This window comes from Myxine glutinosa, chromosome 10 (assembly GCF_964187855.1).
Source record: "Myxine glutinosa chromosome 10, kmMyxGlut1.1, whole genome shotgun sequence".
NCBI classification, from domain to species: domain Eukaryota; kingdom Metazoa; phylum Chordata; class Myxini; order Myxiniformes; family Myxinidae; genus Myxine; species Myxine glutinosa.
Genome location: NC_136270.1, coordinates 129,304,386 through 129,376,474, shown reverse-complemented (window position 1 = coordinate 129,376,474; position 72,089 = coordinate 129,304,386). Strand labels below are relative to the sequence as shown.

General features: G+C 46.4%; 1 protein-coding gene across 1 annotated transcript; it reads right to left on the bottom strand.

The window, feature by feature from the left end:
• Window positions 1–19,121: 19,121 nt before the first annotated feature.
• LOC137433765 (epsilon-sarcoglycan) lies at window positions 19,122–52,535 on the bottom strand. The gene is made up of 10 exons (XM_068126060.2): window positions 52,460–52,535; window positions 49,295–49,429; window positions 47,899–48,041; window positions 47,444–47,516; window positions 32,963–33,167; window positions 30,649–30,811; window positions 29,112–29,338; window positions 23,680–23,874; window positions 21,816–21,881; window positions 19,122–19,755 (listed from the first exon to the last, which is right to left on the bottom strand). The coding sequence occupies exons 1-10, from the start codon at window positions 52,497–52,499 to the stop codon at window positions 19,686–19,688; spliced, it is 1,317 nt and encodes a 438-aa protein (XP_067982161.2). The 5' UTR covers window positions 52,500–52,535; the 3' UTR covers window positions 19,122–19,685.
• Window positions 52,536–72,089: the final 19,554 nt, after the last annotated feature.

Below are 72,089 nucleotides of genomic sequence, written 5' to 3'. Positions count from 1 at the left end.
GGACAACGAATCACACCTCACGTCTATGGACGCGAATAGCAACATTCCTTCAAGTTCTCGTGCGGAAGCAGTATCTCCGAGGGGTGCTGAAACAGACGATGGGAGATCACGACATCTTCAGCAGCAACGAGAAAGCCAAAGGAAGAGACGACATGCTGAAACGCCTGAGCAAAGGTCACAGCGCCTTCAGCTGCAAAGACAAAGGGCAAGGATGAGAAGGAGTGCTGAGACGGAGGAGGTGAGAGCGCAGCGTCTTCAGGAGGAACGAGAGAGAGTCAGCTTGCGAAGGGATGCGGAATCTGCAGAGGAGACGTCACAGCGCCATCAAGAGCAGCAAGAAAGAGATCGTATGAGGAGAGATGCGGAATCTGCAGAGGAGATGGCACAGCGTCTTCAGGAGCAGCGAGAAAGAGATAGGATAAGGGAAGTTCTTGAGACAAGGCAGAGAAACGCGCAGAATGCAAGAAATTTCACTTCTGCTGACGTCGGTGCGATGGACAAGATTTGTCCACATTGTAGAGCGCTTCTTTTCCAAGGTGAAACAGCTCATTTTTGCTACACGAATGGAAAGGTGTCCTTGGGAAATCTGGGACCTTTACCCCATCAATTACACAATCTGTTTGCCGGCGATGGACCCACAGCGAACGAATTCCGCAGGAACATCAGACAATACAACTGTCTATTTCAAATGACATCATTTGGAGGAAGCCAAGTTTCTCCTCGGCATGGTGCATGGAGCCCATCGGTCATAATTCAGGGTCAAATACATCATCGTATCGGTACCTTCTTGCCAAATGCGGATGAACAACCGAAATTCCTCCAAATTTATTTCTTAGATCCACATGACAGCGTACAGTTGAGGATGCGGATACTCACCAATGCTGGTATTCACCGTGATGTAGTTGGAGCATTAGAGACCGTGCTGAGACAAGTGAATCCTTACGTTCACTCGTTCCGCATGGCACGCGAGGAAATAGGCAATTTGCCAGAGGCGTTCGTTCTTATTGATCCCAACAGGAGACCAGCTGGTGAACATGAGAGGAGGTTCAATGGTCAAATCGCTGATGAAGTGGGTGTCGTTGTGAAGAATACTGTCGATCCTCAAGCTACAGCGCGTCACATTGTATTGAAAGCAAGAGGAGGAGCGCTGCAAAGTATTTGAGTTGCACCGTTCTTACGACGCACTCCAGTATGTTCTCTTCTTCCCATTCGGAGATGACGGATGGCAGCCCGAAATGAACATGACCAATGGCAGGAGATTGACTGCCATGAAATACTACTCCTACCGAATAATGAACCACGAGGATGAGTTCAACTACCTCCTCAGAGGGGGGCGTCTGTTCCAGCAGTATCTTGTTGATATGGCAGCCAAAATGGAAGGCACAAGATTGGCGTTTATAAGACTGAACCAGGCATCGCTGAGGTCTGCTACATACAGTGGCTTCACTGATGCTCTCAATGACAATGACGATTTGTCCAACATCGGACGCCGCGTACTACTGTCATCGACATTTGTAGGGGGGCCGAGGTATATGATGGAGCGATGTCAAGATGCCATGATGTACGTAAGAAAATATGGTAACGCGACCTACTTCATCACTATGACGTGTAATCCAAAGTGGCCTGAAATCTCCAATAACCTGTTTCCTCACCAAAGTGAGAACGACAGACCGGATCTCATTGTGAGAGTGTTCGAGTTGAAGAAAACGGTGTTCATTAAATACCTCACTGGATCAGAAGGCTTCTTCGGGAACTGTATCGCTCATGTTGTGTGTGTGGAGTACCAAAAGCGAGGTCTCCCTCACATACACTGTTTGCTGTGGCTCGATGAAGCTTCAAAGCCGAGACCACAAGACTATGATCGATTTGTACAAGCTGAAATACCAGATCCCGATGAAGATCCAGAGGGACACAGACTGGTGTTGAAGCACATGATCCATGGTCCATATTGTTCCACAGCAACTGGATGCTGGAAGAATGGAGCATGCAGACACAGATACCCGCGGTCATATGCTCCGTACACACGGTGCGGAGACGATTCATACCCCATATATAGAAGAAGATCCCCAGAAATGGGAGGATTTGAAGGGCACCAAGAAGGGAGGCAACGACGACCTGTTACAAATCAGTCGGTTGTTCCCCATAATCTCTATCTCCTGAAAACGTTTGATTGCCACATCAACGTTGAAATATGCTGCTCTATAAAGTCGATCAAGTATGTTATTAAGTATGCCATGAAAGGTAGCGATCAAGCTACGTATGCACTGCGCACAAACGACGAGATAACGGAGTACTTGACGGGTAGATACATTGGACCTTCAGAGGCTGTTGCCTCCATTCTTGGATTCTCAGTCCATGACAGGAAGCCGGCCGTTATCCGTTTAGGAGTACATCTGCCAAATGAACAACAGGTATTTTTTGCTGGGAACGTTCGTGAACAAAGAAATAATCCCAATATGGCCAAAACCACGTTGACAGAGTTTATGGATCTTTGCAGACGTGACCATTTCACTAAGACACTGTTGTACGTGGATGTTCCGAGATTCTATACATGGACCAAGAAGAGATGGCAACGAAGAAAACAGGGCAGACCAGTGGAGGGCAACCCTGGAATGTTTGAGGATGACATATTGGGACGAGTTTACACTGTTTCGCCGCGTACTAGTGACCTGTACTATTTCCGACTACTCCTCCACCACGTGAGAAGGCCGACTTTGTTCGAAGTCCTGAGAACGTGTGATAATGTCATTCTACCCACATTCAAAGACGCTTGCAGAGAAATGGGTTTGCTGCAAGGAGACGCTGTCTGGCGCGAGACTCTGGAGGATGCTGAGAGGACACGCCTTCCCAGACCCATGAGGGATTTGTTCGTTGTGCTCCTCACACAAAGCGAAGTCGATAATCCATTGGATCTATGGGAACGTTTCAAGGACGCTATGGCTGAAGATTATCTTCTAGCTCATCGACGATCTGCAAATGATCCCAATATTGCCATCAACGAGCGCCATCATGACTTGGCTCTATCGTATTTGCAGCAGAAACTGCAATTGTTGAACAGAACTGTTGCACATTTTCACTTGCCGACTCCAACGACTGTTCTTCGTCATGAAGGGATTGCCAACATTCACCTACTGAGAGAACTCCAATACGACACGGAGGAACAACAGCGAATCGTAGACGAAAGGCAGCTTCTGCTCAATGATGAGCAGAGAGTTGTCTATGACTTTGCGTGCGGTTGCATCCGCACGAATCAGTCATCAATGATTTTCATTGACGCGCCTGGAGGCACAGGGAAGACGTTTCTTATTAACCTGATTCTCTCTAAAGTGAGAGCGAGTGGAGAAGTTGCCCTTGCGGTGGCCTCATCTGGCATAGCTGCTACCCTCATGCCTGGTGGAAGAACAGCTCACTCAAGGTTCCAAATCCCTCTGATACCGAGGGAAGATGACGTATGCAACATCGATAAAAATTCCACTATCGCAGACCTCTTACGAAGTACAAAACTCATCGTGTGGGATGAGTGTCCTATGATCAGGAGAGAGAGTTTCGAGGCTGTGGATCGCACGTTGCGTGATGTATGTGACAAAGACGAGCCTTTTGGAGGGATCTTGATGATATGCTGTGGTGATTTCCGTCAACTTCTGCCCGTGGTGAAAAGAGGGTGTGATGCTGACGTTGAGAATGCGTGCATAAAGAAGTCCTACTTATGGCAGAGCTTTGGAATGTTTCACTTGAGAACTAATATGCGACTGACCGACGGAAGTGGGCAGTTTTCAAGATTTTTGCTCGACATCGGCGAGGATAGAATCGAGAAAAATGCGGATGATGAGATAGATTTGCCAGAGGATATACTGCTGACAGCGAGTGGGCTCGATGAGTGCATCGATACCATATATCCATCATTCGCCAATCCGATGGAGGTTTTTTCAGCAAGGTCTATATTAGTGCCCCTCAACGATATGATGCGAAACATCAATTCAAGATGCATCACAAGGTTCCCTGGTGCTAGCAAGGAGTATGCTGCGTTCAACAGTGTGACTGAGGGTACTGATGCGACGCACTTCCCAACGGAATTCCTAGATTCCGTTGAAGTCTCGGGATTGCCGCCGCACAACCTCGAGCTCAAAAAAGGATCCCCTATCATTTTGATGCGGAACTTGGACCCTCCGAAACTTTGCAACGGGACGCGCATGATTGTTGAGGACATGCTTCGAAATATTATAGTTGCGAGGATCATAAGTTCAACGTTTGAAGGCGAAACTGTAATGCTCCCTCGGATCCGACTAAATCTGTCGGAAGCCGAGGATATCCCTTTGCAGCGCTGCCAGTTCCCCATACAATCCTGCTTCGCAATGACGATCCATAAGGCGCAAGGGCAAACTATGGAGAATGTGCTGGTCTACCTGGAGAAACCGGTCTTCCAGCATGGTCAGCTGTATGTGGCGCTCAGTCGAGGGAAGAGGAAAGAGAACGTGCGAGTTTATGTAAATGGAGGATCGTCGACAAAGAACATCGTCATCAGAAGTGTCCTCTGACAACAAAATCGTGGTAGTCCACGGGTCGCGTGTTTTTTCTAAAAAAAACAAAAAACAAAAAAAACGTGATCGGAGATAAGGGCCGAAATCACGTGTCACAGATAAGTGATTTAGAACGCTGGAGAGGTGAGCCTTATGGCTTGCTGGCCCAAATAATCTCCCTGATGATGTCCAGCGTTCGCTTTAGTTCTATTCTCATATCTATTCAAACTGACTGACCCAACGGGTCATGGGTCGTCTAGTTAGGATATAAAATCGAGATTGACATTTTTGTTTGATTCTTTATTCACAGTATTTTATTAATATTAGGATAATAAATCTAAAATAAATCTTGGGTTTGATTCTTCATACAGTATTTATAATAGGATGTATAATCCAAATTTAAAATGTTGGTTTTATTCTTCATTCAGTATTTATATGAGGATATAAAATCGAGATTGACATTTTTGTTTGATTCTTTATTTACAGTATTTTATTAATATTAGGATAATAAATCTAAAATAAAACTTGGTGATTCTTCATTCAGTATTTATAATAGGATGTATAATCCAAATTTAAAATGTGGGTTTTATTCTTCATTCAGTATTTATATTAGGATATAAAATCTAGATTGACATTTTTGTTTGATTCTTTTTTTTTTTTTTTTTCTTTTTTTTTGTATACAAGATCGAGGCTCGTGAAAGAGCGAACATTAATCACACAGAAAGACAAACCGACACATAAAACATATAACATAGGGAGCGGTAGACAAGATGGGGAGAGAGGGGGAAGGACACAAACACAACATTTGAGAGCAGGGACCGAGAGACATGGAGACATCGAGAGATCTGAGAGAGGGCGAGGGCTTTGGGGGGGGGGGGGGGGAGGCGTGGGAAGGGGGCGGTGGGAGAGGTATAAAACATATGGACACTGCCAGGACTTCCAGGAAAGAAGTTGGAATTTCAAACAAGGTGGATCTGGGGTGAATTAGCAGGGGTAGAAAAGATCAAGGTTTTGGATGGGGGAAGATAAGAGATGGTGGTGAACAGCTGTTTTAAAGACCTGGAGGGAGGAGTGGGATTGAAGGGAGTGAGGGAGTTTGTTCCAGAGGCGGGAGAAAAGAGGAATGAAAGAGTGAAGGTGAGCAGAGAGCCGAGATTTCGGCAGTTTAACCATCAGAGGGTTGCTGGCAGATCTTGTGCGACCTGTAGGAATATTTGGGGGACAGAGCACAGAGAGAGCTGGGGGTGCAAGGCCGGAGAGGAGTCGGTAGAAGACAGAAAGACCACCTACCTGCCTGCGGTGAGTGAGTGAAAGGCCCTCAGAGATAGCTTCATCGCGGGAGATTCCAATAATTCTGAAAGCTTTGGTTTCAACAGCGTGAAGCCGAGCTAGGTGTGAGGCAGGAGCACCGGCCCATAGGGGAGAACAGTATTCCATTGAGCTGCGGATGAAAGCCTTGTATGTGGTGAGGAGCTCAGGTGTGCCGAGGAAGGACTTCGCACGACGGAGGATGCCCAGTCGGCGACTGGCTTTGGAGGCCAGCTTGGAAATGTGGTTTTCCCAAGAAAGATCATGGCAGATAGTGAGACCCAAAATCTTGAGCGACAGAACTTCTTGGAGAGGATTGTTGAGAAAGTAGATGGGAGGGTTGTCCAGTCGATCTTTTCGGAGAGACATAGTAAGAGTGTGAGATTTGTCAGGATTGAAAGACATGTTCCACTTGTTTGACCAGTCTGTGATTTTGTCCAGGTCTTCAGAGAGTGAGGAGGCAGCAGACTGCCGATCTGAGGGAAGAGGAATGGAGCGGCAGAGAGTGGAGTCATCAGCAAAGAGATAGAGAGGATTTTCGAGAGAGTCAGAGAGATCATTGATGAAGACCAGAAAAAGCACGGGGCCCAGAACACTGCCTTGGGGAACTCCAGCCTGAACAGGAAGAGGAGATGAGAGAAACCCATTCAGGGCCACACGTTGACGACGACTAGAGAGGAAGTCCGCCAGCCATGCGTGGAGATTTCCATGGATACCAAAGGAGGAGAGTTTGGTGAGCAGAGCGGGGTGCCAGACCGTGTCGAAGGCACGTGATATGTCGAGGGAGACAGCTCTAATTTCCTGTTTGGCATTGAGGACCTCCATCCATTGTTGAGACAGCAGAAGCAGCATGTCCAGAGTAGAGTGACCTGGTCTGAAACCAAATTGATGATCAGAGATCAAGCCATTGGAGAAGAGGAAAGATTTCATATCCGAAGCAATGATGGATTCCATGACTTTGCTGATAATTGGGAGAAGGCTGATTGGTCTGTAGTTGCTAGGATCTGTTTTTGCACCTTTTTTGTGCAAAGCGGTGATGTTGGCTGATTTCCAAGCAGATGGCAGTTGATCTTGAGCAAAAGAGAGGGTGAAGAGAACAGAGAGAGGGTGAGATAGAGCAGCAGAGCAGGATTTTAGGACCCGTGGGCTGATGCCGTCGGGTCCAGTTGCAGAATCAGAGTCGAGGGTTGACAGAAACTTTTCCACCTTGTCAGGAGGAAAGGACACGGAGTCCAGGAGCGGCAGGGTACGACTGGGTATGGTGGGTACAGAGAGGGATGGGTTTGGGACACAAGATTTAGAGGCAAACACAGAGTTGAGGCATTCAGCTTTTTCACGTGCGGAGTCAGCTGTGTAGCCGTTTGAGGTAAGGGAGGGGATGGAGGGGGAACAAACACCAGAAACGGATTTGACCAGACGCCACCAGGATTTGGAAGAGGGAGACAGATAAGAGAGTTCGGTCTTGAGAACGGAGAGATATTGTTTCCTGGCTCTCCTGAGGGTGGACACACACTTGTTTCGGGCTTTGTGAAAGGAAATGAGATTTCCTTCCGTTGGATTTGCTTTCCAGGAGACGAAGGCAAGTTGTTTCTGGGCAACAGCCTCACCACAAGATTCCGTGTACCATGGACGGGAGGAAGGGTATGACAACTGAAGACGAGATGGGATAAATCTGTGCATGAGAGAGAGCAATTTACTTTGGAAGAATTCCCAGGATGAGTTGATGTCAGAGGTGGTAGAGATGGGAGACCAGTCCAGATGATTGATGGCTGCTTGAAGACCGTGCCAGTTGGCCTGAGTGAAATGCCAGACTCGTCGACGCTGAGCAGGCTCCCTGAGGATGGTCAGAGAGATGTCCACTTTAACAAGGACATGATCAGATGATCCGATCGGAGCAGAAGAAGAGCAGCAGACATTTTCAGGGAAGTTAGTCATAACCAAGTCCAGAAGAGAAGATGTTCCGTTGACTGAGATCCGGGTCGGGAAATTGACAGATTGTGTCAGTCCCAGTGAGTCGCAGAAGTCCTTTGCTGAGGAGCCATGGCTGGTGAGAGAGGTACCCACACCCAGCCAACTGGCATGATGACAGTTGAAATCACCACATATGAGGAAGAGAGAGTTGGGATGAGTAGATAGAAGTTGGTCCATATCATCAGACAGCGAGATGTAGATGGAGTCATCACTGTTTGGTGGACGGTACAACACACATATGAACAAGAGGTGGGAGCGAAGGGGAAGCCGTAGCCAGAGGTATTCCTGGGGGTGAGGTGGAGAGAGTGCAGTGCAGGGCAAGTGAGGAAGAGAGTTTTTGATAAAGATAGCAACCCCGCCTCCAGGACGAGGCTCAGGTCTATCATACCGGAGGAGGGAGTAGCCCGGGAGAGATACTATGGAATCAGAGACATCATAAAGGAGGAAAGTTTCTGTTAAGCAGATCACGTCTGGTTTGACAGAAGCAACCTGTGTGGAGAGATCAGTTAAGTTTGAACGAAGGCCCCGGATGTTTGAGGTCCATACCGTTAATGAAGAGGAAGGGGGAGCATCAGATACAGAACAGGGGGGAGGAGGGGTAGGGTAAGATTTGGAAGAGGTGGAAGAGGTAGGGAGAGCTGTTGAAGGTGTGTCAGAGATTTCAGAATAGCTCGGAGAAAGGGAAGGATGGGGCGGACAAAAGGTTTGATGGTGATTGGGTGAGCCACAATGAGGTGTTATTTGAGGAGGAGGAAGAGCGAGGCAGAAGGTTGGGGGAGATGGAGGTGAGAGTTTGAAGGGGGAAGAAGCGGGGAGGACGCTTTGAGGAGGGGGAGTGAGAGGGGGGAAATTGAGAAGCAATGAGGGTGGGGAGATTTGAAGGGGAGGGGTGAGGGGGGAGTTTGGGAGGGAAGGGACAAGGGGAGGGATTTGAAAGGGATGGGATATGGGGGAGATTTGGAGGGGAGGGGTGAGGCAGGAGTCTAGGAGGGGAGGGGCGAGGGGGCGTCTTGGCGGGGAGGGGTGAGGGGGTAGTTTAGGAGGGAGGGGGCAAGGGGGGAGATTTGAAAGGGATGGGTGATGGGGAAGATTTGGAGGGGAGGGGTGATGGGGAAGATTTGGAGGGGAGGGGTTATGGGGAAGATTTGGAGGGGAGGGGTGAGATTGGATTTTTGAAAGTGTACGATTTATGGGAAACGAACATTTATTGCAAAATGAGTTTCTTGTGACCTTCGAGTTAAAAATACGTTTAAGGACGCTGGATGGAGGATGGAGTGCAGGAGAGTTTAGGGAATGTAGAAAAAAGGCACTATAGGAGATGGATATTTTTTTTGGGATGAATTGATTTGGTGAGCAAGTCGAAAGCAGCCTTTTAAAGAAGAAGAAGAAAAAGGTGTTATAAAATATGACGGAATACATAACTTGAGGGGAAAGTGTAAACATTGAAGGTTAATGAGTGAAAACTATCTGGGGAAATGGGGGAGAAACACGTGGTCGAAGAACGAACGAACGAATAAGAATGAATAAACGAATGAGAACAGAGAAGGAAATGTTTTTTTTTTTTTTTTGAGTTGAGATTTACACAAGGAAGTAGGCTATGGGTGAAAAGACTGGGAATACAGAGAACGAAAGTTATTGGATCACAAACGACGAACCGCTGAGAAAAACAAAGCCTCAAGGTTGTACAGTGCACACTGTACAAGGCCTCAAGACACGACACGAATTAACACGATTTTCAATACAGGTATGAAAGATTTGCACCGAAAAATCTTCGTCGGGACACAATATACGTACAACACCATAAATAAATACAGTTTTAACGAAAATACAAATGGGAACAATCACTTAACTTCGATTTCAAATCGTTCGCGACGCGGCAAAGGCCTTGCTCGCGACACGGCAAACAGACGATCAATTTATGAAAGATAAACACCGAGAAACAACCAAAGTTGCACACAATAACTTCACACACCGAAAGATAAATACAGTTTCGACAAAATACAATTGTGAACAGACTTAACTTCGAAAAACGTGGAGACCGTGTGGAGCTTCGAAAATCCCTGCCGCCGTCTCCAAGATCTCGCGAGATCTCGCGAGATTTATTCACAGTATTTTATTAATATTAGGATAATAAATCTAAAATAAAACTTGGGTTTGATTCTTCATACAGTATTTATAATAGGATGTATAATCCAAATTTAAAATGTGGGTTTTATTCTTCATTCAGTATTTATATTAGGATATAAAATGGAGATTGACATTTTTGTTTGATTCTTTATTCACAGTATTTTATTAATATTAGGATAATAAATCTAAAATAAAACTTGGGTTTGATTCTTCATACAGTATTTATAATAGGATGTATAATCCAAATTTAAAATGTTGGTTTGATTCTTCATTCAGTATTTATATTAGGATATAAAATCTAGATTGACATTTTTGTTTGATTCTTTATTCACAGTATTTTATTAATATTAGGATAATAAATCAAAAATAAAACTTGGGTTTGATTCTTCATACAGTATTTATAATAGGATGTATAATCCAAATTTAAAATGTTGGTTTTATTCTTCACTAGACGACCCATGACCCGTTGGGTCAGTCAGTTTGAATAGATATGAGAATAGAACTAAAGCGAACGCTGGACATCATCAGGGAGATTATTTGGGCCAGCAAGCCATAAGGCTCACCTCTCCAGCGTTCTAAATCACTTATCTGTGACACGTGATTTCGGCCCTTATCTCCGATCACGTTTTTTTTGTTTTTTGTTTTTTTTAGAAAAAACACGCGACCCGTGGACTACCACAATTTTGTTGTCAGAGGACACTTCTGATGACGATGTTCTTTGTCGACGATCCTCCATTTACATAAACTCGCACGTTCTCTTTCCTCTTCCCTCGACTGAGCGCCACATACAGCTGACCATGCTGGAAGACCGGTTTCTCCAGGTAGACCAGCACATTCTCCATAGTTTGCCCTTGCGCCTTATGGATCGTCATTGCGAAGCAGGATTGTATGGGGAACTGGCAGCGCTGCAAAGGGATATCCTCGGCTTCCGACAGATTTAGTCGGATCCGAGGGAGCATTACAGTTTCGCCTTCAAACGTTGAACTTATGATCCTCGCAACTATAATATTTCGAAGCATGTCCTCAACAATCATGCGCGTCCCGTTGCAAAGTTTCGGAGGGTCCAAGTTCCGCATCAAAATGATAGGGGATCCTTTTTTGAGCTCGAGGTTGTGCGGCGGCAATCCCGAGACTTCAACGGAATCTAGGAATTCCGTTGGGAAGTGCGTCGCATCAGTACCCTCAGTCACACTGTTGAACGCAGCATACTCCTTGCTAGCACCAGGGAACCTTGTGATGCATCTTGAATTGATGTTTCGCATCATATCGTTGAGGGGCACTAATATAGACCTTGCTGAAAAAACCTCCATCGGATTGGCGAATGATGGATATATGGTATCGATGCACTCATCGAGCCCACTCGCTGTCAGCAGTATATCCTCTGGCAAATCTATCTCATCATCCGCATTTTTCTCGATTCTATCCTCGCCGATGTCGAGCAAAAATCTTGAAAACTGCCCACTTCCGTCGGTCAGTCGCATATTAGTTCTCAAGTGAAACATTCCAAAGCTCTGCCATAAGTAGGACTTCTTTATGCACGCATTCTCAACGTCAGCATCACACCCTCTTTTCACCACGGGCAGAAGTTGACGGAAATCACCACAGCATATCATCAAGATCCCTCCAAAAGGCTCGTCTTTGTCACATACATCACGCAACGTGCGATCCACAGCCTCGAAACTCTCTCTCCTGATCATAGGACACTCATCCCACACGATGAGTTTTGTACTTCGTAAGAGGTCTGCGATAGTGGAATTTTTATCGATGTTGCATACGTCATCTTCCCTCGGTATCAGAGGGATTTGGAACCTTGAGTGAGCTGTTCTTCCACCAGGCATGAGGGTAGCAGCTATGCCAGATGAGGCCACCGCAAGGGCAACTTCTCCACTCGCTCTCACTTTAGAGAGAATCAGGTTAATAAGAAACGTCTTCCCTGTGCCTCCAGGCGCGTCAATGAAAATCATTGATGACTGATTCGTGCGGATGCAACCGCACGCAAAGTCATAGACAACTCTCTGCTCATCATTGAGCAGAAGCTGCCTTTCGTCTACGATTCGCTGTTGTTCCTCCGTGTCGTATTGGAGTTCTCTCAGTAGGTGAATGTTGGCAATCCCTTCATGACGAAGAACAGTCGTTGGAGTCGGCAAGTGAAAATGTGCAACAGTTCTGTTCAACAATTGCAGTTTCTGCTGCAAATACGATAGAGCCAAGTCATGATGGCGCTCGTTGATGGCAATATTGGGATCATTTGCAGATCGTCGATGAGCTAGAAGATAATCTTCAGCCATAGCGTCCTTGAAACGTTCCCATAGATCCAATGGATTATCGACTTCGCTTTGTGTGAGGAGCACAACGAACAAATCCCTCATGGGTCTGGGAAGGCGTGTCCTCTCAGCATCCTCCAGAGTCTCGCGCCAGACAGCGTCTCCTTGCAGCAAACCCATTTCTCTGCAAGCGTCTTTGAATGTGGGTAGAATGACATTATCACACGTTCTCAGGACTTCGAACAAAGTCGGCCTTCTCACGTGGTGGAGGAGTAGTCGGAAATAGTACAGGTCACTAGTACGCGGCGAAACAGTGTAAACTCGTCCCAATATGTCATCCTCAAACATTCCAGGGTTGCCCTCCACTGGTCTGCCCTGTTTTCTTCGTTGCCATCTCTTCTTGGTCCATGTATAGAATCTCGGAACATCCACGTACAACAGTGTCTTAGTGAAATGGTCACGTCTGCAAAGATCCATAAACTCTGTCAACGTGGTTTTGGCCATATTGGGATTATTTCTTTGTTCACGAACGTTCCCAGCAAAAAATACCTGTTGTTCATTTGGCAGATGTACTCCTAAACGGATAACGGCCGGCTTCCTGTCATGGACTGAGAATCCAAGAATGGAGGCAACAGCCTCTGAAGGTCCAATGTATCTACCCGTCAAGTACTCCGTTATCTCGTCGTTTGTGCGCAGTGCATACGTAGCTTGATCGCTACCTTTCATGGCATACTTAATAACATACTTGATCGACTTTATAGAGCAGCATATTTCAACGTTGATGTGGCAATCAAACGTTTTCAGGAGATAGAGATTATGGGGAACAACCGACTGATTTGTAACAGGTCGTCGTTGCCTCCCTTCTTGGTGCCCTTCAAATCCTCCCATTTCTGGGGATCTTCTTCTATATATGGGGTATGAATCGTCTCCGCACCGTGTGTACGGAGCATATGACCGCGGGTATCTGTGTCTGCATGCTCCATTCTTCCAGCATCCAGTTGCTGTGGAACAATATGGACCATGGATCATGTGCTTCAACACCAGTCTGTGTCCCTCTGGATCTTCATCGGGATCTGGTATTTCAGCTTGTACAAATCGATCATAGTCTTGTGGTCTCGGCTTTGAAGCTTCATCGAGCCACAGCAAACAGTGTATGTGAGGGAGACCTCGCTTTTGGTACTCCACACACACAACATGAGCGATACAGTTCCCGAAGAAGCCTTCTGATCCAGTGAGGTATTTAATGAACACCGTTTTCTTCAACTCGAACACTCTCACAATGAGATCCGGTCTGTCGTTCTCACTTTGGTGAGGAAACAGGTTATTGGAGATTTCAGGCCACTTTGGATTACACGTCATAGTGATGAAGTAGGTCGCGTTACCATATTTTCTTACGTACATCATGGCATCTTGACATCGCTCCATCATATACCTCGGCCCCCCTACAAATGTCGATGACAGTAGTACGCGGCGTCCGATGTTGGACAAATCGTCATTGTCATTGAGAGCATCAGTGAAGCCACTGTATGTAGCAGACCTCAGCGATGCCTGGTTCAGTCTTATAAACGCCAATCTTGTGCCTTCCATTTTGGCTGCCATATCAACAAGATACTGCTGGAACAGACGCCCCCCTCTGAGGAGGTAGTTGAACTCATCCTCGTGGTTCATTATTCGGTAGGAGTAGTATTTCATGGCAGTCAATCTCCTGCCATTGGTCATGTTCATTTCGGGCTGCCATCCGTCATCTCCGAATGGGAAGAAGAGAACATACTGGAGTGCGTCGTAAGAACGGTGCAACTCAAATACTTTGCAGCGCTCCTCCTCTTGCTTTCAATACAATGTGACGCGCTGTAGCTTGAGGATCGACAGTATTCTTCACAACGACACCCACTTCATCAGCGATTTGACCATTGAACCTCCTCTCATGTTCACCAGCTGGTCTCCTGTTGGGATCAATAAGAACGAACGCCTCTGGCAAATTGCCTATTTCCTCGCGTGCCATGCGGAACGAGTGAACGTAAGGATTCACTTGTCTCAGCACGGTCTCTAATGCTCCAACTACATCACGGTGAATACCAGCATTGGTGAGTATCCGCATCCTCAACTGTACGCTGTCATGTGGATCTAAGAAATAAATTTGGAGGAATTTCGGTTGTTCATCCGCATTTGGCAAGAAGGTACCGATACGATGATGTATTTGACCCTGAATTATGACCGATGGGCTCCATGCACCATGCCGAGGAGAAACTTGGCTTCCTCCAAATGATGTCATTTGAAATAGACAGTTGTATTGTCTGATGTTCCTGCGGAATTCGTTCGCTGTGGGTCCATCGCCGGCAAACAGATTGTGTAATTGATGGGGTAAAGGTCCCAGATTTCCCAAGGACACCTTTCCATTCGTGCAGCAAAAATGAGCTGTTTCACCTTGGAAAAGAAGCGCTCTACAATGTGGACAAATCTTGTCCATCGCACCGACGTCAGCAGAAGTGAAATTTCTTGCATTCTGCGCGTTTCTCTGCCTTGTCTCAAGAACTTCCCTTATCCTATCTCTTTCTCGCTGCTCCTGAAGACGCTGTGCCGTCTCCTCTGCAGATTCCGCATCTCTCCTCATACGATCTCTTTCTTGCTGCTCTTGATGGCGCTGTGACGTCTCCTCTGCAGATTCCGCATCCCTTCGCAAGCTGACTCTCTCTCGTTCCTCCTGAAGACGCTGCGCTCTCACCTCCTCCGTCTCAGCACTCCTTCTCATCCTTGCCCTTTGTCTTTGCAGCTGAAGGCGCTGTGACCTTTGCTCAGGCGTTTCAGCATGTCGTCTCTTCCTTTGGCTTTCTCGTTGCTGCTGAAGATGTCGTGATCTCCCATCGTCTGTTTCAGCACCCCTCGGAGATACTGCTTCCGCACGAGAACTTGAAGGAATGTTGCTATTCGCGTCCATAGACGTGAGGTGTGATTCGTTGTCCGCGTCCGTAGCGCCGTCGGAGGGTTGATACGACATTCTTCCTGCAAATAGTATTGTTTTTGTGCTATCGTTTTGCCGATCATCAAATGACAAATAAATTACATTGTGACAATTAAAGATTTCAAATAAACCTATTTAAAGTGTATGCGCATATAAATAATAAAAAAAATCGAAGAAATATCTCTCGGTAATTTCCTGAAACATTTTACTTCCGGGTAATAATGTTGAATGAAATAACGAAGATATATACTGTATGCCTGTTATTTTAGGCGGTGTATTTTCGTATATCAACGTGGCGCGATTTTTAAAATATATCTCTGCAATTTCCCGTGTGTGCGTGAATGTTCTCAATTATTTCTTTTACCGAGTCTAAAACCATCGATAAAAATGAAATCAGATGGAAGCAGTAATAATAAAAAAAATCGAAGAAATATCTCTCGGTAATTTCCTGAAACATATTTTTGCCGATCATCAAATGACAAATAAATTACATTGTGAAAATTAAAGATTTCAAATAAACCTATTTAAAGTGTATGCGCATATAAATAATAAAAAAAATCGAAGAAATATCTCTCGGTAATTTCCTGAAACATATTTTACTTCCGGGTAATAATGTTGAATGAAATAACGAAGATATATACTGTATGCCTGTTATTTTAGGCGGTGTATTTTCGTATATCAACGTGGCGTGATTTTCTTCCCGTTTTTTTTCAACCGAGTCTAAAACTATGTTAGCGACTGTGAAAAATGAAACGATATATCGAATTTGATTTGAAATAAAGCTGGGAGAGAGAGCAAGACACCACGGGCCTACAAAACAGGCCTCAAAGCTATGCGAGTTAATAAAATGGTGGATATTACTACTCTCTCAAAGGGGTAAGCCACGCCCCCGGACCGATCGAATGTTACACACAAACACGCAAGATTTCAATTTTATAATTATATAGATATAAATACTGAATGAAGAATAAAACCAACATTTTAAATTTGGATTATACATCCTATTATAAATACTGTATGAAGAATCAAACCCAAGTTTTATTTTAGATTTATTATCCTAATATTAATAAAATACTGTGAATAAAGAATCAAACAAAAATGTCAATCTCGATTTTATATCCTAATATAAATACTGAATGAAGAATAAAACCCACATTTTTAATTTGGATTATACATCCTATTATAAATACTGTATGAAGAATCAAACCCAAGTTTTATTTTAGATTTATTATCCTAATATTAATAAAATACTGTAAATAAAGAATCAAACAAAAATGTCAATCTCGATTTTATATCCTAATATAAATACTGAATGAAGAATAAAACCAACATTTTAAATTTGGATTATACATCCTATTATAAATACTGTATGAAGAATCAAACCCAAGTTTTATTTTAGATTTATTATCCTAATATTAATAAAATACTGTGAATAAAGAATCAAACAAAAATGTCAATCTCGATTTTATATCCTAATATAAATACTGAATGAAGAATAAAACCCACATTTTAAATTTGGATTATACATCCTATTATAAATACTGTATGAAGAATCAAACCCAAGTTTTATTTTAGATTTATTATCCTAATATTAATAAAATACTGTGAATAAAGAATCAAACAAAAATGTCAATCTCGATTTTATATCCTAATATAAATACTGAATGAAGAATAAAACCCACATTTTAAATTTGGATTATACATCCTATTATAAATACTGTATGAAGAATCAAACCCAAGTTTTATTTTAGATTTAGTATCCTAATCTATCTATAATTCCAGTAATCTCTGTGTGTATGTTTGTATGTTTGTATGTTTGTATGTTTGTATGTCTGTATGTCTGTGACCGCTGTTTCTCGACAACCACGGGTCCGATATACTTTAAACTTGCCAGGTATATTGCTGGGGACCCGAGGATGTGCCTTTTCAAGGTTTCATATTAATCGGAGAAGTAGTTACCGAGCTATGTCCAAAAAACGATTCAACCAATCAGAGAGCAGCGAGCTATCACGTGTGCCGAACGTGGCGAACAGACTCTGCCTCGGACGGCACATTTGAGAGCGTATTCATTTATTTCACGTTGGAAAACTATGTTGCCGTTAAACTATGTTTTAAAACTAATTAAAACTAATTTGCGATTCATCGTAACTGCGATTTGCGACCTTCCGGACAGTGAAGACTGCACTTCCGGCAGCCAATCACAGAACGCGTTGTTGCGTAGGCGTGGCCGATGTGAGAGCGAGCCGAGCCGAGCGCGTGCGCCATTACGGTTCGTAATTCGATTTCTTCCGGAGAAAATAATAATTTCTCGATTTCTTATGCGCATTATTTCTCCCAATTCAGTCAGAGCGAAGGGCGGAAGCGAAGAGCGTTGTTTTTTTTGTTTACGGGCGTACGGGCGGGGTAGAGCGTACGGGTAGCGTTTTTTTTTTTTTTTTGGCAAGGAACGGGCACCCACGTACGGGCATGCCCTAGTATTAATAAAATACTGTAAATAAAGAATCAAACAAAAATGTCAATCTAGATTTTATATCCTAATATAAATACTGAATGAAGAATAAAACCCACATTTTAAATTTGGATTATACATCCTATTATAAATACTGTATGAAGAATCAAACCCAAGTTTTATTTTAGATTTATTATCCTAATATTAATAAAATACTGTAAATAAAGAATCAAACAAAAATTTCAATCTAGATTTTATATCCTAATATAAATACTGAATGAAGAATAAAACCAACATTTTAAATTTGGATTATACATCCTATTATAAATACTGAATGAAGAATCACCAAGTTTTATTTTAGATTTATTATCCTAATATTAATAAAATACTGTGAATAAAGAATCAAACAAAAATGTCAATCTCGATTTTATATCCTAATATAAATACTGAATGAAGAATAAAACCCACATTTTAAATTTGGATTATACATCCTATTATAAATACTGTATGAAGAATCAAACCCAAGTTTTATTTTAGATTTATTATCCTAATATTAATAAAATACTGTAAATAAAGAATCAAACAAAAATGTCAATCGAGATTTTATATCCTAATATAAATACTGAATGAAGAATAAAACCAACATTTTAAATTTGGATTATACATCCTATTATAAATACTGTATGAAGAATCAAACCCAAGTTTTATTTTAGATTTATTATCCTAATATTAATAAAATACTGTGAATAAAGAATCAAACAAAAATGTCAATCTAGATTTTATATCCTAATATAAATACTGAATGAAGAATAAAACCCACATTTTAAATTTGGATTATACATCCTATTATAAATACTGTATGAAGAATCAAACCCAAGTTTTATTTTAGATTTATTATCCTAATCTATCTATAATTCCAGTAATCTCTGTGTGTTTGTTTGTACGTTTGTACGTTTGTACGTTTGTTTGTTTGTCTGTGCCCGCTGTTTCTCGACAACCACGGGTCCGATATACTTTAAACTTGCCAGGTATATTGCTGGGGACCCGAGGATGTGCCTTTTCAAGGTTTCATATTAATCGGACAAGTACTTACCGAGCTATGGCGATTTAGCCGTTCGCCGTTCGCTTTGGCGTTGCGAATGGACCAAACCATTGCATGTAAATAGAGGGGGGGGTTCTGTGGTCGTTGCGAATGGACCAAACCATTCATGTAAATAGAGGGGGGGGGGGTTCTGTGGTCGTTACTGCCACGTGGTTTCAAAGTTTTTTTTTGTTGTTGTTGTTTGCACGCATGTTTTTTTGCACCCACGTACGGGCACGCCACGCCCTAGGATGTTTACACACACACACCCCTACACAAATTTTTTTTTTTTTTTTTTTTGGCAAGGAACGGGCACCCACGTACGGGCACGTCCTAGCTTATATATAGTACGGGCATGCCCTAATATTAATAAAATACTGTGAATAAAGAATCAAACAAAAATGTCAATCTCGATTTTATATCCTAATATAAATACTGAATGAAGAATAAAACCAACATTTCCAATTTGTATTTAATATCCTTATTTCAATACTGAACTGTGAATAAAAGCATACCAAATTTTATTTTTGATCTGAACTCATCATAGAAATACTGTGAGGGAAGAATCAAACCCAAATTTAAATATCCACATCTATATTTTACAAGTTAAGATTAAATTCCAAATTTTATATTTAATATCCTCATATAATCAACATATTTCAACAATAGATTGCTGATTACTGAGCAAAATCTCATACCCCACCTCACCTCACAAGTTGTGTGTTCCCTGTGAACCCTCAAAACTCATGCTGTGTGTTCCAAGATCTTTAAATCACCTCAGTTTGCTCACCGAGGTGATTTAAAGAAAGGTGTATAAAAGGGAAAGTGTGGTTATCTTTCACTTCGTCATGTTTATTGACCCAATGATTCAGGTTTGTACATTTATGGAAAGGGCACAACGTTTTTCGTCATCTGCATGAGCAATGCATGTGAAACTTTCACATTCCTGATGGTATAAAGTAATGACACAGTCACATTAACTGGTGCGGAAGTTCCGGCCTGGCCTGAACTACTTGACGTAGGAGTTGCGGACAGGAGGGTGCTGGCGCGCTGGTCCTTCTTGTTGTGGTAAGCAAGTTCTGCAATAAAAGCACATTAAGCTTTTCATCACAAAGCACAAAATTTGTCTCATATTTGCTTCAGAAATTAATGTTGTACACAATGACTGACTAGTGTATGAACAGAAAGTGCTCAAGATCAAATGATTCTGTGTGAGGAAATACACACATAAGGAAGCCCTTTGGTCCATCATACATTGACTTAATTTATTGTTTATATTGATATATTCTTCTCTTGTCCATCTCCATTTTAACCATTAATGTATTCGACCCAATATCCTTTTATCCCATTGAATATCTCAGCTCTGAATTTTGCCACACAATGGCCCACTCTCTTTACCTGCCACATGGTGCAGATCTACAAGAGCTTTGCGGTGCTGCTGTTGTTGTGGTTCTTGTTGGAGATCGATTTTTGAAATGTGAGCCTATTGATCAGAAAGTTGCCGGACCACACCCACATCTTTCGCTTGACTCCACCCACCATAGCAATGATATGTAATTATATGGCCGCCATCTTGGTTTTTCTGGTGGGCCTAACCGTTTAGGCCTGCAGGCCTTTGCTGATTATACACTGCCCGGGTTTGTTACGTCAGATTACCATTGGCTTTGTTTGGGTCGAGTGTTATTGATGGAGAGACCCCAAAAAATCTAATCATATGTCGAATAATAGTAAGGTTTATTCAGAACACACGGCACGTCAGAACGTATGGTAATCAAGCGTTGCATTACGGAACCAAGTATTACGTTACACAAATTACAAAAGCCATTGGCTTTGTTTGGGTCGAGTGTCATTGACATTGAGGGATTTAGCATGGAAGGAAAAGGCATCCGAGGCGTTCAGAATCTGAGTCAATCCTTTATTCCAACCATGATCAACGAACCCCGCTCGTCTCACTTCCGGTTGCACCAGGCTCCAGTAAAATCCTCAATCAATCCAAACTCAAGCATATTTACATATTATAACATGAAAGGCAAAATTATGCTGCTCCAGGCCCCGCAAAATGTAATCATATGTTGTAAGGTTTAATCAAGCCCGTCAGAGTGCACGGTATGTAAAAAACGAACGCCAATCAAGCTTCACGTTATATTAATTATTTAATAGCGCATTAAATGTGTGTTTCCCAATCACGCTGTTCATCTTTTAAGAGTGTTTTAAATGTGTGTTTCCCAATCGCGCTGTTCATCTTTTAAGAGTGCTTTAAATGTGTGTTTCCCAATCATGCTGTTCATCTTTTAAGAATGCTTTAAATGTGTTTCCCAATCATGCTGTTCATCTTTTAAGAGTGCTTTAAATGTGTGTTTCCCAATTGTGCTATTCATCTTTTAAGAGTGCTTTAAATGTGTGTTTCCCAATCGTGCTGTTCATCTTTAAAGAGTGCTTTAAATGTGTATTTCCAAATCACGCTGTTCATCTTTAAGAATGCTTTAAATGTGTTTCCCAATTGTGCTGTTCATCTTTTAAGAGTGCTTTAAATGTGTGTTTCCCAATCGTGCTGTTCATCTTTTAAGAGTGCTTTAAATGTGTGTTTCCCAATCACGCTGTCCATCTTTAAGAATGCTTTAAATGTGTTTCCCAATCGTGCTGTTCATCTTTTAAGAGTGCTTCAAATGTGTGTTTCCCAATCATGCTGTTCATCTTTTAAGAGTGCTTTAAATGTGGGTTTCCTAATCACGCTGTTCATCTTTTAAGAGTGGTTTAAATGTGCGTTTCCCAATCATGCTGTTCATCTTTTAAGAGTGCTTTAAATGTGCGTTTCCCAATCATGCTGTTCATCTTTTAAGAATGCTTTAAATGTGTTTCCCAATCAAGCTGTTCATCTTTTAAGAGTGCTTTAAATGCGCGTTTCCCATTTGTGCCGTTACCAGATTTTGTTGTGGTTGTGACCACAGTGCGGTCATTGTCGTTATACTGATATTTAACATCTCCAGGTACCTACACATTGAATAGCAGGCGTTATGGACCAGGAACTAGAGGGTCATTAATTTGCTGTAAATGACCAAGCATCTTGAGAGGGAGAGGGAAGGAAGGGAGAGAGAATGGAAGAAAGAGAGAAGAGGAGAGACTTTAGAATGGTACCTACATGAAGCTGGTTTCTTTCTTTCCAGAATATGCAGCTGTTCCATAAAAGGAAGTGGCATTTGGGTTCCTACAACCAAAGAAGAAATTCATTTGGATTGTTGCACACAACCGTACAAATATAAAGTGCACCGGTTTCCGGCCAACAAAAATGGTTGATGACTGTGATGGCGAAGGAACAGAAAGTCAATAATCGTTTTGGGTGATGGACTGTCACAAGAATATGATTTTGATTACACTTCAAAAATTTCGTGAGACTTGATGCAGAATACTTTTGCTTGTTGACATCTGTATTTTTCTTTGTTACCTCTGCCCTCGAAGGTGGATGGAAGTTATGTTTTCACCCCTGTTTGCTTGTTCCTTACAGAATTGAAGATTTTTCAACTATATTGGTCGATCTTGTGTGTTATTCTGTCTGTCTGTCTGTTTGTCTGTGTTTGTCAATCGCCTACAGATCACAATTTTAATCCGATCTTCACGGAACTTCACCAAATGGTATAGTTGACCATAAGGACGAAGCCCATTGTTTTTGAGGTCAAAGTTCATCTTCAGGTCAAATTGCTAAAATTGTCATTTTTCATCTGATTGACTTGAAAGTTGAACAGCATTTGCATATCGAGTCACTAAATTGGGAAACTATTTTTGAGGTAAAAGGTCAAAGGTCAACTCAAGGTGAAACTTCTAAAATAATCAATTTTCATCTGAAAAATTGTCCATTTTCATCCTATTAACTTAAAGATTAAACAACAATTGCATAGTGCATCACTGAATTGGGAAACAACTATTTTTGAGATCAAAATGTCAGAGGTCAACTCAAGGTCAAACTTCTGAAATCATCAATTTTCCCCTGAAGAATAATCAATTTTCATCCGATTGAACCGAGCTTCGATTAAGATCGTCAATCTAAATCTTAAGAAAATGAACAATTTGATGTATCCAGGGCATTTGTTTTGGGAAGGGAGCGGAGTTGGGGGAGGGTGGGGGGCGGGCGGTGAATTTTGCAAGTATCATGCTCTGCACGACATCTTTGTTGTTATGATGAAAATTGAACATTTTAATCATATGTCGGTTTGTCTCGTTTGTTTGTCTGAGAGTGCAATAACTCACGAACGCTTTCAGCTATCTGCGTCAAACGTTATCAGAATTCCAAAGGACTAAAGTGAGGCTGGCAATGTTTTTTGACAATATAGGTCAAAGGTCAAGGTGACAGTGATGATTTTCATCATACCTGACGTCTTATTATTTGATTGTTAACAGGATATCTCAAAAAGTTGTGGATGGATTCGGACGACATTTGGTAGAGAGGTTGGATATGTGGCAATGACGAAATTATTCGATTTTCATGAAGATCCAGATCTGGATGTGACCGTTTTTTAAAGTGAATCGTCACTATTGAGAAATAGGGCAAAAAACGATTTATAGCACGATATCTCAAAATGTTGTGGACGAATTCTGATGAAACTTGGTGGACACGTTGGGTGTTTAACAAGGAAGACTTCGTTCAATTTTGGTGAAGATTTGAATCTGGATCCAGATCAGAGAACTTTTTAAAAGTGATTGTTCACCATTGAGAGGAACAAAACGATATAAAGCACAATATTTCTGAAAGTTGTGGACGGATTATGACAAAACTTGGTGGACGAGTTGGTTAGGTGACAAGAACTGGCCGATTCGATTTTGGTTCAGGTCCGAATCCAGATCCGGCCTATCAGTGGATACAAAACGTAAACTGTTCAGCCTGGCGGAGGTATGCCATTCTAGTTAATGTCCTGTTTTACTTTCATAATCATTTGAAGTTTCCCACAAGCTGTTTTGTTGTTAGTACATGTCACGTTGACCACGAGCCATATAGCATCGTGTTGCCTTACTGTTGGGCTTGCATAACGGCAGCACTGTAACTGTCGTAGTCGAGAGTAAGGTGCCCCCGCTCCAATGAACCCTGGCCGCCGGTCGTGCTGAAGCCCGTGAGTGCAGCGAGCTGGCGCGTCGTCTCGTACTGCTCTGGGCACGGACACAGCTCTTGACCCATGTCCCGTTCTCTGCACTGCTGCATCACGTGATCCCTGTGAACAAAGTATCGGGTGCGTTGAAGGTGGGAAGAAAGTGTGTGAGGAATGGCCGTGAATGACCTTGATAATATTTACAGAATCTAAAGTGAGATGATTCAGCATCAGCTCAAGTTTGTAAACCATGAGGCGAATGTGAACAGAAACCAGCATCAATATAGTCCATCATATTGCTGTTTTTGAATAACTCGTACACCTGCACACTACGGGAGTTGCAGGAAGGGTCATTCCTCTTTGGGGTATATAGATTACAGTCGATCTATGGTCGGGTCTCAAGAACATTGGGTGTGTGTTCATTTACCAAGTTTCTTGTGGACTGATCGGCAAGTGGTTGAAGCATTTGAGCAATCACTCCATTCAAAACCGTTAAGGAACGGCTGGCTTGGCAAGCGCTAGCTAGCTTCTTGGTAAAGGAGCACAACCCGAGCTTCTCCCTTTCAGTTTCTTATGAAACAGCAGGAGCGAGTTTCAAAAGTTCGCTATGAAAAATGCCACGGTAGCGGCAGAAAGGGCCATGTTATTAACCCAACATATGTGGGTTATATAGAGTACAGTAGATCTTCGCTCAGTTCTGTAAGTAAACCTTACTTCACGGATGTCGGGGTTCCTCCAAATTTCTTCACTTAGTTTTATAACGAGCATTAGCGACTGTTTAAAAAGCAAATCATACGTGTTTGTGGTTTATAATATTTTTACTTCCTGTGGAAGCCATTGCTCCCACCGAAACGCCATTATAACTATAACCTATTTATACACGTTATCACTGCAGGAAAAACGCCTTGGGGAAGTGGGACATTATTAGTATTAATATTGTTTTGTAATAACATTAATAATATGCGATTATCATCAATTTTGTTATTCAAAGCGTCTTTGGAAAAACGCCACGATAAAGATAATTTAACATTGATATACACCTCAACAAAAAAAACCCCAAAAAAAAAAAACATGCAACACCCATGACGGCAATGGCGGAGAAAACCTGCTCGGGGGAGAAAACCCCCTTGGGGTGGTGGGCAAATTAATGCGCTACAACCTTCATTATGTAACCCTTGGGGAGGGGGGCCAATTTAATGCGCTACAACCTTCATTATGTAACCCTTGGGGTGGGGGGCAAATGAATGCGCTACAACCTTCATTATGTAACCCTTGGGGTGGGGGACAAATGAATGCGTTACAACCTTCATTATGTAACCCTTGGGGTGGGGGGCAAATTAATGCGCTACAACCTTCATTATGTAACCCTTGGGGAGGGGGGCAAATTAATGTGCTACAACCTTCATTATGTAACCCTTGGTCATCCTGTCAAGTTTGGTTGAGATTGGATAAGTAACGACGGAATGTATCGGCATCAAAAATCATCAGACAGGCAGACAGAAATGGCGTATTTTAGTATGATGATGATTTGAAAACGTACTTTTTAATCTTTTAAGCATACATTAAGGCTCTTAGAAGAGCTGTAAGGTAGTCGAGGTGACACACGTTTATGCATGATATACAGTACATGTTGAAAATTAATTACTCCCATTTTTTCTCCAAAAACAGGTGAAGATATTTGAATGAAACAAAGCGCATCCGCACATTAGTTCTTTCCGCCAGTGGGTGCGAAGTTTAGTGATTCTGACACTAAGGGCCAAATTTACGAAAGGTTTTTAAGAGTTGGACACGTGTAGAATCGCTAATCGTGCGATAATCACCTGTTCAAAGTTAGTTGCCTATCATCGAAGAGTGTTCATCTAATACAGATCAAAACCTAATCACAAGCGTTTAAATAACACAGAAACTTTTACATGTCGGTGAGGGCAAGTGTAAGAGTGTGTTTAAGGCCTTGAAGCAAGAATTGCATAATTGGTAGTTTACATGGGACAGTGAATATGGATGCGGTAGGAGTGCTTGATTTAGCTCAAGAGGAGGCGGAAGAGGATAGAATAGGGCAGTTCGCCGAAGGGCATCGAGAATCTTCGAGGATAGATGCAATCCTCTGTAGAAGAAACTCATTTTGCAAAAAATGTTCGTTTTCCATTAATCGTCCAACACTTTCTAAAATCCAAACTCATCCTTCCCCTCCTAAATTCCCCCCTCACCCAACCCTTTCAAATCTCCCCCTTGTCCCTTGCTCTGCCCCCCCCCCCCCCTCAAACAACACCTCCAATCACCCAATCACCTCATCCAATCACCATCAAACCTTTTATCCTCCTCACCCTTCCCTTTCTCCTTGCTCTTCTGAAATCTCTGACACACTATCAACAGCTCTCCCTACCTCCTCCTCCTCTTCCTCATCTTACCCTACCGCTCCCCTCCACAATCCTGTATCCGATGCTCCCCCTTCCTCTTCCTTAATGGTATGGACCTCTAACATCCGGGGCCTTCGCTCAAACCTGATTGATCTCTCCATACAGGTTGCTTCTGCCAAACCAGACACTTTCCTCCTTCAAGATGTCTCTGATTCCTTAATATCTCTCCCGGGTTACTCCCTCCTTCCGATATGATAGACCTGAACCTCGTCCTGGTGGTGGGGTTGCTATCTTTATCAAAAAATCTCTTCCTCACTCTCCCTGCACTGCCCTCTCTCCACCTCACCCCCAGGAGTACCTCTGGCTACGGCTTCCCCATCGCTCCCACCTTTTGTTCGTATGTGTTCTGTACCGTCCACCAAACAGTGATGACTCCATCTATATCTCGCTGTCTGATAATATGGACCAACTTCTATCGACTCATCCCAACTCTCTCTTCCTCATATGTGGTGATTTCAATTGTCATCATGCCAGCTGGCTGGGTGTGGGTACCTCTCTCACCAGCCATGGCTCCTCAGCAAAGGACTTTTGCGACTCATTGGGAATGACACAATCTGTCAATTTTCCGACACAGATCTCAGTCAATGGAGTATCTTCTCTTCTGGACTTGGTTATGACAAACTTCCCTGCAAATATCTGCTGCTCCCTCTTCTGCTCCAATTGGTTCATCTGATCATGTGCTTGTTAAAGTGGACATCTCTCTGGCCATTCTCAGAGAGCCTCCTCAGCGCCGACGAGTCTGGCATTTCACTCAGGCCAACTGGCACGGTCTTCAAGCAGCCATCAATCATCTGGACTGGTCTCCCATCTCTACAGCCTCTGACATCAACTCATCCTGGGAATTCTTCAAAGTAAACTGCTCTCTCTCATGCACAGATTTATCCCATCTCGTCTTCAGTTGTCATACCCTTCCTCCCATCCATGGTACACTGAATCTTGTGGTGAGGCTGTTGCCCAGAAACAACTTGCCTTCGCCTCCTGGAAAGCAAATCCAACGGTAGGCAATCTCATTTCCTTTCACAAAGCCCGGAACAAGTGTGTGTCCACCCTCAGGAGAGCCAGGAAACATGATCTCTCTACTCTCCAGAATGAACTCTCAAACCTGTCTCTCTCCTCCAAATCCTGGTGGCGTCTGGTCAAATCTGTTTCTGGTGTTTGTTCCCCCTAACTCCCCTCCCTTATCTCAAACAGCTACACAGCTGACTCCGCATGTGAAAAAGCTGAATGCATCAACTCTGTGTTTGCCTCAAAATCTTGTGTTCCAAACCCATCTCTCTCTGTTCCCACCTTACCCAGTCGTACCCAGCTGCTCCTGGACTCTGTGCCCTTCTCTCCTGACAAGGTGCAGAAGTTTCTGTCAATCCTCGACCCTGATTCTGCAACTGGACCAAACGGCATCAGCCCACAGGTCCTAAAATCCTGTTCTTCTGCTCTTTCACTCCCTCTCTCTGTTCTCTTCACCCTCTCTTTTGCTCAAGGTAATCTGCCATCTGCTTGGAAATCAGCCAACATTACCACTTTACACAAAAAGGTGCAAAAACAGATCCTTGCAACTACAGACCAATCAGCCTGCTCCCAATTATCAGCAAAGTCATGGAATCCATCATTTCTTCGGATATCAAATCCTTCCTCTTCTCTGGACACTTGATCTCTGGAATGGAAGATGGGATGGACACGGTGCGGATATGGAAAGAGAGAATGGCAAAGAGAGCGGATAGGTTGAGGGAACAAGGTAGGAGGAAAAGAGGTAGGGCACGGTTGAGATGGGAGAATTGTGTGAAGAGGGATATAAGGAAGGTGGGGGTAGTTGGAGAGTGGAGAGAGTTGGCTGTGGCAAGAGGAGAGTGGATGAGTATCGTGGTCATGGCAGGCGAGGAGATTGGTACAATCGGACCTCAACCCTTATAAAGGGAAGAGGAAGAGAAGAAGACTGTGACAGGTGATGAGATTTAGGTGTGCATGGACTGCACACATTTTTGTTCTCCAGCACAAAACATTTTTAAAAACTGGAATGGAATTCTCCCCTCACTTTAAATAATTATTTGTTTGCGCAGGACCAGGCCTTTGTGCCAGTCACCTGTTTAAATTTCTTCCTGTGTGTCAAGCCGTGATCCGCCTCATCAAGGCCCTCACTGGTCTTTATTGAGTCATTGGGTAGGTGTATTCAGCAGATGACCATAGATTGATGCTCTTCCTCTGAAGAATCAGAATGGCTATCGTTTCAAACATTAGCCTCACCTCATTTCCCATCATAGGACAAGTATAACTCTTATGGGATTACAAATTAATTAAATCCATTGTTTAACATTCCAACGACAAAAAGGGTTGGTGGCAGGAAGGGCATCCGGCCGTAAAACATTGCTTCAAAAAGGGGACCGAAAAACAACAACAACCACGGTCCCCGAAAAAGGCCAACCCCCGCTTTGCGGGGAAAAATGGCCTCTAAAAGGTGGTTTTATACCTCTCCCACCCCGCACCCCTCTCCCTCACAACAACATCCCTGGTGTTGGGCTAGCGGCTAGGGTGCCGGCTTAGGATCCTAGGATCCTGGGTTCGAATCTCGGTCGATCGCCGAATTAATGCCAGGGGGGTTGACTCAGCCTGTCATCCTTCCGAGGTCGGCTAATTGAGTACCAGTTCACTGGTAATTCCCTGTTTGTCGTTGAAGGCGGCAAAAAGGGTTGGCGTCAGGAAGGGCATCCGGCCGTAAAACATTGCTTCAAAAAGGGGACCAAAAAACAACAACTACCACGGTCCCCGAAAAGGCCAACCCCCGCTTTGTGGGGAAAAATGGCCTCTAAACGGTGGTGGTATGTAACATTCCGTGGATGCAAACCCGAGTCGCGTTGATGGAGACCAGTACTCAATCGTGCCATAGATAGAATAGCTTAGGGAAATGAATGAATACAATATAGTAAAGAGAAAACAAATGAAGTAACTCACATGCCCTCTCGACGGCAGCACATGGCATAACTAAGCAATATGGCAAGAAAGAAGGCGAGGATGGCGGGTGCAGCCATTGTTAGGACAAACTCGGAGCGGAAATCTCTCTGGTGGAGGGAAGGTCGTGGTGGCTTGTAATGGCCGATGCCAGGAAACTGCCAGTCAGCATTATGGCCAAAAGGACTTCTGTCAATGGCGGACCCCTTGTGTCCTTGAGAAAGATCCCTCTGAACAAGCAAGAGATCAAAGTCAAGCAACAGTTACATTTTTTACATCCATTTTTGATAATTAGTTTGATTTCTGCAGAAACATTATTCATGGGTCAAGTGCATCACATGAATAACAGTTGTTAGGGTTTGAACCACTTGGGGTTTTTAGTGCGGGTTGCGTTGGTTATGGCATTCCAAAACACATGATCTTAACACTATGAGTTTCCCAGGTGTTTATACACCGCACGCAATGAACACTCCGATCATTCTCTTACTTGACACACTTTGTCTTTGTGTATGATGTTGATGATTCTCCTCACTTTCTCACAGTGTTCGTTGCTCGAGTTTACAGACGTATTATGGTGCAAGAATAATAATTATAACTATAAAGCATCTGAAAATGCAAAGCCCGTCCGCATCCGTTTTATATTCAGACTTCTTCTTCTTCTTCTTCGACATAACGCTTCTGCAGTCTCAACATAACGAAAACAGTTTAAAAAATACAAAATCTAAATTGACAATTGCCTTGACCTTTGAGCTTTAGATATTATTTTATATCTAACCTTTATTTACATCTAACCCGAACAGCTTTTGATTGGTGAACCAATTCAATGACACAATATGCAAATTCGTAACATTTCTGGTCATACAAATGAAAATTGATGATTTTACACAACCTTGATCTTTGACCTTTTGACCAATTTATTAATTTGCCTTCTCCATATTCTCATAATAAGCTTTGTTGAAATTTTGATGACAAAACTCAAATGGTAAAAAAGTTACGGCCCGGACAGACAGATAGACAGAAGTGATTGCAAAACCCCATCTCACGCTGCACGGGGGACGGGCTCGAAATACAAAAACATAATTTGTCGATTTTGGGTGACCTTGACCTTTGACCTCTTGATCCAAAAAAAAACAAGCAGCTTCTAACTTTTGATTGGTGAACCAATTATGTGACCCAATATGCAAATTCCTAAATTTTCACGTCAAACGGATGAAAATTGATGATTTTACACAACCTTGATCTTTGACCTTTTGACCAAATTTTTAATTTGGCTTCTCCATCTTTTCATAATAAAACTTTGTTGAAAATTTGATGACAAAAGCTCAAATTGTAAAAAAAAAAAAAGTTACGGCCCAGGCAGACACACAAAAGTGATTGCAAAACGTCGTCTCCCACTGCGCGGGGGACGGGCTAATTATTACGATTTCAATATTCTCGGAATTTAATCTCATGCAGTAAATATATATTCGACGGCTAGCTTTAAAAGGTCCTCCGAGTTTCCACGGATGTCTCTGTGGATTTAATTTCCCACCAGTCTTACCAGTGTGAACTTGCACCAATCCACATTAAACTGTGCGCCAAATTTGCGATCGTAGCTGATAGCAGGCTGGCTCTCCTGGCTGCAGCGCAGCTTGTTCTCCAAATTCAGGGGCTCCAGTAGGCGAGATGAGAAGCGCATGTCAGAGCCGACGAGTACGTACACGCTGAAGGGTCCAAGAGAATAGCAGGGTGGGACAGTGGGGGGAGGGGCGGGGGGGTGGGTGGGACAGTGGGAGGGGGGTGGGGGAGTGGGGTGCAACCTTTACTACTTTGCAGTGTCATTTAGGTACATAAATTATAATGCTGGAGGCGATTCCACAAAGAGAGATTAATATATGTCCCACATGGTGCAATAAATCAAAATGTTTGTTGTCTATGACCAAATGGATTTTGTGTAAGATGTATAAGTATTGCACAGTAAGCTAAGGCAGGATGCCACCCTCACTCCCTCTCATACATATGTCGGTGGGGTAGTGATATGTAGTCAGGTAGATTTGTGTAAGTAACATGCTCCGACTGACGTGAAGAAGAAGAACCACACCATGTAATGAGTAGGGACCCTGTTTAGCCCGAATGTCGGATTAAGGTATATCTTCATCCTCATAACGAGGAATGGGGCATGTTAACTAGTTATAGGGATTATGTTAACTACTACCTTGCTAATCAAACCTATATGATCTATCCTTTGTCCTTTATGGCACCGCACCATAGACACCAGTTAGAATTGCCATTAAACTACACTAAATAACATTAAAGACCAGCCGGAAGCCAGGCATCAGGCACTCGGGCTAACAATCCCACCTGGCAGACACACATAGCTCAAGCAGGCCGAGAGCCACGCCCAGAAGGACAGTGATTGGGCGGGGGTTGACCAACGGGAAGGCCGGGGTAGGAAGGGACTCGCTGATTGATGAAGGAAGGACGAGCAAGAAGCAACTCGCTGATTGGCAAGGTTCGACTGATGATGTCAGAAGCAGACTGCATGTGGATTGGTGGAGAGCTGAGCATGCAGTGGTGGCCTGCGGGCATTGGTGGAGAGGAACAGATGACGTCACAAGACGGTCAATAAAAGAACTCTCGGACCGACATTTTCTCTCTCTTGCCTTCTCTCTACACTTGCCCCTCATGCCTTCCTCTGCCCTCGACTCTCTCCTCTTGGTGCCGGACTTTGGTGGAAGACGGCTGTGCGCGGACGACGGGGTCCAGGATGCGATCAGACCGACCATGTTCAGAGACCCCATCGGAGACGTACAGAGGCTGCAGGAAGAGCCGCGGCCTGGGAACTGCAGTTCTCCGTGCGAACGACGAGTGTACGAGCACTGCAGTGTGAAGGGGGCATCAATGCCTACTGGGCATGTTCCCGCGCACGGATCTCCGGACCCGTTCGCAGACCCTGACGAGATCCCACCAGTGATCGGAGCTAAGTGCACGATAAACCACACGTTTTTATTTATCCAGTTATTTTATCCCTCGTTTGTGATTTGTGTCTGGTGTGTGGATGTCCCGAATAGGACTTTAGTTTCACCATCGCACTTTTCTTTGTCCCGGCCTGCCGTTTTAATAAACCTGTTTATTTTTGTACATTTGAACCCGTTTTGTTTGAATTATTTTCTTTGTAGGCTTTGGGACTGCCAGCGGACAACAGGTAAGCCTCATCTTCCCCTCCCCTTTCTTCCCCCGCATTTGATCAACGCCTCGGAGTTAAAGCTTGCTTTGGCTATTCGTGATCCCTGTGGTGTTCACCTGGGGAATCACATGACATTTATTGCCATGTCAACGGGTCTGCTAACATGGACCCGCCTCGCCAAAGCAAAATGCTTCGTGAATGGCCAAATTAAAGGGAATCACACTTAACTCAAGTGGGTAGTGTGGCTTCCCCCGGTCGGAATCTAAATCCTGCTCGTCACATAAAATTAATGTTTAACAAATTCTATCTCCCCCAGGGATTACCCAAAGTAGGCCGGAACAGTTTCGGTTTGGACATGTGCAAGATAATTGCAGTTATCAGGGACCACATTGCACTCTTCCACTCACACACAAAGGGAAGAAACTAAGCACGGTCTTGAAGGATAGGGTGAGCTGGTCTCTAAAGAAAAACACGGGGTAGGTCTGCAGGGCGGCACAGGTCAGCAGGTTATACGGAGTGTGGGGGCAAGGGGCATCCTCTCCCACCTTACCCTAAAAATACAATGTGCATTAAAAATATATATTGTGAGACAACTCTCTCATTTTATAACTACAGAGCCAATAAATAGGTCTAGGTTATCCAAGAACATTTCAGACTTGCTTATCCTTCAAGAAGCCAATTTGCTTACCCCTCTTTCTTGCCAGCAAGGGGTAGTGGTACACGACCGCCGCGGTCCAGCGCCGAGCTTACGTTGAGTGCATGCAGCCGAAGGTTGTGACCAGGTTGCCATATCGCTTTTACAGCTCCTAAAAAATCTCCAAGAACATTGCTTGGGAGAACTTCCTCGACATTCATGTTACGGATGTAGAACTCGGCCTGGAATGGCAGGGTTACTGTCGGACAAAAAACAGTTTTCACTTGTTATCGTCAGTTTGATTGTCAGAGCTACTTGGCAGTACTACGACTACTCCTACCGTTCTTACTATTAATAATAATAATTATTGTTAATATTACAACAATAACAAATAGCCTTTTATACAATGATTTTCTTGTCAAATGCCCCAAAGTGATTTTCCTTAATTAAGGGACCAAAGCCAACAAAGAGGTTCTTTATTCACAGAAATATTCTTATGATGAATTGATTGTGAATTTATTGTTGGGTAAAGGTGTTGGCAGGATAGCCTTGAGCAGTGCCGTGTATATTGAGAGTCTGGCCAACTGAAATACTGGCGCCATGTTGCATACCTAACTTCACGCGCTGGCACTGCGAGATGTATGTCAGCTGTGGCAATCCTGTAGTTCTGTGACGAGGGAATCGATGTTATTACTGTTTGGTCGCAGATTTAATGAGGAACAACTATTTCAAGTTAAAGTGACGTGTTGTTTGTTATTGGAATAATAAAATCTGCAAGCGGCGTCATTTATTCACGCGAATTGTTTGCTTGTCGCGGCACACGATTTATTGTCAGCTGCATACAGCATACTGATAAATTTTATTTCTCTTGGCATGAAATTGTAATTTGATAAAATGGAGCTTGTATACCAGCTTTCATCTATAATCTGGAAATGTAACATACAATATTCCCATAATGCTATGAAAGTACAATGTCTATTATTTTATTCATGAGCTTGGGTTCACAAATGTTGTTATAACTTGACTCGCACCATAATCAGCAATAAAAAAAGTAAACAGACTCAAAGGTACATTGTTTATTTGTTATTCTTGAAGAAATCCGCCATTAAACATTATAACCTTGGTGATATATTTAGATAAAATAGATATATACATCAAATGTGTGCGTGTATATACATATATCCTATTTCAATTTCTGAAACAAGCGCTCGCATTGCCATACTTTTGCTGCCATGCTCTCCGGTCGTAACTTTACGTTGCGTTTTATGGCTGTGTGCTTCTCCTCTTGCAAAAATATACAAACGGACAGTGAAGAATCTCACGAACAGGCGGTTTTTGGCATCATGACATTTGGGAAAGTCAATATCTGACACGAGGTCATTGCATTGCTTGACAAGTCGCTGCACTAAATTCTTACCACTAAGGCTTTCTCTGGCTTTTCTGAAGAATATATGGTTCTTCAGAAAGTATATATATATGGTTGACTAAATAAATGTTAAGCTCACCAGAGACCTAATACACACGTGACATGTCACTTTTGATTTGAAACCAATATATATTAAGCGATTTCACTTACCGAACATAAATATGAGTAAGGTGATGGATTCCATCCAACTCGGCGTATTTTAAACGCACAAATAGCACTTCGTTCCCTGTCTCGAGGAAATCTGTGCATTATACGACCTTGTCCTGGTCTAACAGAACATCCCCAAGCGGCACAACACACCATATTGGTTGATTTTATTGAAATATTACTCAAATGAAATATGCAACGATACGAAACAATGGCACGGAATGGGTGCAGCGGGAAAGCTGCTCGGCTGAGGTGGTATGCAAAATGGCGCCTGTAAACCACGTGACGCGGGCTCGACCAATCACGGCGGTAGTTGAGCAGATCAAAGGCTGGCCAGACTCTCTTAATATACGGCACTGGCCTTGAGGTGTGTATGTATATATATATATGTATATATGGATGGACAAAAGGACCACCGAGGCACTCGGAAACATGGTGGTGGGATGATGAAGTTGGAAAGAGGATTGACGTGAAGAGGAAGAAGTTCAAGGAGTGGCAGAAGGCAAAGGGTACGGGAGCAGAAACAGCAGAGCATGAAAGTTATAAGGCAGCCAGGAAGGCTGCAAAGAAAGAGGTAGCAAAGGCGCAGGAGGCATGTAGGAAAATGTTCGGAGAACGCTTGGATTCGGAAGAGGGTCAGAGAGCGGTACTCAGGATTGCAAAACAGATAGCGAAAGAGAGGTGTGATGTGATGGGGGTGAGTTGCTTGAAGGATGAAGTGGGACAAATCGTTGTCGACCCAGACGGAATTAAAGGAAGATGGAAAAGATATATGGAAATGCTGTTGAATACGGAGAATGAATGGGATGGCAACATAGAGAGTAACCCAGTTTTAGGACCGGCAGAGAAGATAACTGAGAAGGAAGTTGAGGAAGCGATAAAAGCAATGAAGGGTAGAAAAGCGGGAGGGCCGACGGGAGTTGTGGGAGATATGTTGAAGGCAGCAGGAAGTTGGGGTGTGAAGAGAATGACAGAGATCTGTAATCTGGTGGTGAAAGAAGGCCGCATTCCAGTGGATTGGGAACTGAGTACCCTCGTCCCTCTATACAAGGGGAAAGGTGACCCTCTGGAGTGTGGCTCGTACCGAGCGATAAAGTTATTGGAGCATGGAATGAAGGTATTGGAAAGGGTGTTGGAGAGGAGGATAAGGAACAAAGTGAAGATCGACGAAATGCAGTTTGGATTCATGCCAGGAAGAGGAACGACAGACGCGCTTTTCATTGTGAGGCAGTTGCAGGAGAAGTACATGGAGAAGAGGAAGAAGTTGTTTCTTGGGTTTGTTGATCTGGAGAAAGCATTCGATATGGTACCACGCAAAGTATTGACATGGGCATTGAGGAAGTTAGGAGTGGAGGAATGGTTGATCAAAGTAGTGATGGCAATGTACAAAAGAGCGCGAGGGCCGACGGTGGTGAAAGAAGGCCGCATTCTCTGCCGGTCCTTACAACACAGCTGTAAGGATGAAGGACGGGAACAGTGGTGAGTTTGAGGTGAAGGTGGGAGTGCATCAGGGGTCGGTACTAAGTCCACTACTATTTGTAGCTGTGATGGAGGTGCTGGCTCAGAACGTAAAGGAGGGTTTACCACGGGAGTTGTTGTATGCAGATGATCTGGTGTTGATTGCGGAAAGTATGGATGGACTGAAGGAATAGATGAACACGTGGAAGGAATGTATGGAGACAAAAGGTCTGAAGGTGAATATCGGAAAGACGAAGGTGATGGCAAGTGGTAAAGCATGTGGTGAGGTGGAAAGAACTGGGAAGTGGCCCTGTGCTGTGTGCAGGAAGGGTGTCGGAGTGAACTCCATTCAATGTACAATGTGCGCTGAGTGGGTTCATCAAAAATGTAGTGGTCTGAGAGGGTCATTAACCAGTGTGGCAGCTACATTCAAGTGTAAGGTGTGCACAGAGGGAGCTGCAGATGGAGGAGATGTTGAGACGGATCTTGGAGACAGCGTGAAGCTGGAAGGTGTGAAAACATTTTGCTACCTCGGAGACATGCTGAATGGAGAAGGTGGATCAGACTCGGCAACTGTTGCTCGAGTGAGATGTGCATGGAAGAAGTCTCGGGAACTGAGTGGCGTGCTGATGATGAGGGGAGTGTCGTTGAAGCTGAAGGGAAAGGTGTATGCTGCATGTGTGAGAAGTGTTATGATTTATGGGAGCGAGACATGGGTAATGAACGTAGAGCAGCAACGAAGGTTGGAAAGGGTGGAAATGCGAATGGTTCGACGGATGTGCGGAGTATCGTTGAGAGAGAGGAAGACAAATGATGAATTGCGAAAGATGATGGGAATAGAGCCTGTGATTGATGCTGTGAAGAGGAACAGGTTGAGATGGTTTGGTCATGTGTTGAAGAAGGATGAAAGTGACTGGTTGAGAAGAGTGATGGAAATGAATGTAGAAGGAAGCAGAGGACGGGGAAGACCGAGAAAGACTTGGCTAAAGATGGTGGAAGAAGAAATGCGGGCAAGGGGGTTAACAAGGAGAGATGCAGAAAATAGGGCAAAATGGAGAAGATTGTCATGGGGACCGCAAGGCTAACCCCCGCTCTAGCAGGGAAAATGGCCTTTAAAATGCATGTTGTTATTGTTGTTGTATATACAGACTTGGCATTTAATATGGAATTTTTTTTTTCTTGACTTGGGTTTACTTTCTGAACTCAGTATATCAATCTGGTGAGTTTCTTTTACGCTTCGGTGATTTCTTTGTTAAAAGAACCATGTCACTGATTGTCTGTTGCAGCAAGAAGTCAATAACAGGATTATATCACAGGTGGCGTGACAAAATGTACGGACAGGTGCATTTGACGATTGGCTTCACAATCGGGTATATAAGGGTTGTTGCGTTCTGTATTAGTGGAAAACAACTGCTGCACGTCTACAAAAGTTATTGCCGCTTCCCCTGGAGATGGTCCGTCAACTCGACAATGCTGTTTGTCATTTAGTGGTGGCTTTACGAAATTCCGGCATGAAACAGCGTGCTTTTGCTTGGCAGTATGGCATCACTCAAGGTCAGGTGTCAAATATCCTGAAAAGAAATGCTCAGAGGGGTGTCCCTACTCCAATACCGAGGCCAGGACGTCCCCGCAGAACCACAAGGAGGGATGATCGCCAGCTGCACCGGTAAGTCCGCAATGGCCGTACCAAGTCAGCTAATCGGCTTAGGGCTGAGTGGCAGCAACTGACAAATGTGCCTGTATCCAGAAGGCTAGTCAACCAACGACTGGTTCAAGCAGGCTATCGTGCCAGGCGTCCCCTGAGAAAGCCACGTCTGACCAGACAACACCGCCAGTGCCGATTGCAGTGGGCCAGAGAGCACCGTCAATGGCAGCCAGGACACTGGAATCACGTGATCTTCAGTGACGAGTCTAGATTTCTGGTCTATCGTCAAGATGGCTGCGTCCGAGTGCGCAGACAAGTGCATGAAGCCTACAACGAAGATTGTATAGTGCCAAGAGTCCAAGCTGGAGGTGGTGGGGTGACCGTTTGGGCTGCTTTTCATGCAGGGGGCAAAACTGACCTGGTTGTTCTGAATGGAAACCTGAACCAGTTCAAGTACAGGGCCATTCTGGAAGAAACATTGCTTCCATTTGTTCGTGCAGCCTTTCGAGGAAACTTTGTCTTCCAAGATGACAATGCACGGCCTCATCGTGCTCGCATGATCCAACACTTTCTTGCTGACCGTGGTGTAGAGCATATGGAGTGGCCTGCCATGTCCCCAGATATGAATCCGATAGAGAACTTGTGGGCAGAATTAACGCGTCAAATCGACAACTTGGACCAGCAGCCTGCCTCTGTGCATGAATTGCAGCAGGCTATCGTCACTGCATGGCAAGCGATTCCTGTCCAAACCTTGGCAAATCTCGTGAACAGTATGCCTCAACGTGTACGTGCTCTCCTGAATGCTCGTGGGGGTTACACGAAGTACTGAACTGTAATTTTACTGTCCGTAATCCCAGTCGTAATTTAACTTTTGTGAAAAAATTTTTTGGCTAATGTGCAAAATAAAGAGATACTTCTGGGAAACACACAGAAGTTTAACACAGTACTGTCCGTGAATTGAGTTTGATATCAGTTTACATCACTTTCAAGGATCAATTTATTTGCTCGAAATGTCAAATGTGGTTTTTGTTTCTTTTAAAGGTCACATTAACAAAATCTAGAATAATTTCAACATAATTCCAATGAACTAACTTTTGGTTCTAAGTCATCTTGAAAAGTAAGTTCACCCCCACAAAAAAAATATTCCATATTAAATGCCAAGTCTGTGTATATATATATATATATATATATATATATATATATATATATATATATATATATATATATATATATATATATATATTGTTACGGAACCCAACGTCGGCCTCTGTTCCCCTTTTCGAGGGGGGATTAATCCCCTCGACTATGACTGACCGACGTGGTCCCTGACGCTGCACAGCTCCCTCCGGAGAGACAGGTGCGCAACCCCGTTCGCGACCGCGGACAGATGTTAATTGCCGAGCGGTTTTAGCAACCGCGGCACGAACTATTAACAAGAAACTAAACCCGATCCTTATGCGTTGGCCAAATCGTGCCACAGGTGTGCAATGATGGAAACCTCTAAAGCAACCGAACGAGCATGAAGAAGAAGAAGACAGAGTAGGGAATAACAGGTTTTATTACTATTTACACACAACTAAGCAGAAAGGAAAGGAAATGCGATTTACAAGGCAATGGAAGGAGCAGGAGACATAGTGCAATCATTAACTTAACTATACAGTCTTACTTATAAACCCCAAGACAACATGAAAGACAGACGAACAATCAGACTTACACGAATGGGGAATTGCAGATGGATTGGCTGGAGGGAGAGGAAGGTTCAGCTCGGACCGAAGCACGGTCGGGCCGGGAGGGAGCAGCCGCCGCCCTCTTGATCGGTCTCGCACGGCGCGTTCCTTCGCGGCCATGGTCGATACTGCCGTTGAAACCCGAAGCTGCTGTGGCTGAAGCTGCTGCGTGCCGCTGCGTCGCGTGCTCTTTCAGGGATTCCTCCGCTTCAGGCGCCGCGTGTTCTCCACCGGTTCATCTGCCTTCTCTCTCGTATCTCCTGGGGGCGTTGCGTGACGGGTTCTCTTTCTGACGCATCTCCCTAAGCAGTCCCTCACTCCTCCTTTTATTGCCCTCCCAGGAATCAAGCCGTGGGCTACGAGGGCACGCCTACCGGTTCGCTCACCGCGGTGCTGATTGGTGGTTAAGGGCTCTCTGACTCCAACTTTTGATGACGATGAGGAGCCACGCCTTTCTTCCCTGAACAGAGCACATGCTCAATGGCGGCAATTGCAGACAACTGCCCAATGCAGTTGGCAATGGAAGCTTTGGGATATGAAAGGGGATCTATCTTATTTAATTGATGAAACGCAATGAATTAGTGGACCACAGAGCCTTATACTGACATTTACGAAGGACATAACTACTGAGGGAATCTATGATTTGCTACGTGTGTGCGATGGATTAACTAAGGGCGACCTTTGATCTTTACAATTGGAGGGTGATATTTACAAGAAGATTTACAGCATACAAAAAGGGGAAAATTTACATCAAATTACACACAGTTCCCAAATCCTCAACAATATATACTGAAACGCAAAATAAACTTACCACCTTTGAAACCTTTAAATATCAACAATAACACTGCGTGTAGTAAATGTGTGAACTTATTTGTGGACAATAGTGTCCTCAGTGTCAGACAAAACGGTCATGGATGGTCACTTGAACCTTCAATGGTCACTTCATAGCACAGCTGTTGAACAGCCGTTTTGACTGTCAGTGATTAGCCAAGGGGTACGGGATGATTTTAATGAGCTGCACGTGATGTCTTGATATTGGCTTTAAAAAGGCCAGTGCAAAATGGGCATTTCAATCAACATGCCACGATTGTCAAGGGATAAACGGCAGCGTGCCCTGGACATGCTGCAAGGCGGACTGAGCTACCATGAGGTGGCACGTCGCCTTGGCTGTTCACACCAGACTATATCGGCCCTGGTGGACAGAGACACCCTCCACAACTCTGCAGATGACAGACCTCGATCAGGGAGGCCAAGAGTTACCACTGCAAGGCAGGACAGGCAGATGGTCCGAAGTCACCTGCGGGATCGATTCCGTCCAGCATCCCGCACTGTGGCAGAAACTCCGGGGTGTGCAAACCCACGGATCTCAAATGATACTGCACGAAGACGACTGCATGACTATTGCAGTCATGCAAGAAACTTACCACTTGTTTGAAATGTAATAAAATTGTAACAGTTCAAAATAAAACAACCCAACAATTGCTAATTGAAACATTGGCATTTTATTGATGACATGTCAAGTTTTTGACCAAGATACACCATCTCATCAGTTTGTTCTACAGTACAGAACAGCACAGGGTGCAATGTCAGTCCCCTTTCAATAGCGTGTGTGGCCACCATTGTTTTGGATACAGGCAGTGCATCGTCGGCGTATACTGCCTACCAGTCTTTGGATGGATTGCTGCTGGATTCTGTCCCACTCAGTCCTCAATGTCTGAAGCAGCTCTGCCCGTGTCCTGGCCCTGCCAACTACGCATCTCCCAAGCTCATCCCACAGGTGCTCTATGGGATTCAGGTCAGGGGAGAGCGCAGGCCACTGCATGGTGTTGATGTTCTCGCCTTGGAGAAATGCAGTGGTAAAGCGAGCAGCATGGGGACGAGCGTTGTCATGCTGAAAGGTTCTCAGTTCTGGGTGGTCTAGCAGGAATGCCAGCAGATGAGGTCGCAGGATGTTATCCACATACCGCTGGGCGTAAAGATTCCCATCCACAACCACCAGTGGCGTCCTGTACCGGCCTGATGTGGCGGCCCACACCATCACACTTGGGCCACCCCACCTGTTGGCTAGACGCACGCAACAATCGGCATATCGCTCGCCAGTTCTTCTCCAGACACACTCACGCCCATCAGGACTGTCCACACAGAACCTTGACTCATCGCTGAAAGCGACCTCGTTCCACTGCGCCAAGGTCCACCACTGATGCTGCTGGCACCATCTCTGTCGGTTGCGGCGATGGGCAGCCGTCATCACGGGGCCTCTGTATGGTCTTCTGGCAGTCAGACCATAGTCATGCAGTCGTCTTCGTGCAGTATCATTGGAGATCCGTGGGTTTGCACGCCCCGGAGTTTCTGCCGCAGTGCGGGATGCTGGACGGAATCGATCCCGCAGGTGACTTCGGACCATCTGCCTGTCCTGCCTTGCAGTGGTGACTCTTGGCCTCCCTGATCGAGGTCTGTCATCTGCAGAGTTGTGGAGGGTGTCTCTGTCCACCAGGGCCGATATCGTCTGGTGTGAACAGCCAAGGCGACGTGCCACCCCACGGTAGCTCAGTCCGCCTTGCAGCATGCCCAGGGCACGCTGCCGTTGATCCCTTGACAATCGTGGCATGTTGATTGAAATGCCCATTTTGCACTGGCCTTTTTAAAGCCAATATCAAGACATCACGTGCAGCTCATTAAAATCATCCCGTACCCCTTGGCTAATCACTGACAATCAAAATGGCTGTTCAACAGCTGTGCTATGAAGTGACCATTGAAGGTTCAAGTGACCATCCGTGACCGTTTTGTCTGACAGTGAGGACACTATTGTCCACAAATAAGTTCACACATTTACTACACGCAGTGTTATTGTTGATATTTAAAGGTTTCAAAGGTGGTAAGTTTCTTTTGCGTTTCAGTATATATATACATACATATATATATACATATATATATATACATATATAATATATATATATATATATATACATACACATACATACACACACACACACACACACACACACACACACACACACACACACACACACACACACACACACACACACACACACACACACACACACACACACACACACACACACACCTCAAAGCTGTCCAGCCTGGGTTAAAATCCAGACCCAGCCATAGACTGTCATCACGATGTTTCACAGGTAGGGTCTAAGCTCACTAGCTCGTCCCAAAATCACCAGCTGGTCAACACTAGGTTGCTTTATGCAGCTTTCTTAGGCTAGAAGAGCATGAGGGGAGTCGATTGATTTATTTAATCCTAGCCACCTGGGGTAATTTATTAGGTTAGAGCTGATTGGTTATTCACTCCAGTCACAGGTGACATACCTCATTGGGTCTCGTTATTTATGTTAACTGCTGTTGACATTTCACGTGGTACATGCTTGGAAGTCTTTGTGGTGCTTCTGTCTATGCTATCGCTTCTGTCTATGCTGTCGCTTCTGTCTACGCTGTCGCTTCTGTCTACGCTGTCGCTTCTGTCTACGCTGTCGCTTCTGTCTACGCTGTCGCTTCTGTCTACGCTGTCGCTTCTGTCTACGCTGTCGCTTCTGTCTACGCTGTCGCTTCTGTCTACGCTGTCGCTTCTGTCTACGCTGTCGCTTCTGTCTACGCTGTCGCTTCTGTCTACGCTGTCGCTTCTGTCTACGCTGTCGCTTCTGTCTACGCTGTCGCTTCTGTCTACGCTGTCGCTTCTGTCTACGCTGTCGCTTCTGTCTACGCTGTCGCTTCTGTCTACGCTGTCGCTTCTGTCTACGCTGTCGATTCTGTCTACGCTGTCGATTCTGTCTACGCTGTCGCTTCTGTCTACGCTGTCGCTTCTGTCGACGCTGTCGCTTCTGTCTACGCTGTCGCTTCTGTCTACGCTGTCGCTTCTGTCTACGCTGTCGCTTCTGTCTACGCTGTCGCTTCTGTCTACGCTGTCGCTTCTGTCTACGCTGTCGCTTCTGTCTACGCTGTCGCTTCTGTCTACGCTGTCGCTTCTGTGTACGCTGTCGCTTCTGTCTACGCTGTCGCTTTTGTCTACACTATCGCGGGCGATTCGCCAATAGGCGATTAAACTGGTCCGGTGGCTGACGGGGTGTGTGGCATTGGGATCCTCAGGTATGTACGACTTGTGAATGTTTTGCAGCTGTAGAGAAACCCAGGTAGAGTTTGAAACACCAAAGGGCTCAACCTTGTGTAGTTTTTCATGGTTGCGTTATGCAGCTTTCTTCAGCGGGAAGCTTCCCTCGTACTGTACTTCCCACTCCACTCCTTTTCCAAATGTGCATGGATGTATCAAAGTGTGCTTTTCACAATTTGTAAAACATTTGAAAGCAAGAAGAGTGGGTGTAATAGCTTAATTTAACCTTCAAGGGAGCACCACTGAGGGTGTATAAATATGTAAGATAATTATTCTTGTTGTGCTATCTAAAGTACAGATCGCCCTGTATGTCAGTGGTTCCCAAACCCATGGTCACCACCCAAATGAGGATCACGAGGGTGTTCCTGAGGGTCATGGGACGGTCTCAAAAAAAGAAATATTAGTGTTATAATGGGATTACTTCACTGTCACAATATGAAGGATTATTGAAATAGAAATTAAAGTAGAATAGTTGTGGATAATATAGCATCTGTTATGTTTGGAATTCACGTGTAAAATTCACATGTAATGTATGTTTGTATGAGAAACGGAAGTGACGGTTGGTTTTGGAGAGTGGGAGGGGCTAAGTAAAGACGGGGTTTTTGGAGGCCCAATGGGCATGCTGCACTGTGTTGAGATTTCGGAATAAACCATTGACGTTACCATCAAGTATGTTTCGGGTAATTGCTGCATACAACAGCCTCCATACACGCTTAATATAATAATGTTCGAGTCCGTTCATGTCCAATACTCGTGCGTCAAGCAGACCAGTGAGGAGCCTGTTGTTAAGTAGCACTCTTATCTGAATGCGATATCATAGATGGCCTGTATTTTTTGTGTTTTGAGCTTAATTATCGAATGCATTGTTTTTATTCGTTAAACGTTTTTATTCAAATTTAAAATGCCACGGCATCATTAAATTAAAACGGCATCAGCCCACGGGTCCTAAAATCCTGCTCCGCCGCTCTATCTCACCTTCTCTCTGTTCTCTTCACCCTCTCCTTTGCTCAAGGTCATCTGCCATCATCTTGGAAATCAGAAAACATTACCGCTTTACACAAAAAAGGTGCAAAAACAGATCCTTGCAACTATAGACCAATCAGCCTTCTCCCAATTATCAGCAAAGTCATGGAATCCATCATCGCTTCGGATATCAAATCCTTCCTCTTCTCCAATGGCTTGATCTCCGATCATCAATTTGGATTCAGACCAGGCCACTCTACTCTGGATATGCTGCTTCTGCTGTCTCAACAACGGATGAAGGTCCTCAATGTCAAACAGTAAATTAGAGCCATCTCCCTTGACATATCACGTGCCTTCGATACGGTCTGGCACTCCGGTCTGCTCAGCAAACTCTCCTCCTATGTTATCCATGGTAATCTCCGCGCATGGCTTGTGGACTTCCTCTCTGGTTGTAGTCAACGTGTGGCCCTGAATGGATTTCTCTCATCTCCCCTTCCTGTTCTGGCTGGAGTTCCCCAAGGCAGTGTTCTGGGCCAGTGCTTTTTCTGGTCTTCATCAATGATCTCTCCGACTCTCTGGAAATTCCTCTCTATCTCTTTGCTGATGACTCCACTCTCTGCCTCTCCATTCCTCATCCCTCAGATCGGCAGTCTGCAGCCTCCTCACTCTCTGCAGACCTGGACAAAATCACAGACTGGTCAAACAAGTGGAACATGTCTTTCAATCCTGACAAATCTCACACTCTTACTATGTCTCTCTGAAAAGACCGACTCGATAAACCCTCCCATCTACTTTCTCCACAATCCTCTCAAAGAAGTTCTGTCACTCAAGCTTTTGGGTCTCGCTATCTGCCATGATCTTTCCTGAGAAAACCACATTTCCAAGCTGGCCTCCAAAGCCAGTCGCCGACTGGGCATCCTCCGTCGTGCGAAGTCCTTCCTCGGCACACCTGAGCTCCTCACCACATACAAGGCTTTCATCCGCAGCTCAATGGAATACTGTTCCCCCCTCTGGGCCGGTGCTCCTGCCTCACTCTAGCTCGGCTTCACGCTGTTGAAACCAAAGCTTTCAGAATCATTGGAATCTCCCGCAATGAAGCTAACTCCGAGGGCCTTTCACTCACTCACCGCAGGCAGGTTGGTGGTCTTTCCGACTCCTCACCGGCCTTGCTCCCCCAGCTCTCTCTGTGCTCTGTCCCCAAAATATTCCTACAGGTCGCACAAGATCTACCAGCAACATTCTTATGGTGAAACTGCCAAAATCAAGACTCTCTGCTCACCTTCACTCTTTCATTCCGCTTTTCTCACGCCTCTGGAACAAACTCCCTCACTCTCTTCAATCCCACTCCTCCCTCCAGGTCTTTAAAACAGCTGTTCACCACCATCTCTTATCTTCCCCCATCCAAAACCTTGATCTTTTCTACCCCCGTTAATTCATCCCAGATCCACTTTTTTGAAATACCGACTTCTTTCTTGGAAGTCTTCGCAGTGTCCATGTGTGTTTTACCTCTCCCTCCCCCTTCCCGTGCCCCTTCCCCCCAAGCCCTCTCCCTCCCACAGATCTGCCGATGTCCCTGTTCTCTACTGTTGTACTTGGGTGCTTCCCTCTCTCTCCTCATCTTGTCTCCCGCTCCCTTTATCATACGTTTTATGTGTCAGTTTGCTTTTGTGATTAATGTTAGCTCTTACAAGATCCTCGATCTTATATACAAAAAAAAAAAAAAAAAGTTTGATTTTTCTACATTCTTAACTGTTCCAGATGAGTTTCATCATTGGAGTTTATTTTATTATATGCTGTTGCAAAATTTCTTTTTTATACTGAATCATTCAAGAATGTAGTTGAAAACCAATTTTTCGCATATAAGAAATTCGATTTTCGCATGTATCGACAGTTTACAATCTGACAGTCGTGCTTTCACTTGTTTACTGGAGGCTGAGATCTAGTTACGACAAACAAAGTAAGTATTGCCTGCATCTTACGAACCTTTATTTACGTGTATTTGAAAATATCCCTTGTTGACGTCAAAAGTATTTTCGAAGATCATCTGACGAACCTTCAGGAAGAAATGGACGGGTATTTTCCAGAAACCGTCGACCTCGATAAGCATAGTTGGATCAGAAATGTGTTCAACGTGGATGTCAGTGAAGTAGGAGAAGATATTCTGGGATTTCAAGAAAAACTTATCGAACTCCAAGAAAACCAAGTGCAGAAGCAACGCTTTGAAAAGCTCCCGTATTCGAATTTTGGACCCAACTCGAGGAAAAACCCATTCCGACTCGGGAGGCTGAAAAAGCTCTTCTACCTTTTTCAACAATATATCTCTGTGAACAAGGATTTTCATGTCTTGTTGTGGTCAAGACTAAAGCAAGGAACTGCGTGGACTTAACTGTGCTCTGTCCATCAACGTAAAACCAAACTTCGAGGAGCTTACCCACAAAATGAAGCAGTATCACTGTAGCCACTGAGAAAATCTTCGTGTAATAAAGTCTCATTTTCATGTAAATTTGTTTTTCATTTTGTCCAATTAAAAACTCTTTGAAAATCATGAGGTGTTGGTAATTAATTCAATAAAACTATTTGAATAAACACAATGTATCAAAATGATAGGTCATTAACATGTACAGCGTTTCGGGTCGCCAGGCCAGGACAACATTGTATATTCAGGGTCACCACCAAAAAAGTTTGGGAACCACTGCTGTATGTGGAAGCCACATCAATAATAATCCCGTCATGGGTTCACTACCACCAGGTTTCTTTCAGCACAGTTCACATTCTCTTGGAAGTTGGGTTTAAAAACGTGAATATATATACAAAAACATTTGAATTTCAATATCCCAGTGAAAAAAACTCCTAACTGACCCAACGTATCTCTTCAACATATCACAAAACGTCTTAATGTATTACAAAACCACCTGATCTGAGTATCTCTTCCATTTCCCACAATCCCTCATCAATTGCAGGTAAGTCGTTTTTGAGTGGATTAAATATCCTGGAATGCCAACATTAAATTATCAATCGATTATTTTATGGATCATACCATTTGATGGCAAGATGTGGAAGACCACTGCATGTTGGATTGTATCGAAGGTACGCCTATTGTAGGCGATTACCTAGAAAGGACACAAAGAAAGACAACTACTGGCACACATGCTCCATACATCTGGCGTTGGTTTTATCTGTAATTTCTGGTGCATTTCAAAACAAAACCTCAGTTTTCCAGGGCCTCATTCATACATTTACAACACCTGGCTCCAAAGTCGAATCATTCGTGCCGGTGAATCACCTGGATAGCAGTTCAAAATGTGAACAGAGTGAGTGTGAAAATACATGGGCACAGTTTATGGGCCCAAAATGAAGAGACAATTATTACATCTCAGGGGATCATGAAAAGCCATCATGGAAGTGGAGATGCAGCATTGCTGGAATAGTCGAATGATAGCTACGAATGGTGGGATGAAGGGGTATGTGATAACGGGATCGATGGATATTTACCTCCAAAACCGTCTTGCCCACATTTTGTCCAGTTGGTGTGCCATACAACATGCCATTGTCATGTGCAGAGCGTTGAAGATAATGCAACCAGCCAGGCCGGTCAGGGTATCCTTGACGGTTTGTGTGAAAGATTATGGGGTCGTCTGGGGAAGAAGGTGAGTAAGGGGTGAAGGGAAGGCACAATTGCAGGTTACAAATTTTGAAAACAAGATATTTGATCTATTTATCATTAAAAAATTCTACAGGTGGAGTTGCACCTATGGTGAAAAGTTCCTGTCAATCGGACCAACGGTTGCAGAGAAAATCATATTTATTCTGCGCGGACAAACAAACAAACAGACTCAAATGCAATACCCTCTCCTCAGGTGAGGATAATGATGTGCATATGTATACCATCATGTCTTGTCTTTGTGCCAAGTATGAACAGAATCGGTCCATGCATCCCTGAGATATGGGGTTGCGGAAGCACGGACGGACGAGGCTCAAACCATAAACCCCCCCGTTTTGGACTAAGTCCAGAGGGGGCTAATAATGTAGGCAAGACCTCCCTTTTCTCTGATGCACAGGGTGGATGCCAGACTCAAAGCAGACCACTTCGGAAACCAGGTGTGAGACGCGAGCCAGGTGAGGAGTAGCTTCCAAGATTCCCTCCCCCTCCAGGTAACACAGCCCCCTCCTCAGAATCTTAGGAACCCGCTAAGGTTCTCTGTTGGGAACCCAAGATTCCGGCCTTAGCTCTTCCTGTCACACACCTGATTAATTAACTTACCAAATAAATTATGGAGGGCTGTGGGAGGTGAACCACAGGTGAACTTACCTAATCTTTTTAACACTCTACCCCTTCATTTCAATTATCATAAAATTCACAATTATGTCCAAAAAAAGTTATTCTTCAATTTCGTTCCCGACCCTCTGCTCAGGATGATGTTCCTTGGGCGGGGAGAGGATGGAAAAAGCACACAGAACAAGCAGACCTACCTTAACCACAATTTACCTTCGCCAATTAAACCCCATCTAATTGACCCTCAGTGGATGTCACCTGCTCCGGCTGTCAGCTGAGGCCAAATACCCAAATTAGAAACGATCCAATTTCACAGATACCACAACAACAAGAACCACCACCATAACTAGTCATTCCCTGCAAGGCCATGGCATCTCAATTATCTGTGGGTGTGGCCTCAACTCGGCACTGGTGAGGTCCTGTGGTGCAGGTACCCACAGCGCAACAAAGTCCCACCTCGAGGGAAACCCTTACCTCCCCATCCTCACCCCTCAGCACCACAACAATCCTTTCACTACACCACCCTGCCAGAGTAGGTCACCCATTGGTCTTCCATGGATGTTCACTCACCCGAGGTTTCCATTACAGTCACAATATCCTCATAAAAAGTCTTACCTCTGTCTTCGGTGTGCGGAGGGAAAAAGCGTTTATAGTAAGCTCTGTTGAGGACGTGGACAAAGGTGACACCGGGAGAAAGGTAGTAATCCTGGTCACAGGACACCAGCTGCACAAGTGCTGTGACCAAAACAACTGCACCACGGGACAGTGAGAGAGTCATGTGGGATGATAAAGGGCCAAACATGCTGTATTATTATTATTATTATTTAATCCATTCATGCAATTCCATGGACTGTGGAATAATACACAGGACAAGGGAAAACAAGACCGATAGTCCAAACAATGGCGAAGCTGGGCTTGGATCTGCTGAGTACGGCGTCTGCTGTCCCCCGTCATGTGACCGAATCCTCCGCTCTGATTGGTGGATGTTTATGAGGGGCATACATACATACATCGGACAGACAGACAAACGCTGTTCCAGATGTCATTGCTCTACAGGCGACGCTGTAAAAATATAGCTGCTGAACCACGTGACTGATGACATCATTTTTTTTTCTAACACTTTATCCCTAGATCATGCTCAATAAATTTCATACTGATCTGATCAAGCGTTCTACTTGTCGATTTGTGACGTCAAAATGAAGGCGATCTATGAAGTCATAATTAACAAATGTTATTCCCAATGGGGAGTACTTTACAATGAGCCACCTGTCAATTTTTTTCCATGGAGCAGTTTCAAAGATATAGCGGTGGAAAGTTTTCCGATTTTTCCAATATGGCGCCCGTACCACGTGACCTATGACATCATAATTTTCATTTTTAAAAATCTATGGGAGGAGGCGCTCCCATGGTGAAAACTTCGTGTCAATCGGACCAACGTTTGCAGCGAAAACTACTTTTAAAGGGAATTAACCCGCAAGATTCCGGCGGAAGGGACATCCTGTCCATACGTACACCGGACGGACAGACAAACGCTGTTCCAGATGCCATTGCCCTACGGGCTACACCGTAAAAATGGACACAACATTTGTTGTTTGTGCTAAGGGTGGTGTCGTCTCTGCTGTCGACTACCTGCCATCTATTTATTAGGTATGAAATTCTGGCAGAGATTTTGACCCCATCCCCTCCATATACCCCACGATTCCTCTCCCCTCTCCTACAATAAACACCTCTTACCAATCTTTTCCTACTCTCACACATTCCCCGATCAATTCTCCAAGGTCTTCATTCTCTTCCTTTTTGAGAAAATTGAGATCCTCCGCGTATATAAAATAATAAATGTCAGCTTGTGTCAGTGAGTCAGTGTATGTATGTGTGTGTGTGTGTGTGTGTGTGTGTGTGTGTGTCTCCTCCATAACTCCAAAACCATGAAACCTGGAATCCTGAAACTTTGGATGCACGCTCGGGGAATGCCAAGGGAGTGCATGAATGAAAACTGGGTGTTTGGCTAAATTTAAACACCCCTTTTGAAGATAATTAACAGGGTACTCATCATGAAAAACTAAAAACAGGCCTCCACTTAGCCAGCTTTCCCCCCACGGGGGTCTTAAGCCACCATTTTATTTTTAGCCTGCCCAAAAACGCCTTGCCTTGGAACAGGCCGCGACGGTTTCTGTACGACAAAGCTCTCGTCATCGAATGCCTGATGTCCGTACCTACGAATCGCTAATCGCTTGCCAAGGCAGCCATTACTTATCAATCGTTTTGTCGGAGTGCTTGCTCGAGTGCTTAAGCCACTTGGCAAACGCTCTACTATCTGCTTGGTGATGCAACACACTCTGGTTTCACCATTTTCTAACCCTTTCCATTTGCTTTATTAGTCTTTTTGCTCTAATATTTGTAATGACTTTGTTGGTCAACTTTGAGTGCTATTTTTCGATGTCCGTTTGTTTGCACGCCATGGCGATACGGTCGACAGCAGTACTTTTTTCGGCGATACAATCCTTTTTTGGGCCAGGTGGAACAGGCCGTATTTGCTAGATTAATATATATATATATATACATTTTTTAACACGAGATCGTATTATTTCACCTTTTTGCAATCTGTTTTCATTTAGGATTTCATTTCAGTGGGTGGGAGTCCAGAAGAGGAGTGGAGTGGGAGAATGTGGGAAGAGGGAGGGGAACGGGTGTAGTAGGAGTGCGGAGGGAGTGGGGATGGGGGTGGCAGGGACAGAGGTGTGATGAGGGAGGGGAACGGGTGTGGTGGGAGTGCGGAGGGAGTGGGGATGGGGGTGGCAGGGACAGAGGTGTGATGAGGGAGGGGGAACGGGTGTGGTGGGAGTGCGGAGGGAGTGGGGATGGGGGTGGCAGGGACAGAGGTGTGATGAGGGAGGGGAACGGGTGTAGTGGGAGTGCGGAGGGAGTGGGGGTGGCAGGGACAGAGGTGTGCAGGAGGGGAACGGGTGTGGTGGGAGTGCGGAGGGAGTGGGGATGGGGGTGGCAGGGACAGAGGTGTGATGAGGGAGGGGGAACGGGTGTAGTGGGAGTGCGGAGGGAGTGGGGATGGGGGTGGCAGGGACAGAGGTGTGATGAGGGAGGGGAACGGGTGTAGTGGGAGTGCGGAGGGAGTGGGGATGGGGGTGGCAGGGACAGAGGTGTGATGAGGGAGGGGGAACGGGTGTTGCCCAGCAACCTTTGTTAGCGACACATACATGGCCCTGTTTGCTGCACTCGTTATTAGGTGTGCAGCAGGTAGCTGAGTGTTTGCATCATTGCAGTGCTAAATGATGCAGTGCCCCCTGTAGGCTAGACTAGCAATTTGTAATTTGTTCAACGTGCAGGAGTAAACTTTGACTACTCTTCACGAAGGATACTGTGGGATATTTAACATCCAGCAACACGGATGCTGGTACACGGGACGCCATCCTAACATCCATCCGAGGGATGGCACTAACATTGATGCTTCATCCTGGAATTCAAACTCCACGATGACAGTTTATAGCTGGACTTCGCTTCCCTGAAACCCCCAAACTTTCCAGTCTCTATCGGTGGCTCCTCGTACTCGATATTCCAGCAAAGCTCCTGTGTGGTCTTTCCTGACGTGAAACTCGGAATACTCCACGTTTTTGTCCTTCTCACGTCCGTTTTCATAACAAGCATTTGTTACCATCAAAATGGGACACAGACGCGCACATTGTAAAATCGCATCGATGTACAGCGTTATCCGTACGCGTCCGCAGTTTCAGAACCCGCCGGTGTGGACAGCATCCGGACACTGACCGGCGACGCCGACTTGCGCCACACTCGCTCCCTCGGCCATGGCAGTCGCCGTCGTCGGGTCGCGAGCGCACTGCGCATGCGCGCTCATCGCCTCTCCAGGCACGTTCACGTCGAGCTGCATCGTTCATCCAGTCATTCATTCATGAACGCTTCGGGTAATTCGTGCCGGCCGCACTATTACCCATTGTGACCCTGCATGGTATACATATTCTGTGAACCCACCACCCCCCCCCCCTCCCCATTCGGAATACAGTACATACCACGTGATCTTCAGGCTGGTACAACTGCGACGAATAACAATCTTAATAGGGTTCTCATTTTGACTTTACAAGAACGACAATTCAGAGTTGAGGGGTCGAAGTTGTGGACAGGTCAGCACTGTTATTGATGGAGGGCAAGGGACGGGGGGGGGCTGCTGAAATTGATGAAAAATATGGCTGCCAGAACATGTGAGCGATGACATCATAAATTTATATTCTCTAATATAATTGTTGCATAGAACACGCTCAATAAATTTCAAACTGATCAGACTAAGCGCTGTCCTTGTCGAATTATGACGTCATAATTATGGCACCAATGACGTCATTGTTAACAACACCTATTCCCCATATGGAGTTCTTTACAATGAGCCACGTTTCAATTTTTTCCAGAGCGGTTTTGGAGATAAAGAGGTGCAACGTTTTTTCCAAGATGGTGCCTGTACCACATGACTTTATGACGTCATAATTATCATTTAAATATTCTACAGGAATATTACAGGAATATTCTCCAAGAATTGCAGAGAAAAAAATTCATACTGATCGAATAAAGTGTTGTACTTGTCGAATGACGACATCATAATTAAGGTACCTACAGCATCATCATTAACATATCGTATTCCCAATGGGGAGTACTTGACATTGAGCCATGTTTCATTTCTTTCCATTGAGTGGTTTCAGAGATATAGAGGTGCAAAGTTTTTCCAAGATGTCGTCCGTATCACGTTACCTGTGACGTCATAATTATGAATAAAAAAATTCTCCAGGCGGAAGCACTCCTATGGTAAAATTTCGTGCCAATTGGACCAACGGTTGCCGAGAAAATGAATTTTAAAAATGCCGACATGTACGCACGCACGTACGCCACACGTACGTAACCGAATGCTTGCCCTAGCTTTCGCTTCACAAGCGCAGGGTAATGATAATAGTGTAGCGGCTACCGCTGGGTTTTCACAATCGCCTTGCACCTATCAAGGACGCGGAGCGATCACCATGCCGGGCTCGTCCAGGACGCCCGGGCAGGCCCGCGCTCAACTTGCCAGGCCTTGGTCGGGACGCCCGGGCATGCCCCCTCTCGCCTTTCCTGGGCAAACGCTCCGGGATAATTTGTATATATTGTTGCGGATATGGGATTTGCATCCATCCATATCCGCTTGTAAATATTCCCCTATTTCCTCAATACTTCCCAACTATCCCCAATCCCCCATTCCCTAGTCCCATTTTCTGTAAACAACACTCGGTAGACCCGACCTCCCCCTATTTCCCCCCATTAAATGTCGCATCCAGGTCCACCGCATCTCACGTAGACAACTATAGGACATCTTGCTAGTTATTCTTAGTCTATGTCAGTTAAGGATTCGTTTCCATTAATTCTGACCCTTCGTTGCACCAGAATGCAATTGTATGGCACCGTTAGGAAGTTTAGGACCTCCCAATACCACCCCGCAGCTCTTCCTCACGGTTCAGAAACAACAACAACAGCAACGGCGGCGGCGTGCACAGGGAGTGCGCGTCCTCACTCCGGCTTGGTTGGTAGGGGGTGTTGGGAGGGCACGAGGCCTTCCCCACGAGCCGCCATCAAACATGTGCTCGACGGGGTTACCAAATAGGGGCTCCCTGTCAGCTCCTCGTCAAGGGCAGAGCCCGGTAACCCCCGCACCCAATGGAAGCGGCGGACCGGTCCCATCTGGGGCGGAGCCAACCAGCCGAGGGCGTGTCACTCCCCGTTGAGCATGCGCAGCCGAGGGAGTGGTGACGTCAGATGCGCGCTGAGCTTAAAGCAAGAGAGACGTCCCTTCCGAGCGCTGTGAGGCCTCCCTGCATCTCTTGGACCGTGCTTGATCCTGTCCCCGAGCCAAGGTGCACCTTGTGCTATCGAACTACCTGTCCTTCCCTGCCATCAATCCCTGTGTAAGTCAGCCTTGTCCCGTTTGTGTGTGGTCTGTCTGGGGTAAGATAAGATTGTATCTAAGTGCCTATCTCTTCTGTGCCTTTACCTCACTACCTTGTAATCTACCCCTTTTCTCCCCCACCACTAATTATATCCTCCTCCGGAGGTCTTGAGAACTGTACCCCTTGCGTCGTTTCATCTATCCCAGTCGTTGTGTCCTTTCCATCATTGATTTAGCATAGCGCGATTTGGTCAACGTTTGGGTGGAATCGGGGTCTAGTCGGGGAATAACTGTTAGGTCGCGGTAATACACCACCGCTCGGTCGAAATAACATCTAACCGCGATCGGTAACAATTGGTGTCGAGGAGTGAGATACGAGGCCCGAAGCACGCTTAACGCGCTCAAAATTACAAGCAGTTGGAAATTGTTTTGTTTTACAAAAAACCCGAATTTTGAAAGTCGCACTATGGCAGATCAAGACGGCTGGGTTCCGGTAGAGGAGAGTGAGGCAGGGTCGATCCAGGACCAAATTGAGGGACATGAGGAGAGCGAAGCAGTGAGGGCGGCAGGTTCGCAAGATGGCGCTCTCGCGCACGAGGTTGCGGGCGCGCAAAATGGCGCCTCGCACATGGCTACGGCGGCCGCACCCGCTGCACAAGTGGGAGGGATGGCCCAAATGCAGGCCCTCATGGAGCAATTTATGGTACAAATGCAGGCGTCCCTCAACCTGCAGAAGGACGAGATGAGGGCTAATAGTCAGCAATTGGGGAACCAGATGGATGCTCAGAGTGAGCAATTAAGAGACGGGTTAAACAATATGGGAAATAAATTTGAGGGATTAGACAATGGGATAGAAGGGATGAAACATGGGTTAACGGGGGTGGAAAATAGAATGGCTGCCCAGGAGAATCAGATAGAGGGAGTGAAAAATGGGTTAGAGGGGTTAGAAAACAGTATGGAAGGCAAATTGAGGGACATGAGGGACCAAGCGGAAAGGGAAGTTAAAAAAATGGGGCAGCAGATAGAGGGGGTCAGAATGGGGGTAGAAACTAAATTGGATGCTCACAGGGAGGAAATGGAGCAGATGAGGGTGGCATCTGGGCAGGAGATGCAAGTGATGGGAGAGGAGATCAGAAGAGGTGTGAGTGAGGAGGTCGGAGGAGTGCGCGAGGAGGTGAGGCACTGTAAGGAGCACATGGAGAAGGAGGTGAGAAAGGGGACTGTAAAATTGCAAGGTGGTATAGAGGAGTTGACGCTGGGAGTAGAACAATTGACAGTGGGACAAAAGGAGTTGGGGGACCAGGTAAAGAAGAACACAGCGGTAATAGAGGGTTTAAAATCGACACAGAAGGAGATGAAAAAGGACGTAGGGGTAATTAAAAAAGAGTGTCAGACGGTACATGAGGACCTGACGAGGAAAATGAACAAGGTGGTAGAGGTGATGGAGGTTAAAGAGCGGGAGGTGCGGGAGCATATATAAAAAAATAAGGTGGAGTTAGAGGAAGAACTCAAGGGGGCGCACGAGGAGATGAAGGAGGTGAAGCAGAAATTAGAAGAAGTGGAAGAAGGGGTGAGCAAAATTAAGAAGTGACGGAGAGAGGATAAGAAAGAGATAAAGGAGGAAGTAAAAGAATTGGTCCAAAGTCTGTGTTCGGATCGTGATGATGTGCTCATTAACCGGATGAGGGATTCGCAGGTGATGGAGGAGAAGCGAAGAGAAAGAGGACCCGGTGTAAGTGGTGACCAATATGGTCGTGCGTATGATGCGCCAGGTGATTTAATAAGCTTGGGGGTCGAGATGGACCCGGATGTTCGTGAGAGGCCAAGAGTGAGGTGTATGGCTGGTCCGGAGGGTATGGAACGAGGGTGCGAGCGAGAGGGTCCGGTGATGGGAGAGGTGCGAGGTGTGAGTGAGCAAGGTTGTGGTGGTATGGAATGGGTAGCGGGTTGCGGAAGTGTGACCCATGCATCGACACCAACAGGGGTAGTTTTTAGAGGGACAGGGGAGGCACGAGAGCCCCTTGGGGATAATGTACTGTGGGGGCCCGGCCGGTTCGGCCCCGTGCTGACCCCGCAAGGGGCGACGCACGGGGTCCGGCAGGCGGGCAACGACTCACATACGAGGTGGTCCCACAAGGTCCCACTCGCGCCGTATGACGGTGGGTAAGGGTGGCATCCCTGCCACCCTTCCCATGATTGGGGGGCAAAGGAGCACTAGATTATGGGGTGTATGACAGTGGAAACTAGCCCGGGTGGGTTAGGATATTGTGTGTAGGGATCTAGCGAAGATGACATTAGGTAACGTTAAGGTTAGTTAGTGACAAGGATACCTGTAGAGGGGACGCAGGTAGATTAGAGTGGATGATAATGACGAGGGAGCGCAATAGTTTAAAGGGACGACTGGGAAGCGCAAGTTTCAGAGGGGAGTAGTTAGATGAGATGATGCTGTGTGAGAACTGGACAGGTGTGTGGAGCAGTGTATGAGTAGTGAGTGTTGTGGATCAGCGCAAATGCGCTTGGGGGAGAGAAGGGTGCAGGCGGCACCAAGTATGAGAGCACAGGTGTGCAAGTACAGGTGTGTGGAATACATGGAGTATTGGAATGAGTGGTGTGGAGAGAGTTGGAGTAAGTGGTACGGAGTGGTGTGCATGGTGCGAAGGTGTGGATGGGGGAAGAGTGGACCCCTTTTCACGAGTACCCGGGGAGGGTAGTTTAAAGAATAGTTAGAAGGTATAGGTAAATTGTGGTTGGATATTGGCATTTGTGGTGCGGTTGCAGAATGGTATTGTGGATGAGTGCATTGGTGTGGTGAAATTGGCTGGTCGTGTGGCCTGTTAGTATGAGTGTGAATGGTTGGGCACTCCGCCACTGTTAGATGTCGGCCAGGTGAGGCCGCAGGTGGGCTCTGGGAGCCGTTAGTGTCAGTGGGTGCCTGAGGATCCCGGGTGTGGATCGGGCAGCCCGTGCCAGAGAGGGCACTGAGGGGGTGAGAGTGCGAGAGGGCCTTCCCCAGTTAGTTAGGTTAGGGTGAGGAGCAGGTGAGCTCGGTAGGCAACAACAGTGGTGGAGGTGTGCAGGTGGGCGGACCAGCTGGGAGCGTCACACGACCCAGCCACCGAAATTGTGCGGGGGCACCGAGTGATGAATCGGGGGAGTGAGACCCCAACTTGAGAAGCACCACAGTTTGGTCAATGGGAATTGGTTTTTAGAACCCATAGTGTAAGTTGGCCAATGGATTGGCAGGGAAAGACCCTGGGTAATGTAAAGTTGTTAAAGTCATTTAGGAAATAGTTAGGATTGATGAACCTGTCGCACCATACGCAGCCACTTACCTGAGGTGGTGATGATGACTCCACACCTGTGTTCCTTTGTTCTGTGTGGCAGGAAAGGAGAATTGCTGTGTGGATTTGTGAGACGCATCACGACGTGGATGAGACATTGGGGTGATTCCATCTCTCCCTCCTTAGGAGGGACTGATGATGAATTGGTGATGGCAAATTTTGATGTTGAGTTGGAGATGGCAAATTTTGATGAGAGTTGGAAATGGCAAATTTGATTGGTTAGGAGGGAGAGAAGACGAATTTGGTTGATGGGAGGAACGGGGAAGACAGTAGGGACGTTTGTTGATGTGTAAAGTAGATGTTTATGGGTAGTGTTGTGTTTTGTGGATACAGTAAGGGGTAAGGGAGGGGCAATGTAGGTTACCTGGTGGGGGGGGGGGGCGTACGGTAGGAACGTACCTGTCTCACCTGGTTCCCATGTGCCCCCAGTGTGCATTACCTTGAATTGCGTGCACTTTTGCGCCCTTACCACCTTACTCACTTGTCTTCTTTTGTCTCCCACCTCCGAGGATCTGGCTTTGGGGCAGAGAGAGAGGAGAGAGAGGTGCTGGCTCCGCAGTTGTGGGCCTGTACTTCCGCTGCTTGCTGCCTGGATCGATACACCATATGGACCGCAATTTTTGTGGCCGCCCACAATGGACCGCAGTTCTTTTGCGGTCAAGCACCACCCGTGGATGGACCTCTGGGTCAACGTGGCACCTATGCCATACAGGTGAACCACTTTTAGTTGGCCCCCCTGACGGCCACAATTTAGAAATGGACGCGGTTGGCGCCTTTCTTTATTTCTAAAGAAGCCAGAAGGCCAAGTGCACTCCATGAAGGCAAGACCAGCGGCAGAACATCGGCCGGCTGCGACACCACCGGTGACCATGGACACTTGATTGTGCATTTATTATTGAACATTTTATTGGTGCACCGGATGGTGCTGACTGTGCATAATGGGGTGGTGCTTTTGGTGCTTGGACGGGGTGCTATGCACATTATTAAAGGCCGTAGGGCCACAGGGCACTCGTGGGTTGGTGTATCGATGCTGGCATGCGTGCTCTCTCTCTCTATGCATAACATCTGCATGTGTTCCTCAAAGAACAGGTCCTGGATCGTAGTGTAAATATCAGTCTTGATAAATGATGCTCCCTACCGGCTGTATGTTTAGTTTGAGGATGCTTTCCGCGATTCGGTTATCCTGTGGGTGTGTTTCTGTTAGGAGAAGGGTGCAACGTCGCAGGGGGACATATTTACTCATTTGTGAACATCTGTAAAACTGTCGCACTCAGGGTTGAGTTAATAGTAGAGGGAACTACATCTGAGTGCCACACTAACGTAGGTAAAAATTTATCGGGTCGGGATGCCCCGAGGTAGAGAAGGGTGCAATGTTGCGGATATGGGATTTGCATCCATCCATATCCGCTTGTAAATATTCCCCTATTTCCTCAATACTTCCCAACTATCCCCAATCCCCCATTCCCTAGTCCCATTTTCTGTAAACAACACTCGGTAGACCCGACCTCCCCCTATTTCCCCCCATTAAATGTCGCATCCAGGTCCACCGCATCTCATGTAAGACAACTATAGGACATCTTGCTAGTTATTCTTAGTCTATGTCAGTTAAGGATTCGTTTCCATTAATTCTGACCCTTCGTTGCACCAGAATGTGATTGTATGGCACCGTTAGGAAGTTTAGGACCTCCCAATACCACCCCGCAGCTCTTCCTCACGGTTCAGAAACAACAACAACAGCAACGGCGGCGGCGTGCACAGGGAGTGCGCGTCCTCACTCCGGCTTGGTTGGTAGGGGGTGTTGGGAGGGCACGAGGCCTTCCCCACGAGCCGCCATCAAACATGTGCTCGACGGGGTTACTAAATAGGGGCTCCCTGTCAGCTCCTCGTCAAGGACGGAGCCCGGTAACCCCCGCACCCAATGGAAGCGGCGGACCGGTCCCATCTGGGGCGGAGCCAACCAGCCGAGGGCGTGTAACTCCCCGTTGAGCATGCGCAGCCGAGGGAGTGGTGACGTCAGATGCGCGCTGAGCTTAAAGCAAGAGAGACGTCCCTTCCGAGCGCTGTGAGGCCTCCCTGCATCTCTTGGACCGTGCTTGATCCTGTCCCCGAGCCAAGGTGCACCTTGTGCTATCGAACTACCTGTCCTTCCCTGCCATCAATCCCTGTGTAAGTCAGCCTTGTCCCGTTTGTGTGTGGTCTGTCTGGGGTAAGATAAGATTGTATCTAAGTGCCTATCTCTTCTGTGCCTTTACCTCACTACCTTGTAATCTACCCCTTTTCTCCCCCACCACTAATTATATCCTCCTCCGGAGGTCTTGAGAACTGTACCCCTTGCGTCGTTTCATCTATCCCAGTCGTTGTGTCCTTTCCATCATTGATTTAGCATAGCGCGATTTGGTCAACGTTTGGGTGGAATCGGGGTCTAGTCAGGGAATAACTGTTAGGTCGCGGTAATACACCACCGCTCGGTCGAAATAACATCTAACCGCGATCGGTAACAATATATTGCTGCCCGATAAACGGGCTTTTCAGAGTGCCTGAGTGTTTGGTTTGATTAAAGCAACTCGGATGAATTCCAGCTTTTTGTCGCGTCCATTCTTCCGATCGACGTGGGAGCCCCAGCTCCTTCATTGGTGACCTACCGACATGGACACGGCAGTCGCCCTTAAACTGCCTACCTTCTGGGAGGCTCACGCGGCGGTTTGGTTCGCACAGGCGGATTCCCTGTTCGCCCTGCGAGGCATCACGGCCGACGACACCCGCTTCCACCATGTGGTAGCAGCGCTCGGTTCGGCCACCGCGGCCCGCGCCCTGAGCCTCCTCGAGAGCCCGCCAGCCGCTGACAAATACGGCGCGATTAAGAAGCTTCTCCTCGACGCTTTCGCCCTCCCATCGGCGGAACGCGCACGGCGCCTGCTCGACCTGCCCGAGCTCGGCGACACGCGCCCTTCCGAGCGAATGGACTACATGCTTTCACTGCTCGGCGAGCACTCTCCGGCATTCCTGTTCCGGGAGCTGTTCCTCCGTCAGCTGCCTAACCCGGTACGCCTCGCCCTGGCAAGCACGACGATCACAGATCCCCGGGCCCTTGCCAGAGAAGCCGACAAGATCTCCGCCGCAGGACAGCGCATCGCAGCGGCGACATGGGACCCACCGCCGTCCGACGCAACACCCATGGCGCCCGAGCACCCGGCACGGTCGACGACCGAACTGCCGACGCAATTGGCGGCCGCTACACCGAGCCGACCACCTCCAGCACGACGACCGGGGCCTCCACCTGACCAAGCGTGGTGTTACTATCATGCCAGGTTCGGACAGAAGGCCCGGACATGCCGACCCCCGTGCACCTTCGGCAGGCCGGGAAACGGCCGGGCCGGCGTTCATTACCAGCCATGAGCGCCGGCCACACGGGCAACTTACTGTTCATCACGGATAAAGCGTCCGGACGGCGCTTCCTGTGCGACACCGGCGCCCAACTGAGCGTCATACCCGCCTCTGACCAGGACAGGCAATCCGCGATTTGCGGCCCCTCCTTGGTTGCGGCCAACGGATCGACCATCCGCACCTTCGGCCCGCGCAACATCACCCTCTGCTTCGGCGGCCAACGCTTTGCTTGGACGTTCGTAACCGCAAACGTGCCCATGGCTCTGCTAGGCGCCGACTTCCTCTGCGCACACGGACTGCTGGTGGACGTCCAACGGCGTCGTTTAATCAACGCCGAAACCTTCAGCTCCCTGGTATGCACATTGAGCAGCTCCGCGCCGACCGAGCTGGCATGCGCCGTCCCGGCGGCGAACGAGTTTGCTCGCCTGCTCACGGAGTTCCCGGCCCTCACGCGGCCGACGTTTTCGGCCGTCGCAGTACGGCATGGGATCGAGCACCACATACCAACCACGGGCCCGCCGGTCTACGCCAGGGCCCGCCGCCTCGACCCAGCCAAGCTCGCCGTGGCGAAGGCCGAATTCGACGCGTTGGAGCACCTCGGCATCGTGCGGCGCTCCGATAGCGCGTGGGCCTCGCCACTGCACATCGTGCCAAAGCCGGGGGGTGGATGGCGCCCGTGTGGCGACTACTGCCGTCTCAATGACGCTACCACCCCCGACAGGTACCCGATCCCGCATATCCAAGACTTCTCCGCCCGTCTGGCGGGACGGGTCATTTTTTCGAAAATTGATCTCATACGGGGATATCACCAGGTACCTGTCAGGGCGGCCGACGTCCCTAAAACGGCAGTCATCACGCCGTTCGGCTTATTCGAATTCTTGCGGATGCCGTTTGGTCTCAAGAACGCGGCTCAGGCGTTCCAGCGCTTGATGGACGGCGTGCTGCGTGACCTGCCGTTCCTTTTCGTTTACCTGGACGACATCCTCGTCGCCAGCACGTCCCGGGCCGAGCACCTCCTCCACCTCCGAACACTGTTCGGGCGCCTCAGCGAGCACGGCCTCATCGTCAACCCGGCCAAATGCCACTTCGGCACGACGGCCGTTGATTTTTTGGGCCACCACATCACCAAGAACGGGGCCGTGCCGCTGCCAACCAAGGTCGAGGCCATCACCACGTTCCCGCGTCCCCGCACCATAAAGGCCCTGCAGGAATTCCTGGGAATGGTGAATTTTTATCACCGCTTCGTGCCCCGCGCTGCTCAACTCATGCGTCCCCTCTACGAAGCCCTCCGGGGCAAGCCGGCCAAGCACGACATCGCCTGGTCCGCAGCAATGGATGCGGCCTTCCAAAGCTCAAAGCGGGCCCTCGCCGACGCAACACTGCTCGCTCACCCGGTGCTCAACGCTCCCATCGCCCTCACCACGGATGCCTCCGACTACGCGTTGGGCGCCGTACATGAGCAATGGGTGAACGGGGTTTGGCAGCCACTCGCTTTTTTCAGCCGGCAGCTCCGGCCGAACGAGCTCAAATACAGCACGTTTGACCGGGAGCTCCTCGGTCTACACCTGGCCGTCCGCCATTTCCGCCACCTCCTGGAGGGCCGACCTTTCACGGCGTTCGTCGACCACAAGCCGTTGGTTTACGCCATGGCCAAGGTCACGGAGCCGTGGTCGGCCCGCCAACAGCGCCACCTCTCCGCCGTGTCGGAGTTTACCACGGACATCCGGCACGTCGCCGGCAAAAACAACGCCGTGGCCGACTGTCTTTCCCGGGCCAGCGCGAACGCGGTCCACCTGGGCGTGGACTTTGCGCTTATGGCGGCGGACCAAACCACCGACACCACGGTGCAAGCCCACCGGGCGGCGGACACGGGCCTCCGCCTGGCCGATATCCCCTTTGCGGACACTGTCCTGCTCTGCGACGTCTCCCAAGGCCAGCCTCGCTCCATCGTGCCCGTCACCTGGCAACGCCGCATCTTCGCCTCCCTCCACGGCCTTTCCCACCCGGGCCGGAAAGCTTCCCAGAAGCTGGTGTCGGCGCGATTCGTCTGGCACGGCCTTCGTCGGGACGTCCGCGATTGGACCAGCACCTGCACGGCCTGCCAACGGGCCAAGGTCCACCGACACACCCAGGCCCCGCTGGCACCTTTCACCATGCCCGAACGACGTTTCGACCACGTCAACGTGGATCTGGTGGGCCCCCTCCCCCCGTCACGGGGGTTCACACACCTGCTCACCATGGTGGACAGGACCACCAGGTGGCCGGATGCCGTTCCTCTCGTCTCCACTACCACCGCCGACGTGGCGCAGGCTTTCATCGCCACCTGGGTCGCCCGCTTCGGCGCACCGGCGGACATCTCGTCAGACCGCGGACCACAGTTCACCTCCGAGCTGTGGGGCGCGGTCGCCCGCAACCTGGGGGTCAGGCTCCACCGTACTACGGCCTACCACCCCCAAGCAAACGGGTTGTGCGAGCGATTCCACCGCTCCATGAAGGCCGCGCTCGTGGCCGGCCTTCAAGACGGCGGTTGGGCCGACCGGCTGCCGTGGGTCCTTTTGGGCCTCCGCACGGCCCCCAAGGAGGACCTCCAGGCATCCACCGCCGAGCTTGTCTATGGCCAGGCGCTACGCGTCCCGGGCGAATTCGTGCCCGACGCTACCAGTCCCTGGTCCGCAGCTCACCAGCGCTCGGACCTCCCGACGGTTTGCCCCCGTGCCAACATCCCACCACGGTGACCCCCAGTCCTACGTCCCCCCAGCACTTCGCACAGCGGAGTATGTTTTTGTGCGTCACGACGCACATCGGGGGCCACTCCGGCCGCCGTACGACGGGCCCTTCCGGGTGCTGCGACGGGACGACAAGTCGTTCGTTATCGATATCGGCGGCAGGTCGGACCGGATTGCGGTGGACCGCCTCAAGCCGACGCACGTGGACGTCGACCACCCACCACGGGTGGCCCTTCCGCCGCGGCGAGGCCGCCCCCCGTCCACGGTGCCCCCCACTCGACCGCCCACCACCACACCGGACCCCCTCCCACGACCCGCCAGGGGTCGCTTCGGCCGGGTCATCAGGACCCCCCTCAAATTGACCCTGCCAGTGCAAGTCGATTCTGGGGGGACGTGTGTAGCGGCTACCACTGGGTTTTCACAATCGCCTTGCACCTATCAAGGACGCGGAGCGATCACCATGCCGGGCTCGTCCAGGACGCCCGGGCAGGCCTGCGCTCAACTTGCCAGGCCTCGGTCGGGACGCCCGGGCATGCCCCCTCTCGCCTTTCCTGGGCAAACGCTCCGGAATAATTTGTATATATATTGCTGCCCAATAAACGGGCTTTTCAGAGTGCCTGAGTGTTTGATTTGATTAAAGCAACTCGGATGAATTCCAGCTTTTTGTCGCGTCCATTCTTCCGATCGACGTGGGAGCCCCAGCTCCTTCAATAGCATAATATTAATGTTATTACAAAACAATATTGATACTAATAATGTCCCACCTCACCAAGGGGTGTTTTTTCCTTGAACAAACACCATGTTAATGTATATAAATATCTTATCGTGCCATTTTCATGGGAGAACCGGCCTCTATCAGAAGTAAAAATACCTTATTATAAACCACAAACACGTATAATTAGCTTTTTAAAAAGTCACGACTGCTGTTTAACATAGTGAGGACACCCGGGGTGTGTTCAGTTACTAAGCAGCTAGCTAGCGCTTGCCAAGCCAGCCGTTCCTTATCAACAGTTTTGAATGGAATGCTTGAACCACTTGGCCTGCTCTCCACAAGAAACTTGGTATCTGAACACACCCCCAATGTTCTTGAGGCCCAACCCTAGATCTACTGTAATCTATATACTTCAAGGAGGAATAACCCTCCCTGCCGCTCGCTCCTGTAGGGAACGGGTGTGCTTGTGTGTGTGCGTGTGTATATACATACATACATATATATATATATATATATATATATATATATATATATATATATATATATATATTGTTGTGGATCTCAGCGTCGGCCTTTCCCCTTACCAAGAGGGGATTAGTCCCCTTGTCTTTGACTAGCCGACGGGACCCGGGACCTATGACGTCACTTCCGGACAGCGTTGGAAGGGTCATAGGACTGATCACCAATACCTAATTACCAACGCTGCCCAGGAAGCAAGAAAAGAAGCCCCGCCCGAATCACGGTTATAGGTGGAAACGCCGAGCGGTAGCGAACCGTGACCCGAGCTGTTATCAATGGCTAAACCGGATCAAGCGGTTCCTAATCGTGCCACGCTTACCCAATGGAGGAAATCACTGATACGGTCGAATTAGGAAGAAACAAGAAATAACAATTGGTTTATTACACTATGTACAATGAGAAGAATAAGAACACACAGTGCAGCCTTATACAGTCTTATACTTATCCCAGGACACGGGCCCGTTTCACACTCAGACACACTCACATGGGGATTGCAGAAGGTCAGGTTGATGGTCAGGAATGATGGCGTACGAACAGCTCGTTCTCCGGTCCCCGACTCGCACCGCGAAGAAGATGGTCAGGACGGCAGAAGCTCCCCGCGAGTCGTTGGCGCAGATCGGACAATTACGCGGTGAACAGTAAGGCTGGCTGGGTGGTTACTTGCGACCACGGTCGCGTACGTAATAGATGAACCGGCGCTATATGCGCTCCCACTACAAGTTCATAGGCGCTCCCAATACAAGTTCATAGGCGCTCCCAATGCAAGTTCAAAAGCAAAGCGCCTCTCCCGCAGAAGTCCTCACAGCCCTTTGCTTCAACCAGTCCTCATACAAAGCGCAAATCGTGCAAGTCCTCTAAACAAAGCGAGTCCCTTTACAAAGCGCCTCTCCCGCAGAAGTCCTGCTCAAGAGCTTTGTGCGTTGGCCTTTATAGGACGCCCTTACCACGCCCCTCATGCCATGCCCTTAGAGCCTTGATTTGTTATGGCTCTTACCGCTGCTGTCTCCCCCGCTTCAACCTCGACGCCGCGCTCCTCCCTCTCTCAGGCCTACCCTGTGTCATTCGACTAGGGAGCATCCTAATGCGAGGTGCATTAGCCAAAATGGGGCGCGGGATGGATTCGGCCCAACGAGGTAGATTTGGAGGGTGGAGGCAAAATGAAAGGGGCCTAAACTTATTTCTTTGACACAACGCAGTTGATACTAGGGAAATGGCCTTATCTTCACACATACTATGAATGAATGAATGAATGAATGATCGTTTTAAGGCCATTTTCCCCGCTAGAGCAGGGGTTGGCCTTGCGGGCCCCATGACAATCATGGCTCCCTGTTAGAGGCAATGTTTTTATGGCCGGATGCCCTTCCTGACGCCAACCCTTAGTCGCCAATTACAATGCGCAGGGATACGGTGTACCTATTCTAAACCGGGGTACACACCGGGATCATTCATCCCAGCGAACAAGCTGGTACTCAATTTGCTGACCTCGGAAGGATGACAGGCTGAGTCAACCCCCCTGGTGTTAATTCAGTGATCGACCGGGATTCGAACCCAGGATCCTAGGATCCCAAGCCGGCACCCTAACCGCGAAGCCAACACCAGGCTCACACATACTATGACATAACTAATGTTCTAAGGGGCCTACGTGTTGCTTGTGAACTATGGGGGCAAACCTTTAACCTTTAATGATGTTATATGTACACTCTCAAAACCGCAACAATATATATATATATATATATATATATATATATATATATATATATATATATATATGTATATATATATATATATATATATATATATATATATATATATTGTTGAGGCGCTTTGCTATGAACTTGTATTGGGAGCGCATACGAATTTGTATTGGGAGCGCATACGAATTCGTATTAGGAGCGCATATAGCGCCGGTCCAGTTATTACGTACGCGACCGTGGTCGCAAGTAACCGCCCAGCCAGCCTTACCTTTCGCCCCGTAACTGTCCGATCCGCGCCAACAACCCGCGGAGAGCTTCTGCCGTCCTGACCATCTTCTTTGCGGTGCGAGTCGGGGGCCAGAGAACGAGCTGTTGGACATCATCCCTGACCATCAACCTGACCATCTGCAATCTTTCCGGAATGCCAGGAAGAGGGAGAGTGAGACCCATGTGTAGTTTGCCAGAATGAAGGAAACCATGTTTGATCGGTGGTGTGATTCGAAGGTGATTGGGAAAGACTTCAACCTGTTGCGACAATTGATCTTGGTGGAGGAATTCAAACAGTGTGTCCACGCGGACATTAAAGTACATCTGGATGAAAGGAAAGTACCAGAGTTATATGAGGCAGCAACCGTGGCAGATGACTATGCCTTGGCACACAGGATGGGGTTCCACAAACCTAACTTCCCGCCTAGAGTTAACCAGGGGAGTTATGGTAAATCAGGTGCGGAGAACAAATATTCATGGAGGCGGCCGAGAGATGACTATGAGGACAAATCTGATACCGCGACATTTAGGGATCAGAATACTACAGTTCCAAGACAGACTTATCTTCCGAGGCAGACCACGAGTTTTTCCTCCGGGCCTACTTGCGCTTTTTGCAAGAAACCTGGACATTTGATGTCCCAATGTTATGCCCTGAAAAGGAAAAATCAGGAGCAGAGTCAGACTAGTACAACTCCAAATGCATTGGCAAATGCGAGACATCGTCCTCGGAGGACAGTGCCTTGTGAAGGTTCCCATGCCAAAGTTACGGCATCACAGAACGACCTTGTTCAAGAGGGTTACAAACCTTTTATTTCAGAGGGGTGTGTGTCACTGGATGGAGACTTGACTAACCAGAGACCTCTTAGGGTATTGAGGGACACAGGAGCACATCAATATTTGATGCTTGAAGGCATTTTGCCATTGTCAAAGAAGACGGCAACTGGTGTTAGTGTTCTTTTACAGGGGGTTGGTGGCTATGTTAAAGCTCCACTTCATGTCATCCATTTGAAGTCTGATTTGGTGTCAGGACCGGTCACCGTAGGTTTACAAGCCACTCTACCTGTAGAGGGAATATCTTTTGTTATCGGGAATGATTTGGCCGGTGGTCAAGTTTCTGGTAACCCGATGTTTGTGGAAAAGCCTAGTATGGAAAAGCATAGTATGGTCTTTGGCAAATATGGACCGCTCTTGGAAGTGCGGCTGATAACGGACAGGGAGACGCAAAAGTCAAGAGGGTTTGGCTTTGTCACGTTTGAAAACACAAAGGATGTCAAAGATGCAGAAAAGGATTTGAATGGCAAGGATTTGGATGGTCGGACCATAACAGTAGAGAAGGCAGGCCATGGGCGCCGAAGAGGCGACAGAGGAGGAAAACGTGGAGGTAGTTTCAGGGGTGGCTATGGCTCCCGGGGTGGGAGTAGTAGTTTTGGTGGTGGCCGCAGTCGAGATTACTATGGAGGCTCCCAGAGTTACGGCAGCTCCAGAAGGGATGCTTATCATGGTAGTGGCCGAGAAGGAGACCGCTATTCATGTGCCTACAGCGACAAGCGCTCCAACCGTGATTATTATGAAAGTTACGAAGAGTTTGAAGCACTGAATGCTGCGGAGCAGCCGAGCCAAGATTCCGACACGGATTAACCGTGAACTCCATGTTCCTAAAGGCGTCCATGTCGTGAATACTTCCAGGCCTCACCACCCAACCACCATGAAACCTGGCTCTCAGCTCGGCCTCCCTAAAAAAGTGCGATAGATTTGCTTGACTTTGGATTTTTGATCACAACCCCTTAACCTTCATTCAAAAAAATGAAAAATAAAAATCAGAGGTTGATGAGATGGAGTTTGGCTTTGCAGGAGTTCAACTTGGAAATTGAGCATGTAAAGGGCAGGGGCAATGTCATTGCTGATGCTTTGGCCAGAGTGAACTAACTTTGGAAATCTCTGTAGGTTGTTTGAAGTTTTATTGCTTTATTTTTGGGAAATATTAATTATTGTTGCTCACGTGAATTGATGATTTGGGGTGTGAGTTTTACTTTTGTTTGTTAAAAGAGTTTTTGCCTGCAAAGAAAGTTTTCACTATGTTCAAACTTTCTTTCTTGAGGGGAGCAAGTGTTATGGATTCGTCACTTCCGTTGTGGAGGTTTTCGTCCACTGTAAACATTTCTGATTCCATGTATTATTATTGTTGTCATTTAAAGGAAATAGATATTTCTATTTTCAAAAGTTAAAAGTTAATGTTTTAAATGAAACAGGAACCGGACGGCGACGAAGAGGAAGAGGGAAAAAAGAGGGCGGAGCGAGTGAGTCGGACAAGAAAGCCGAGACGCTTCGAGTTCTGAAGCGAACGTTGTCGAACGGGAGTCACTAGCGAACTTTCGGGATTCCCGGGAGAGGGATTCCTGCGACAGAGTTGTCATCGCTGTGACCGATCAACCTGCGTGTCAGGTTTTTGGCGGTGGATTCCGAGGAGAATTATCGCCGGGCCGTTACGTCTCAAGAACGGGTCGTCGGCCATTTTGACTCGCGCGCTTCGCGCATCGAGCAAGGTTTCTTTGCTTCGTCAGCCGTTTTCACCGCTTTCAGACGTATCTGGTGTGTGTGTGTGCACCGTGGCTTTTGAAGATTAATTTGCGGTTCGCCGACTGTGAGCCGTGAAAGTCCATACCCGAGGGTGTGATTTCCCAGTCGCCTTGAGGGCGCCTTTGTGCAGCTTTGGGCTGTGTGACTGTACTTGCCATCCACATGGTTTTCTGGTCTCGATTGGACATCGTTCTGATGATCGCTGGAGCGAATCAACTTCGGCTTGAAACCGGAATCAACTTGGGTTTGAGGCCGGGAAAGAGACATTGGGAATGTTCTTGGTTCACTCACTTGGAGCACAGTGAGTTATATATTACGAAACTGATGGTATCATCATAGGACATATTGATTGTACTTTTGATTACGATTATTGTTGTACTGTTATTCTTGTGTGATCTTAATACAATATTTGTTTGTGAGTAACTATTGGGGTGGCTTCTCCATTGATCTTTGACATACAGATAACACATTTTTCTGCCGTGACTCCTCTCGGGGCTCGGAGGTACACCGTGACCAGGGGGTCGGGGAGGAGCACGTAACAATATATATACTAGAATAAAAGACCCGTCACTTCGCTGATGGAAATACCAATCTTTGCTGCAATGGCTAATCCATGGGGGAAGAAAAAAAAAAATTCCGCCTCCACCCCCCCAAGAAAAAGAAATTCCATGGATACAGCAAATTGTCCATTTCATAAAGATTAAAATTGACAATCTTGATCAAAGCTCGGGTCAACAGGTGGAAAAGTGACGATTTTTCAGATGAAAAATGATGATTTTGGAAGGTTGACATCGAGTTGACCTTTGACCTTTTGACGTCAAAATAGTTGGTTTCCCTATTTAGTGACTCAATGTGCAAATGCTGTATAATTTTCAAGTCAATCGGATGAAAATCGACGGTTTTTCAGATGAAAAGTGATGATTTTGGAAGTTTGACCTTGAGTTGACCTTTGACATTTTGACCTAAAATAGTATGTTTCCCAATTTAGTGACTCGATATGCAAATGCTGTTCAATTTTCAAGTCAATCGGTTGAGAATTGATGGCTTTTCAGATGAAAATTGATGATTTTTAAAATTTGACCTTGAGTTGACCTTTGACATTTTGACCTCAAAAATAGTTAATTTCCCAATTTAGTGACTCCATATACAAATGCTATTCAATTTTCAAGTCAATCGGATTTAAAATGGCGAGTTTAGAAATTTGACCTCCAGATGACCTTTGACCTCAAAATCAATAGGCTTCTCAATTGGGACGACCTATACAACTTGGTAAAGGTTCGTGACGATCGGTTTAGAATTGTGACATGTAGGCCGGTGACAAACAGACAAACAGACAGAACCATAAACGCAACCGACCAATATACTTGAAAAATCTTCGATTTTGCAAGTAATAATAATACGCTTGCTCTTGTCTGTAACTTTTCATTCGACGCACTTATGTGACAATTCGCCTGACTCCACCCACAATTTATCTTTGTAAAAAAAAAAAAATCCACAACATATATTCCTGTTGGCATACGGTAGTCGATAAAAATCATCATAAGTGGTCGCCATGTCCGCCCTACAAGATTTCCCCTTTGGTGTAAAATGACCAAAGCAAGAGATGACATGATTTTGAGCCGATAGGCATTATGGGCCTTGTGAAGATTGGCCTTAGCGATCGAGCCAGCAGTGTTAACTTAAACATCACCCAAATAACGATGTAGCATTCTCTCAAGCAGAGCTTAAACCCATGTCATTATAAAAGGACTTTATCTGAGGTCATTATTTACTTTTTACAATGTGTGTACAAGGAGTCCCAGGTTTATAAACATGTACTTGATAATCATGCTTCCATCTTTCGAACGTTCAATCTACTCACACATGGCTTTTTTTTAACATATCTGCGCTAAATGCAGGAAATCGGATCCATAGGGAGTTCATTACCCATTTACAACATAATTCACACCTCACTCACATGGACTTCTTTAATGTCACTTTCTGGCACAAGAGAGACAGCCGCCTGCTCCACATTGTCCTGCCCTCTCTAACTAGTTCTTTATCCCTCGTGACCCCCTTTTTCTTACTACACAGTACATGTTTGATCGACTCTTATAAATTTATTTATTCTTGATTTAAAATTACATTCAATAATATTTTATGTGAAAATAGCATTTAATAGTTTGTTTACATATTTATTACGTAAAAAGGACACAAAAGATCCAGAGGAGTCAAAAGACTCCCAGGATCCAAAAGACCCAGAGAACACTAAAGACCCAGAA

What these genes read in the sequence shown, in the direction of transcription:
- LOC137433765 (XM_068126060.2), bottom strand. Translation starts at nt 52,499, where the DNA reads ATGGCCGAGGGAGCGAGTGTGGCGCAAGTCGGCGTCGCCG. An exon ending in CCACATCTTGCCATCAAATG is followed by an intron (nt 33,168 to 47,443) that starts GTATGATCCATA and finishes TTTGTCCGACAG; the next exon opens with TAACCCTGCCATTCCAGGCC. An exon ending in ATTGGTGCAAGTTCACACTG is followed by an intron (nt 29,339 to 30,648) that starts GTAAGACTGGTG and finishes TTGCTTGTTCAG; the next exon opens with AGGGATCTTTCTCAAGGACA.